The 67,226-nt window shown below is 35.7% G+C and overlaps 4 protein-coding genes and 1 pseudogene across 7 annotated transcripts in view; 2 read left to right on the forward strand and 3 right to left on the reverse strand.

The window, feature by feature from the left end:
- otud7b (OTU deubiquitinase 7B) overlaps positions 1–7,951 on the reverse strand; it is a 60,200-nt gene extending 52,249 nt beyond the window's left edge. For 2 of the 4 annotated variants that reach the window (XM_056474948.1, XM_056474947.1), the window contains exon 1: positions 7,734–7,951. The gene's annotated coding sequence lies outside the window, so the exon portion shown is untranslated. The remainder of the gene's footprint in view (positions 1–7,733) is intronic. The other 2 variants (XM_056474946.1, XM_056474945.1) reach the window with 1 other exon arrangement.
- An 849-nt stretch (positions 7,952–8,800) lies between these two features.
- On the reverse strand, positions 8,801–15,314 carry rbm8a (RNA binding motif protein 8A). Its single transcript, XM_056476256.1, has 6 exons — positions 15,213–15,314; positions 14,724–14,783; positions 14,530–14,607; positions 12,644–12,780; positions 9,353–9,489; positions 8,801–9,197 (listed from the first exon to the last, which is right to left on the reverse strand). The coding sequence occupies exons 1-6, from the start codon at positions 15,277–15,279 to the stop codon at positions 9,152–9,154; spliced, it is 525 nt and encodes a 174-aa protein (XP_056332231.1). The 5' UTR covers positions 15,280–15,314; the 3' UTR covers positions 8,801–9,151.
- Positions 15,315–21,877: 6,563 nt separating this feature from the next.
- Positions 21,878–23,604, forward strand: afp4 (antifreeze protein type IV). The gene is made up of 4 exons (XM_056475752.1): positions 21,878–21,956; positions 22,087–22,156; positions 23,047–23,173; positions 23,284–23,604. The coding sequence occupies exons 2-4, from the start codon at positions 22,111–22,113 to the stop codon at positions 23,501–23,503; spliced, it is 393 nt and encodes a 130-aa protein (XP_056331727.1). The 5' UTR covers positions 21,878–21,956; positions 22,087–22,110; the 3' UTR covers positions 23,504–23,604.
- A 6,446-nt stretch (positions 23,605–30,050) lies between these two features.
- Positions 30,051–36,363, forward strand: LOC130243544 (type-4 ice-structuring protein LS-12). The gene is made up of 4 exons (XM_056475754.1): positions 30,051–30,145; positions 32,045–32,114; positions 32,336–32,462; positions 36,056–36,363. The coding sequence occupies exons 2-4, from the start codon at positions 32,069–32,071 to the stop codon at positions 36,270–36,272; spliced, it is 390 nt and encodes a 129-aa protein (XP_056331729.1). The 5' UTR covers positions 30,051–30,145; positions 32,045–32,068; the 3' UTR covers positions 36,273–36,363.
- A 20,053-nt stretch (positions 36,364–56,416) lies between these two features.
- On the reverse strand, positions 56,417–56,535 carry LOC130244007 (5S ribosomal RNA; annotated as a pseudogene).
- Between the last annotated feature and the right edge of the window lie 10,691 nt (positions 56,536–67,226).

The raw sequence follows: 67,226 nt of genomic DNA on the forward strand, positions 1-67,226 counted from the left end.
GCCAGGTTCAACAAGTAATGGAGCACAGTCCACCTCTGTTCTTCAGTTTCAGGTGTGCTGTAAATAGAGTATGACTCAGAGGAAAAAGCACTAAGATCGTGTAACTTTCAACCGGTTTACTGCAAATCATACATAAAACAACACACTATTCTAGGTATTCCACGTGGCCTTTGGTTTCCGAGTAAAACGTACAACATAGTGAAAGACAGTTTACATGCCGCTGTTTTCAACTGAAAACAGAAAGCTTTTGCATAAGTATCAGGCTTTTTATTTACACAATAGCAGCGTTGTGGTGGTTTGAAAATGTTAACTTTCTATAATGAGTCCAAATTATTTTCTCAAAGTAAATGACATACTTTTGTAAATATTTGTGTTTCTTGCGAATAATCATTTGTGTTTGGTTTAAAGACACAAACAAGCATTTAACAACCAAAGTAACAATTCTAGATTACACAACTGTATATTTGCAGATACGCAGTGTTTCTTTACAAAGTGACAATTACTGACCTGGATTGCATAACTGCATTTTCAGCTCTCTTTCTTTTAGATCCATGTAACCAGGAATAGTTTTGAAAACATTCAAATCTATATACGAATTTTTTTTTCAAAAATGCAAGAAAAAAAAAATATGTGTGTGTGTGTGTGTGTGTGTGTGTGTGTGTGTATGAGTTAGGGCGGCACAATATATTGTTTTGGCATCGATACTGCATTGTGCAAATCTGCAAGAGTCACATCGCAGAATATGTAATGTCAAATTGGGATTATAATTAACCATAAAACACAGTTCATAACACACAAGTTGTGGAGTCACGTTTAACTACACTGAAAAAAGTGTTGCATGCAAAACCGTTGCAAACAATTTATTTATGTTGAATTTAAACAAACAAATTAAATTGAGCAATGTTCAACTTAATTTGTTTGTTTAAATTCAGCCCAAATAAATTGTTTACAACCACTTAACGTAAAAAAATTTAGTCAATCCAAGGAATCATCTTTGAATAATTTTTTTCAGTGTTTAACTAATAGTGTGTTCTGTATGATTTCAAGCAAATTTAAACCATTTGGACTAGGGCTGTACGATTAATCGAAATTGAATCGCAATCGCCATTTGAAACGTTGCGATTAGTTAAATCGCAAGAGGCTGCAATATAAAATATATATATGTAAACAAAAATAAACAATAATATCTTCAAAATCAGTTTGCTATGCTTCAAATATCTGCGATGGTGTCGTGGGGCACGCAGACATGGTATCGGTTGTCATGAACTATGCCACATTATATGAGAAGAAACGATTGAATCTTGTGTCACGACGTCCATTTGTTGTTTATGACTACCCAAGACACCCTATGTCAAGGTAATCGCGTTGAAATCGTGTGATCTGTCGCAGAATTGTTGACAAGGCTTACAGATTATTGAGCTGAAGCTTGAATTAAATTAAAATCAGCGTGAAGCTTGAATTAAATCGTAGATCAAAATCGCAATATCGGTCAAAAATAAAAAAATTAATTAATTAAAAACATTTGCAATTAGATATTTTCCACAAATCGCACAGCCCTAATTTGGACGCAAGAAATTAACAATTTTGCAGCTTTAACAAACATTAATTGTGCTTATTTGTACAGTGAAGACTTTCCAGTGCTGTTTTGCATTTGATTATTGAATTTCTGTATCTCAATACTGCTAGCCTCCAGCGAAAACCATTTATTTCATTATTATATTTATTCTACTGATTTCCTCTGTGCTTTAATTCAGATTGTTTCGTCTATTTTTGTGGTTTTGTATATTTTATGCACCTACAAAATGATCGAATCAATGTTAAATCATGAAATAATAGTCATCTTGTGAAGTTATGCTCGTATTGCAGAAAAAACAAATAATGCAATGTCACTTTTTTTTCCAATATCGTGCAGCCCTGGTGCGAGTCTGTTTAGTACATTTAGTACATATTCACGCATAGTTGTTCGCATACGTGACCAACCCCCCGCCACATCCACAAACATGCAATAATTAGTCTAAGAATCACTATGAATTAAAATAAAAGCCTATTAAATGGATTACTTCACAATGACTAACAAACGATTTCAAGGTTAGCAGGACTATGTGACAATTAAAGCATTAGAAGATCTTGCTTTAAACATAAACCAAGAAGTTCGGGACAATGAAAAGCAGCTATAGAAATGCAGTTTAAACTGTTATGGGGTGTGACAGGTTTAACTCCAACTACACTGCATTTTTCTAATCGTATGATAATTGTTCATGCCGCTTTTAAGACTTTATACTAATCTAGAAAGTGCATGGTATATCTTTTTTTGAACTTCCAAGATGTGAAAAGAAAGTCAAGTAGAAAAGTACAACATATTACACCTCGACAAATGCTTAATTAACGCTAAAGAGAAAAGGAACGTGAATCTAGACAAATGCAATTATCAAACATGATGCTGATGTGTGGGTCTGTGTTTAAACTATGATGACTTATTGCTCCTATTATTCTCAAGGTCCACACAGGAGAAAAAAAACAAGCCTAAATCCCCAAGACTTTGTTTGCATGTCCTACTTTCATGTTTAGGGGTGGCTGCCTTCACTAAACAACAAGCTGACAAAAGAGCTTGTAAATACAGAGCTGAATAATTCAGGGCTGAGTGTAACCGTACCCACACATTGTAAGGATTCAAACCATGGCAGCAAGTGCCCACAGCTTTCATTTTAAGCGGGGTTTGGTAATGAGCACCCCACACTCTGATATCTGTCAAATTCCAACAGAAAAAGTGAAGAAGAAGAAAAAAGTAGGACAGTTAAATTCCTTACAATTTCATGTTCATGTTAGAAAAACTCTGCAGTTGAGCTGGGGCGGGTGCAGTCCCGCTGCAGAACATTTCAGCTGTCACTGAGTGGTTGCAGCAATATACACTATACAATATAAACACGGTATACTTTTCTTAGTATGTACTGGCCTGTATGTTCCCAGAGTAGTAGTTTTATACTTTACATTGACACAAGGGGTGTAATGGAACAACAAAATTATTTAGTACTAATCTAAAACATATACAGTTCTGTTTTAAACTCTGAATGTGTACACCTTATTTAGAAACGTCAAGTTTTGTATATATCAAAAAAAAATTCAAATCAATAATAATATTTATTGTCCACAGAATCTTGCTTAACTAGTTTGCATCCTATCGGACGAAAAACCTACAACTAGTTTGCAAAAGCAGGTTTCGAATAAAACTCGATGTAGTGCAAAAACGGTGCGTAATTCTTTTATTTTTTGGGTTAACTTACTTTGAGCCAAGGATTCCAAATATGTAATTTGTTTGAGTCTATGGCTAGCGCTTTAAGGCTGGTTTATACTTCTGCATCGAGAGATCGCCGTCACCTAGTTAGGGTTGGGTATCATTTGGGGTTATTTCGATATCGGTGCAAAATCGATACTTTTAAAACGGTACCAAAGCGGTGCCTGAACCGATACTTTTTAGCTACAAAATTATCTGACAAAATATATATATATATAAAATCATTATAATTGAACAATTTAAATGTATATTTAAAATAAGTTTAAAGTAAACATCAATTCATATTTTATATTTTTGAAAAGCTTTAATACATTCCTTTTGATCATTTGTTTGTTAGCATGAATTTAAGATTTGCATTATGCTATTACCATTACATTAGCTTACTACTAACCTGTGGAAAAGCTGTCACCAAAATCAGGGAACACCTTTTTCTGGGTTTGGGGCTTGTGACTACTTTTACATGGACATCAATGATCTAATGATTTACCTTAATCTGAATAAGACAATATTATGATTCAGGTGTTTACATGAGTTGCTTTTTGAATGTTACATTCATGATTCCAAGTTACATGTTATAGCACGTAGATCCAACAATGTCATTGCGTCACCAGTCTATAAACGTTTCCTCCTCAGTTTGTGTCTGTGGTCCTTTAAAATAATCAAAAATCACTGTTTACGTGGTCAACTCTTGATCAGAGTATTGTCTTAATAATATTAAAAGAGTATTGGTGTCCATGTAAACACTCACTGAAAGTGCCAGATGATGTCACAAGCTGTAGACAGTCCATTCCTCACCTTTAAGTTGATTGCATGACCCCTCACAGTTCATAATTTTGACATGTTTCCCCCCTACACGCAACTTTTTTAAAGCATCTGCTGCATGTTGGTGTTAGAATCCGTGCTTGTAAAATATAGCCATACTTTAGAATGCGTAGTTTAAGCAAATTAGATGAATGTGATCATGCCTGTTGATGGAGTCTCTCACCGCATGCGCCGTACTACGCACTTTGCCTTTTATAAGCAACAAAAACAAACGCCTGACATCCATATCCCTCAAAGCTGTTTAGAAATAAATATTTAGAGATGGTGTGACACAACGCGTACTTGTGTGCTTCCCCTTTGATGCACCCCTTGATGCTTCTTAAAGGCGTCACACACCGGATGCGCCGCTTAGAGCCGCGGCATGATGCACACTAGACAGTTGATAGTATAACACACCATATGCACACATTTGCATGTTATTGAAAATGAAACTATTCAGATGGCGCTCTGTGGCGTGGCAGAAATATGAACAGTGTCCTGACTCCTGAGTCATGGCTGGGCCCCACAGACAGCTGCCAACTTGTGAATTCTAAAATGCTTAGCGCGACCTGCTTTACGTTCTTGTCGCAGCACCAGTGGCACCGGAATCAGGCACCGAAATTCATATGCTGATTTGGTCCGGTGCATACCGGTTCCAAAGGTACCGGTGCCACAATGGCACTGGGTTTCTGTACCCAACCCTACCCATGGTGCCTGCCTTGCGTGTAGTCGTGCAACTATACTTCTGTGTGCTGTTTGTGTTGCTCTGCGATAAAACTTCCGAAACGCTTCTGAGTTTCTTTGTGAGTTTTTTGTTTTTTCTGAATGCTACCTTAATGTCCAAGTAGCTAAAACTTGCTTATTCAGAGGTGGGAACCAGCGGACGTGCAACAACTTTAATCATAAGCTAAACACAAAACAAAAGTTTCCATCTGGAGCTCCTTCATTGGACTCGACACTTGTAAACAATTGCTCTAACGGGTTCGCGGCTTTCAGCACTGCCCACAGTCATCACAGCTACCAATCACAAAGCTTGCGCTATGCGTCGGTGCGACATGCACTTACATTTTTTGAGAGGTGCTCATTAGCGTCGGCGACAGCCACGGTGAGGGCTATGCAACCACGTGAAGCCTGCGGCCATACGCATGTGCTTGATGCACCACCTATAGGCAGATTTGGCTGATTTGTGGTCGAGGATGTAGTGTACCAGAGTACTACCATCTGACCAAGTTTCAGCTCTCTAAGCCTCACGATTTGGTCTGACCAACACAAACTATGGCAGAATAATAACAAAAAATTTATCTTAACAATCTTCAGCTCTTCACCCCTAATAATTCTTAAATCACATGGCCAATCTTTTTGTCTGATTTATGAGTTGATGTGTGACTACTAAGCATAGTACTGTGCCCCTCCTATCCAATAACTTCAAGAAAATGTGTTTTGTTACTTTTGGATAATAAACAAAAGTCTCATCCGTCACATTCTGTGCTTTAAATAAAAGATAGGTTCATAATTTAAGCAATAAATACTGATATTTTCATGCTATAGGATGAGAGACTGCTATATATTTCTTATTTCATAAAACAGTGGAGATTGAGTGAACGCTTTATTTGGTGAATAATACCACTAAATAAACAAACATCCCACACCTCACGTAATCGCTATATCTGTTCCAAACGTTACTTCAAAACACGCACTAAGATGCATTTTTATGAACTACACTCAAAACAAATCAATTTTACTGCTTGGTCAAACTACTTGTTCCACAATTGTCAATTTTTTTGGGGGGACAACTGAATTTATGTTTGATCAACTTAAATTAGTAAAAAAACAAAAAACATCAAGTTAATCAATTTCTGTTGGACGACATGAAAGACTTGTGTGGAACCCAGCATTTGTCTTACAATGTATTACATCCCTAAACTGACCCCATCAATGTTATATAATTGTGACTATAAAAGTGTTTTTTCTGTACTCTCATTTGATGTCCAGGTCCTGTGGTTTATCAACTGTTGGTTTAAACGCTCTAACAAAGAAAGGCCTGCTTATTTGAATATTTTATCAGTCAACTGCACGACATGTGATGTCAAAACACAACCACTTCATGTCAATTAAAACTAAAGTTGCAGGCTTATGATGCAAATTTCTTAACAGCGCTGTTCCTTTATATTTATGTCTACAAATAATCTATCTTAATACACTAACATAGATCATTTCACTGTGGTGATGTCACTGGCCCATGAACATTTCCTCCTTGTTGTCAAAGTATTTCGTAACTATAACAAGAGGTAATTTAATCTTATTTTAATATTAAAAGAGCTACCATAACATTATTTATATATATGTGGACATTTTGGGATTTTTGGAAGCTTTGGAAGTTACAACTGTAATACAGGAAATATGTTAGGACAATTGTTATTGTTTACATCGCTCAAAATTGTCTATATCTTCAAATAATAGTAATATCATAAAGCAGATATGTTAATTAGTAAATATTACTGTGTATGTACACCTTCGACACAATATACATTCATTCATCTAGCTAAAACTGCACAAAAAATCTAATTACAGTAGAGAGAGATAGATTCTTCTTCTGAATAAATATATTTGTAATATATTTTGGAAGTGTATGATATTTAGCTCAACAATAACAGACAGATAAATAACACACTTACACATAGAGGTAAAGTTAGATTTATATTAGGATATTCAGACATTCTCCTTAATAATATCATTTCAGAGAAGTATTCTTCGCAAATTCTACATACTGAAATCATATTAGCAGCCAATGACTATCAAATTAGACAGTGATCATATTGATTTGAGGTCATACTTGCATGCTAATTCTGCCCGAATATTCAAATTAGCGTTGTAAACAATCCAGACAATAAATGAACTAATGAGCGAATATAAAACCAACTTTACCTCAATCTCTTGCACACACTGTATTCAATATTAGGTTACAACCTATAAAACAGATGCTAATTAAATATGATGCACTGGTCCGCACATACAATACATAACACACAGGCATGACAACGAAATACCAGTTAGGCATGAAGGGTCACAGGCATGAAAGAAGTGACATGCTAGCAGTTGATAGCCATTTAAACGCATTTAAGTTCTTATTCTCTCACCATTTAAGACTGCACACTTAGTCCTTCTCGAGAACTGTCATTGCTTGACCAGTTAGTTAGCAGCTCGGCTAGCGGACAGTGCGAGTGTCTCCCAAAGTTGCTGAGGTACAAATGTTGCGTTAGCTCAATTACTGATGACCAACTGTTCTCGTGCACAATTTAGAGCGATTGAGGAGACTTGTAATAAACTTTTATGGCTTGTAGACTGCTAGTTTATCTAGTTTCATCAGTTAAAGAAACGTCAGCCGTGGTCCCCTCGGAGTGTCCAGCCTAAAACATGACCTAACGGCCAACTTTCCTTTATTAACGCTCTACTTTCACACAGTTTTTCAACACAAAACGTATAAACTCGAACAAAACTCTTGATGTAGATGAAATAACAGACACTTTGTTTTCATCACAGACACTCAGCGGCTGGGGAAAATCGACCCGGTTCCGTTACAAAACGCTCGTGAGGGGTTTTCAGGCTCGCGGAGCTAAAGCTAATGCAGTTGCGCGCTTACCTCGAGCGGCCTCGCTGAATTTCTCTCTCATTTCCTCCCACTCTTGGCTTTTCGTTCGCAGAAAATACTTCCTCTGGGGTTGTGTGCTATTGTTGTGTTATGTAAATATCAAAGAAACGTCTTGCTTTTAGTCTTTTAAAGACTTGACGACTAAGTACATTCTTACTCCCACAACAACAACGTCAAGGCGATACAAATCCGCCCATCTAAGGAAACTCAACCAGCCGTGTCAGCCAATCATCGAGCGAGTTGAGTTCGACAGACATAGACGTGAGCCAATGACAGTAGGAGTTTCCTTATTAGCTCCGCCTTTGGGCTGTAAATGGCAAATGTGAGGAGAGAGTGGGATCTCAGCATTCCACGCTGGTTGGTTAGCCACATTGTACTGGTTGGGCATCGGTTAGAAGAGCCTATGAAAGAAATACGGACCTGAGTGACAGTGACAAAGCAATAAGCACCAATTTTATTTAAGAGGACCGGCTTAGTCACGATGTAATTTGCTGATACTGAAAAAACGTCATCAGCATCTTGTCTGGTTAATTCCACATGCTCCCCCAGCATGATCTCATAGGTTATTTTTGCTATGAGATAAGCAAGCATTTCTGTGCAAATCAAGCGGTCTAAAAACATTTAACAGAGATATGGCATTATTCATGAATAAAAGCTCTATCAATAACTCATTTAATCACTTTTTAATCAATACACCAAATTTTATGTAATGAACATTATCAGCTACTGATAATAATACCTTATATTTTTAACCAAAATCCTAATCAATTAATTCGTATTTTTTTCAATTAGAAGATCATTTAATATTTGTTCAGAAAAAGCAAAGAGCATATTTGGTGATAGACAACATTTTGAACTTAAATTAGACAAAAATATTTACATCTACTGCTAAAATTTGCACCAAAGTTGAAAACACCTCAGAAGAAACATCATTTCACGCAGTTTGAAAATACGAGCTATACATTCATATACTTTATCACTGCATATATTTAAGTAAATTATAAGTAAAACCTATTGAGAAAAAAAGTGCTTAAATGAAAAAGCAAGACACCAACATATTAACCCAAATTAATTTATTGGAAATATACAGATCACTACTCACAACAATGAGTTTCAATGAGTGAATAAAATGTCAATCCACACACATTTTAACGTGAACTTCCACTTTGTACAAAAAAAAGTAAATAAAATGGTGTTGAAAATACCAACAGGTTCAACATGTTTCAGCATCATCTCTGCTTTTTTAACAAAATGACGCCAGACAGCTGCTGAATAACTAACAATTACAAGGAAAAACACCACTAAAACCATTTAAAGAGATACACACACTTCAATCTGACTCCAAACTGTGTTGAAAAATCATCCCACAGTGGCTGGGAAACAGACACTGGAGGCAAACAGGGGTAAAATCAGCGTCGCCGTCTGTCAGGACTCCTGCTGCGCCTCCTTCCACCCCTAGAGAAAAACACAGCAGTCCATCAGTCATGTTGTATTACGGCCTGTATCATTACCAAATCCAATAGAAGACAAATCTCCAGTACAAATGAAGTTTGCGAGTGAAAAGGCCTGAGTATATAAATCCAGTTTAACAAGATAAGAAACGGACTCACCTCCTCTTGCTCTTCGGGGGTCCCCTTACAAAGCACCAGTCAACACTGATTGGTTGTCCCATAAGTTCTTGGCCATTCAGACCCTCCATTGCAGCCTGGGCTTCTTTGTAGGTCTCGTACTCCACCAGTGCATAGCCCTGTTGGGGAAAAAAATAAAGTTTTATTAAGTTAAATTTATTCACAATATACATTCACAGCTTCAAATAAAATACCACAACCTAGATAGATAGATAGATAGATAGATAGATAGATAGATAGATAGATAGATAGATAGATAGATAATACAAAGAACCTGGAAATAAAGTGAATGTTTTAAACAACGCAAGAAATGGGGTAACTGGTTTTAGAATGGTCTCATGTCTTAAAACAGCCAAACTAAACATTTTATGCTTGCTAAAATTATAGCAAAACAACATCAACAGATATGAGTGACAGCACATGAGAAAATCATTAGGAAAAAATTAAAAGTAGTTCTTTTGCAGTGACCTACTCTACAATATTAGCTTGTACATTATTAAAACAAAAAGATATTATAAACAAAACATACTTCTAATGTACAATCAAACTAGGGTTGGGCGATGTCAGCCAATTTGGCATTGTATGATGTCTAAAGTAAAACGTCGCGATGGACGATGGCATCGTCGTAGTAGACAGCGGTGAATTAATAATTTATAAATAATTCATAATGAATTAATTATTTGTAGCCCACCGTTTTAACTACCTGACCCGCATGGTCCTTGTTTTACCCATAACCAAATCATAAATAAAGTGGCACACAAATTACCACCAGTCAATCACTTTTTCCGCAGGACTCATGAATAGGCAGAGTGATCTGTGTTGTTATAATGGCATCGACAAACTTGGTTGTTAAAAAGGTGCACAACCAACAGGAACCAACCAACAGTCTCTGAGGTTTTCACTAAAATTACTAAGTACACGCGTGAAAGTGAAAGATTGTGTACTGTCCCACTGTGACACGTTATCTGATAGATTTAAAAGACCGAAGAGTCGTTAAATAGAGACAAGATTAATTAAATATCACATTTAACAACTACAGTGAGACGCGATGCAGCAGTACATCCTTGATAACCTGCCCGACGTGCTCTGCCCTCTGGAGTTTTGTGCTCAAAGCACCAGCTGACTGCGGAGCTCAGATGTGCGCAAATGCTGCAGCATGACTGTGTGTGTTTGGTCACATGATGTGCGTTTTCACAAACTAAGATGTATTAGTGTAAACAGGGCCTAAGTGTGTATTTTTCGTGAGTGGGTTGCTGCTGTGACAGGGCAGGGCGGAGAATCACAATGAGCCGGCACCGTGATGTCTACAGGCCCATGCCTATTCAAGAGTATATCTATTTTTAATGCAACATGATTAGATTTCTTTGATACAAGTTTTGAATAATCAATACCTAATCTGACATGTAAGCAATGCAGACAGAATTAGCTTTCTCTAGTTTATATGAAGATTTTAAAGCAAAAACCTAAGATGGACATCTCTGGACAAACAAAGCTGAACTAATGTTCTAATGAGAAATATCAGTAGGCTTCAGTATAAGAAACAGCAAGATAATCATTTGAAACAACATCAAAACACAGTCAAGTCAAACTCTGTTCCGTATAACACCACCATCTGCTGGACAAAATTGAGAACATGCACAATTATCTGTCTCATCAATTCCTCTACATAAGAAAAAAAAGATTTTCCAGCAAGGGAAAATCTACAACCACTCAAAAGAGAGTTACTGCAAAAGTTTCCACTTGTCATATGTAAGAACTTTTGTCCCCTCCTAAAGCAAAATATATATTTTTATATCCACAAACACACATAGTACACAAGTCTTTTTTTACTCAAACTATCCGTACATTCACTGACTTTATTAGGTACACCCGTCCAACTGCTCATTAACGCATATTTTAATCAGCCAATCACAGCAACTTAATGCATTTAGACATGTGCTGGCTCCTAATTCGCATACTTATACTAGGCCCTAAAAGTATGTACTTTTTTGTGAAGGAAAAGTGTATACTTTTGAGCATGCAACAGAAGAGTATGCACGTTTTGGGACATACTACTTCCTCTTTAACAGATTGTCGTGTTGCTTAGTTATGAGCCCTGTCAATCATCCACATTTCTGCCGTATTTAATTTCCTACCTTATTGGAGAAGCAGCAGCAAGTTAATCTGCCATTCATGAGTCTTTCATGCTTTGGATAATTCTGCATTCAGACGTTCAGAAGTCCAAACGAAGTCTTTATATAAGGTCAGTATTGTTGTTGCAGATGAAATATTACACAGATAATGCGATTTAAATATTTTCCAGTTGGCTCAATATTGACTAACAGTCATTCAAACATCTTTACCGAAGCCTCTCTACTTGACGTTTGGTCTCGCGCTTCAGTCATGTTTGTAGTTTTACATTTTTCACAGACGTTTGTAGTTTGTGTCCAATGCACAATGTATTGTGGACAATATCAGCAGTTAGAGTATGGACGCTTCTACACTTAAATTTTTTACCGGAAACAGCAAACCATTCGTAAACTTCTGGCATACTCTTTTCAACATACTATGGTTTGGGACATACTAATTCTATTTTCAAATATTATTTAGGACAGATGGCATGCGGATTTGGACGCAGCAATGGTCAAGACCAGGGGTGGGCAAACTCGGTCCTGGAGGGCCGGTGTCCTGCACAGTTTAGCTCCAACTCTAATCAAACACACCTGCTTATGGATTTCTAGTGATCTTAAAGACACTGATTAGCTTGTTCAGGTGTGTTTGATTAGTGTTGGAGCTAAACTGTGCAGGACACCGGCCCTCCAGGACTGAGTTTGCCCACCCCTGGTCAAGACGATCTGCTGCAGTTCAAACAGAGGGGGAAGAAAGGTGGGGAAGAAAGGTGATTTAAGTGGGGAAGAAAGGTGATTTAAGTGACTTTGAACGTGGCATGATTGGTGGTGTCAGATGGGCTGGTCTGAGTATTTCAGAAACTGCTGATCTACCGGGATTCACGCACAACAGTCACCAGATCTTATTTCAATAGAGCACCTTTGGGATGTGGTGGAACAGGAGATTAACATCATGGATGTGCAGCCAACAAATCTGCAGCAACTGTGTGATGCTGTCATGTCAATATGGACCAAAATCTCTGAGGAATATTTCAAGTACCTTGTTGAATCTATACCACGAAGGATTAAGGCAGTTCTGAAGGCAAAAAGAGGTCCAACCCGGTACTAGTAAAGTGGCTAATGAGTGTATATTCTACTGCACTAAAAAAGTAAAAAGGAATCTAACCTTAAGGTAACCGGTTCTTCTGTCCAAATTTAAATGCAAGTTCTTGATTTCTCCAAACTCAGCAAACTTGTCATGGACATCCTCTTCTGTTGCCTCCTCGTGAACACCGGTCACAAACAGAATCCATCCTTCAACAGCTGAAATCACATCAAAACAAGTTAAAATTGTTCAAATGCAACAATATCTATCTTCCAGAAAACTATCCATTTATCCCCATCACTAAGGCCAGAATCTGACAATTTCTTTTAAAGCCAAGAGCAGAAAACATAAAATTTTAACTTGTTTTGGTACGCAAGCGCAACACTGCAGATCAAATCCACAGTGGGTCTCTCTAACAGAACATCAACTAAAAGTTATTAAAACCTTATCTTAAAATGTGCATGGATGGAAACATTACTAATGTTTTGGCAGTCTATAGTAAACTACTAATTAATGTTATTTTTTCCCCATGCACAACTAATTACAGTACGCAAAATATGCAGGTGTCATCTGGTTCTGTGACATTGTTTACATTCTGCTCTTCAACATGGCCAACTAATGACATGTTGCATGTATGCTCATATATGAGCATGTGCTACACTAGATCCTTCTTGTTTGAGTCATGTCATGACATTTCTAATCAATGGCAATCATACCAAATAAAAATGCCAACACAGGGTTTAGAAAACTACAGCGTGAAAATGTAAAGCAGGGCATATGAGAACCCAGGATTATTTGTAAACCCCAAATATATTTAAAGTAACGCACCGGGATTCCATTCTTTCATAAACAGTAGATTCAAGGACTTTTTAAAGCACCATTATTATCAAATCAAGCACCTTTGAAATTCACACCGCCAGCATATGTAGCACCATAAAAGTCCTTGCACTTAATATTTACATTAAAATGTTGAGAGTGATGACAATGTTTTGAATGTATCATTTAAAAAAAAATAAAAATTCTAATACTTTATTATAATAGGTTGAATTCAATATTGCCGGTGATATTCAAATGCAGTTTCTGAAATATTTATAAAATTTGCATCATTTGTCAGTTCTTGTACAAGATTTAAATTGAAGATTTTAAAAGAAGAATTTCTCATTGTTTTTTCATTGTTTGTTTTTTTTAGTTGTTGAATACCACCGTGAACTAGTTTTATTTAAAAATTTAATTCAAACACCTTCAAAGACCCCTGTCCTGAAATTCATATGTCTGAAATTGAAGTACTTTCAAGAAGCGCGAGTACTCTGAATGTGAAACACGATACAAGACAAGCTAGTGTTTTTAAGAGGGCTGATTGATTAATCGAATATCGACATTCAGAACTTATAATCGGTCAAATTTTTCCAGGTCAATTTTTCAATTATTTTCCCAACCATTTGACGAGTCAAGTGACCCCGCTTTGTCATGGCTAATTTATACTTATTATATTATGCTTTATACGTACTATATTATTCTTATATTATAATTCTGCCAAGCATACGCTTATGGTCTGGCGCAGCCTTCACATACCTGCACACCTCTCAAAAAAAATTTCATTACACTTTACAATGACACATAGCGGAGAGCAGCGTTTTAGACAATGTGTGTTTTAATTTCAGTTGTTCAGCTTTGGTGTTTAGTAAATAATAGTATAGTGTGTGTTTACTTTTATTTTCTAATCAAGTAATGCAGCCTTCATTGAAAGATCTCTCGCTTGAAGTATGTGAGAATATTTACTGTACAAAACTTGTGGGTGAACTATGAGGGCAAAAACATACACAAAATAACCATTCATTAATCATAATCGAGTTAAAAATGTTCAATTAACCGAGATTTTGATTTTAGGCCTAAATCGCCCAGTCCTAGTTTAAAAATATCTCATAGGTTTTTCCAAGTCTAATAACAAAGTACATTATAAATCTTACATCTCTGTGGTCCAGGCTCATCTCCATCCTGTTCTACTGTGTCATAATCCTCTCGGACTCTAGATCTGGCTCCTTCCTCTGTGAAATAAAGCAGCAAACATTATAAGCACATGATGCACGAAGATGATAATTTACAAACACACACACACACACACACACACACACACACACACACACACACACACGCAACTTACCAGACCCAAAACCACGACCTTTCCTCTTCTTGGCTTTCTCTTTTAACTTGTGAATGCTCTCTGAAAGAAAAAGAAAAACAAACATTGTTAAAGTTCATGCTAACCTGTTACCAAACACAGTGATGGTACATTTTACAGACATGATAAATTATTGATTAGAAACTAAGAGAACATTCTTTAAACACGACTCCAACATAGTATTAATTTCCCCCAAAGTTTTGTATCTAAATCTCTATTGTTTGTGGTCTTAAAACGATCATTGGCTGTCAATTACACTATACTGTAGCCAGAAAACAAAAACAAAGCTGAATCACTACAACGCGCGACTGGTTTGAATCAGCTAACTGTTAGCATGCGCGCTAAGAGGACTAGGCCCGCCAGAAGAAAACAAGAGTATTGCACACATTCACCACTAGCATTCTTCTGATATCAAATATAATCACATAAATAAACATCTGTGCAACAAGTAAGTGTATATAAACATTGTACCATCGCCATCCTCGTCCATAGGAAAGTCTTCGCCTCCCGCTTCATGAAGATCTAGTACGTCCGCCATGATGCTGCCTGTGAGTGAGAAGTGAGTGAGCGGCTGTGAGCATGCGCAGAACTGAACACTCAATGCGACACTGCGTCACATTCAAATGCTGGTCAAAAACTTCGCCGTCTGCTGTTGTGGAGGTGTAAAAGGAGGATACTCCGTTTTTCATTTATTTACTTTTATTAATTTATTTATTAACGACCAGTGTTGGCGAAAGTTACTTTAGAAAGTAATGCATTGTAATATTGAGTTACTCAAGTTGCGTTACTTAGTTACTTTTTATGGTAAGTAATGCATTACGTTACTTTTGAGTTACCTTTGTGTTACTTTTTATGACTTGGCTGGGGCTTGATCTCTTTCAGAACTTTTTCTTCCGGTTCTTTTTTCATAAAAAAAAAACAGAGCAATTAACAGCTTACTGTATAACCTTCATAAACCTTTAAAAAACACATTAAAATTAATGATAATGTTATCTTTGGAGAACTTCCTGACCTCAGAGCTATACATGCCGCATATACAGATTAATGAAAGTTGTTACTTTTGCACTTTTCGTCTTATTAAAACATAAAATCACTGTCCATTCAGATAATCCTCTTTTCTTTTTCTTCCATGTGTTTTAAAAGAATGAGAATATTTCTATTGCAGAAATGTACGGCTCTGCCATCTTCCCTTTCGGCTGTTTCTGCATTCTCTCATTGCGTGTGAGACTTCACGCGACTACAATCATTTTAATTCAGCAATTTATTTTTTAAAAGCCAATTAACTAAGCTAAAAGTGACTCACATTACATTATTTTAATAGCAACTCAGATATTATTACTTAATTTTTAAAAGCAATGCAATGCTAAGCAATGCTTTAAAAATTTTACTTTAAAAGTTACTTTACTTGTTACTAAGAAATGTAATATTATTACGTTACTTACGTACTTGTAATGCGTTACCCCCAACACTGTTAACGACGTACAGAACAATGCTAGGGGTGTACATAAACAAGATGTGCAAAGCATAACAGAGTTATGTATAAGTACATAGACTTAATAGGTAAAACAAAGTGAAAAATCAAATAATAAAAAACAAAATACAAATTTTACAGATAATGCTAGCTAGGCCTTGCTAACTCACAATAACTTAAATGTGTCAAGCAAATACACAGTTTTTACAGCTTTGTTTTGATTGTACTTTCCTTAATGGAATTTTTATAAATATCTAGTTCTGAATCTACAAAGATGATATGAAACTTAGTAAGTATAATCAAAAGATTGACAACATAAGCTTCATTCTCAACTTTTTTCATTCATTCATTGTCTTTTCGGCTTATTCCCTTCATTATTCAGGGGTCGTAACAGCGGAATGAACCGCCAACTTATCCAGCTTATCCATATGTTTTAAGCAGCGGATGCCCTTTCAGCCACAACCCAACACAGGGATACACTACGGCCTATTTAGTTGATATAATTCACCTGTACTGCATGTCTTTGGACTGTAGGGGAAACCAGAGCACACAGAGGAAACCCACGCCAACATGGGGAGAACATGCAAACTCCATACATGGAACACCAACTGACCAAGCTGGGACTCGAACCAGCGACCTCCTTGCTGTGAGGCGATCATGCTACCCACTGCGCCACCCATTTTCAACAACTTATCATAGTTAAAAAGCAAACAACAAAAATGACACATTCATACAGTAAAATATTGACTGCACTTTATCATTTATGAATTTAGATATCTTCCACCATAAACCTTTTGTATAGTGAGAGTGCCAGAAAATACGAGGTTCTGTTTTTGAGTATAATGATAATTTTTTTGCAACTCGATGTCATTGAGGTAAAGCTGGTTTTATATTCGTACTTTTAGGCATTCTCCTTGTTCATAGTTTAGTCACATCCCATTTAGACCACTGTAATTCTCTTCTGTTTGGCCTCCCTAATAAAACTCTTCATAAATTACAACTGGTACAAAATGCTGCAGGCCGTAATATCACAAAACCCCCTCTATCTGTCACATCACACCCATTCTACAACAGCTCCACTGGCTTCCATCTCTTTCAGAATTAATTATAAAACACTTCTCCTCACTTTTAAAGCCATCTTGCTCCTCCATACCTTACTAATCTTGTTCATATCGCCACACCTTCTCGAACACTCAGGTCTTCTTCTTCCATTCACCTCACTGTTCCCTCTGTCCGCCTTGTCACCATGGGGAGCTGATCCTTCAGCTACTCTGCTCCTCAGCTTTGGAATTCACTTCCTCCTAATCTCTGTAATTTAGACTCTCTTTCACAATTTAAATCCAAACTCAAAACACATCTGTTTAGAACAGCTTATTCTCTTTAACCTGACTGCATTTTTTAAAATTTGTATTGTATTCTATTGTCTTTTATTGTGTTTTTATTTGAGCTGATTCTAGCTGTCTAGTACGGTGACCTTGAGTGTCAAGAAAGGCATCTTAAAATGCATTATTATTATTTTTATTATTAATATTATTAATGATATCTTTTTAGAAAAGTATTTTTGCAAATTCTAAATAGGGAATCATATTATCAGCCAATGACTATCAAAGTACAAAATTGTTCATTCATTCATTCATTTTCCTTCGGCTTAGTCCTTTTTTGTCAGGGGTCACCACAACGGAATGAACCGCCAACTAATTCAGCATATATTTTACGCAGTGGATGCCCTTCCAGCCACAACCCAGTACTGGGAAACATACATACACTATCACATTCACACACACACACACTCACACTCATACACTACGGCCTATTTAGTTTATATAATTCACCTGTACTGCATGTCTTTGGAATGTAGGGGAAACTGAAGCATACGGAGGAAACCAACGCCAACACGGGGAGAACATTCAAACTCCACACAGAAACGCCAACTGATGCAGCTGGGGCTCGAACCAGCGACCTTCTTGCTGTGAGGTGACAGTGCTAACCACTGAGCCACTGTGCCACCCCAACATCGTTCATAATCAATTAAATAATGCTAATGTTGTTTTGAAGTCATACTTGCATGCGATTTCAGACAGAATATTCAAGCAACATAGCGTGGTAAACAATTTAGGGAGCATGTCACAAGTTGTCACGTTCAAAAATGAACGAATGTGTGAATATAAAACTAACTTTACCTCAATCTTGATGTACATAAAAAAATCTAGAATCTAGAGGAGCTATGTTTATAGAGCAAGATTTCACTCTTCAGCTGTATCAGTATAGAAAATGTATATTTACCTATATAGGTTTTCACCAAATAATAATATTCATTAATTTTCCTTTGGCTTAGTCCCCTTTGTTCATCAGGGGTCGCCACAGTGCATATGTTTTACACAGCGGATGCCCTTCCAGCTGCAACCCAGTACTGGGAAACACCCATACACTCTCACATGCACACACATACACTACAGCCAATTTAGTTTATCCAATTCACCTATAGCGCATGTGTTTGGACTGTGGGGGAAACCAGGGCACCCAGAGGAAACCCACGCCAACACGGGGAGAACATGCAAACTTCACACAGAAATGACAACTGGCACAGCGACCTTATTGCTGTGAGGCGACAGTGCTAACCACTGAGCCACTGTGTCGCCTGATGATAATAATAATAATAATAATAATAATAATAATAATAATAATAATAATAATAATAATAATAATAATAATAATAATTATGTGATATAATTCAACTACTTGTAAATGAATGAACTGCTTAAAGGGATAGTTCACCCAAAACTAAAATATTTTTTCACTTGTCACAAACCTGTTTGACTTTCTTCTATTAAACAAAAAGAAGATATTTTGAAGAATGTTGGAAAGCAGCAATAACTGACTATTCCAATGATGTCAGTTTCTAACATTCTTCAAAATATCTTATTTTATGATTAAAAAAGCCCTCATGAAAGTTTGGAATCACTTGAGGGTCAGTAAACAGTGAGTAAATGTAAATGCTGGATGAACTGTCCATCAAAGTGTAAAGTTCAGTACTTGTTTTAAGCGTTGAACTCTAATAATCCCTTAATTAGTCAAACTGGTACAAGATAACCAAGAATCCCTGACTGTAGATGTTCCTCGATCCACAGATAAAGCCAATCAGTTTGTGATTGAAAAGCTGAGCTGGTCGAGCTGACGTGCAAACCAAACATATGAGAGAAAAGGACTAGTTCAGCAGGTAAAAAAACAACATGGGTTTGGGTTAAAGAATAAAAGAAAGAAAGTTGTGCTGATTGCTTGTCATTAGCCTATATTTCTTCATACATAAGCCTAAATTGTTAAACAAATGGGCTACAGATTTCTTTATTTTTATTTATTTAGTCTGGCCAGACTCCATTTAAATGCCATACACCCTAAATATGAATATAAGTACTTCTCAGTTATAAAATTTAAATGATTATATATACATATACACACACACACCGGCCACTTTATTAGGTACACTTTACTAGTATAGGGTTGGACCCACTTTTGCCTTCAGAACTGTCTTAATCCTTCGTGGTATAGATTCAACAAGGTGCTGGAAATATTCCTCGGAGATTTTGGTCCATATTGACATGATAGCATCACGCAGTTGCTGCAGATTTGTCGACTGCACATCCATGATGTTAATCTCCCGTTCCACCACATCCCAAAGGTGCTCTATTGGATTGAGCTCTGGTGACTGTGGAGGTCATTTCAGTACAGTGAACTCATTGTCATGTTCAAGAAACCAGTCTGAGATGATTCACACTTTATGACATGAAGCATTATCCTGCTGAAAGTAACCATCAGAAGATATGTTCACTGTGGTCATAAAGGGATGGACATGGTCACAACAATACTCAGGTAGGCTAAGGCATTGACACGATGCTCAGTTGGTACAAATGGGCCCAAAGTGTGCCAAGAAAATATTCCACCACATCAATACACCACCACCACCAGCCTGATGCCAAATTCTGACCCAACCATCCGAATGTTGCAGCAGAAATCGAGATTCATCAGACATGGCAACGTTTTTCCAATCTTCTATTGCCCAATTTTGGTGAGCCTGTGTGAATTGTAGCCTCAGTTTCCTGTTCTTAGCTGACATATATATAAAATATCCCTTTAAGCACTATTTTTTCGATAGTCTATGAATATATATATATATATATATATATATATATATATATATATATATATATATATATATACAGTATATACAGTTGAAGTCAGAATTATTAGTCAGAATTAAAAAAAAAATTCTTTTTAAAATATACAACAAATGATGTTTAACAGAGCAAGGAAATTTTCACAGTATGTCTGATAAATAAAGTTTTCAATTTTTTACAAACCATTTTAAGGTCAAAATTATTAGCCCCCTTAAGCTATATATTTTTTCAATAGTCTTTAGAACAAACCATTGTTATACAATAACAAGTCACTTTAAGCTGTATAGAAGTGTCTTGAAAAATATCTAGTCAAATATTATTTACTGTCATCATGGCAAAGATAAAATAAATCAGTTATAAGAAATTAGTTATTAAAACTATTATGTTTAGAAATGTGTTGAAAAAATCTGCTCTCCGTTAAACAGAAATGGGGGGGGGGAACTAATAATTCAGGGGGGTTATTTATGTATATGTATAAATATACATTCTTGCACAAAGATCCCACTAATTGAGTGACAAACTAAATTACAAACGTGTAAAACATATATCAGAAAAATTTCTTTTTTACATTACAGTATTATATTTTATATAAGTTTGTCCTTTTGTATATTCACTTATTTCTGCTTAATTCAGTACTGTATTGTTAGATGTATAATTTATTTAATAAATACATTTAGCTTAATCAAATATATTTATAACTTCATATAATTTCATGTCTTTTTCATTTAATTAATTACATATTTTAGTTAGTTTTAGTTCTCAAACCAACTCCTAACCCAAAAAGCCCTGATAAATCAAACAGATGTTATAATAAATATGATATAAATTATTTTTATTTATATTTATTATAATAAAAAATAGTAATTATTTATGTTCAACTCTCATTGTATTAATACATCAAATTCTCCTTTGTTACTAGATGCTGCAGCACAGTATAAAAATAGATTAATCATATACTCCACAGTAAATCTTAATACATGCTGAAACTGTCAAGATTAGATAAGTATGCACTGTACACATGCATACTTACTAAATTTACAGTATGAAATAAATGATTCCTCATGAAAACAATAGGTTGTATTATTGTTATTTTATTTATTTGACCTCATTGTTTAAATACACCAAATTCACCTTCATTATTAGATGCTTAAGCCCAGTAAATAAGTATAAAATAAATAAATTATACCAATACTTAGCAGTAAATCCTAATACATGCTGAAACCATCAAGATTACATGAGTGCACACCCTATTTACAGTATGAAACAAATGATTCCCTAAAAACAATTGGCTGGATTGATATTATTTTATTTATTTGATGCTGAATATGTAACCTTATATAAAACTGATGTAACATACTATATTGTAACAGCCCAATGTGGCGTTTGAGCTCAAAGACTAAAAGAGATTACTGCTGAACTTTGATTGAATCACTTCAGCGTCAGCCTATAGAGGTTCAGTGTGTGTAGATGATTTCATCAGGACAGATCACCCTTTGAACTGCTGCTGAGACTATAAAAACCCAGGCCTCTTTGGAGAAAGCACCATCAGGTCTAACAATCTCTGGACGCAAGGTAAGATTACAGCTACATTATACCTCTATGGCCATGTTGAGCTCTGCTATTGATTCTAATTAGAAATAGAGGCTTATAAGGGGACATTTAGACCAGGGACAGATTTTAATGAATGTCTTTGTGTTTTCAGGCAACTCTTGCTCAACCTGCAGCCATGAAATTCTCCCTCATCGCCGTCATTGTTGTTGCTCTGGCCATCAGTGAGTCTTTAAACCACGTTTTGTCTCTCTAGATGATGTGTATTGCGGGTTAAAGAGATATAAACCAGAGGGAAGCACAGTGGGTATTTTATTTTTATGGTTTTGTCTGTCTAGATAAGTGTTTCTCAACCACGTTCCTTGTGGACCACCAAAACTGCATTTTTTAGATGTCGTCTTTGTCTGTCACACTCATTACAGGTCTTTCAGGCTCTGCTAATGAGCTGATGACCTGAATTAGGTGTGTTTGGTTAAGGAGACATGGATATGTGCTGTGCTGGTGGTCCTCCAGGAACGTGGTTGAGAAACACTTATCTAGATGATGCATTTTGTGGGTTAAAGAGAACTTCTAAGTGAAGTTTTCTTCTAATATGAGCCTTTTCTCAGGCTCTTGCATGTAGGTTTAGCAATTTCACCAATATAGCTAAGAATAGGTTCTTTTCACTGAGTTTAAAGTAAAATAACTAAATATAAACTGATAATAAACATAAAAACTAATAAGTTAACTTAATTCCTTCATGATGTTTTACAAATCGATTGTGAGGAACCCAACATTTTCAGTGTACATTGTAAAAATTGCAGGACCCACACAATTCATGCATGTTGTCCCAACACAAATTGATTAAGTTAACTTAACAAATTTAAGTTGATTGAACATAAAACAATTATTTTGTCCCAAATAAATATCAAGAATTGTGTTTTTAGTTCATAAGTAGTTTGAACAAGCAGCAAAACAATTATTTACACTGTAGTGGGTATTTTATCTTTACTCTGTAAAGTACTTAACATAACAAAGTGCCCTGTGGAAAAGTGCAGTAAAAGCCAGAGAGTCTCTCACCTGATTTAACTTGATGTAATACTGTATTGATCAAGCATTTTCTGTTCATGTTCAGGCTCTGAGTCAGCATCTCTGGTCAAGAGAGACGCTCCTGCTGAGCTGGACAAGATCGCCAAGTACTTCCAGGATTTTGTGGACAATCTGAAGAACGTTGAGGGTGCTGAGCTGGCCAACAAAGCCAAGTAAGTCCATCATCTCAACTGTGAAACTAAATTATCCACATAGTTATTATTACTTTCAATTGATTTGATTCATTAATTCTTTCGTCTTTGTTTGTTTGTTTATGGCACAGTGCTTACCTGGAGCAGAGCAAAGCCCAGTTTCAGCCTATGGTTGAGAAGCTCCAGGAGCAGCTGAATCCCTTCTCCGGCAACATTGAAGAGCAGATCAAGCCTCTGGCCGCCTCCGTCCAGGCTCAGGTAGCCCCACTGGCCGGCATGGTCCAGACCCACGTTGAGGACATGATCAAATTCGTTGCTGACCAGGCCAAAGCCATGCTCCCACCTCAGTAAACCCACAGGACTCTCCAATACACAGTTCTCTTGCATTTTGTCACAATATTTTATTCGTATGCTGATGGTTTTGTTTGAAATAAAAAAATATTAAAAAGTGACAACTTTGCAATGCTTTTTAAAAATGTATTACACTCTGTTAGAGAAAAAGATATACTATATATATATATATATATATATATATATATATATATATATATATATATATATATATATATATATATATATATATATTATTATTATTTTTTTTTTTTGGCAACTACCCCATTTCTACCATTCTCTTTGTAAATATATATTTACATAAACATACACTAACTGACAAAAGCCTTGTCACCTATCCAAGTTTTAGGAACAACAAATAATAACTTGACTTCTAGTTGATCATTTGGTATCAGAAGTGGCTATGTGAAAGGCAAAGGCCTCTAGATTACACTTATTTTACATAAAATATGATCATGCCTTGATTTTTAATTATTCAATTAGGACAGTAAGGTCTGACTTTACATAGACAGAAGTCTTGTCACTTAACAGAAATAATGTCCAGTATAGAATATAAAGTCATGGTGCAGTGGAAAAAGAATTAATATAGTGTATGACTCCCATGAGCTTGGAGGACTGCATCCATACATCTCTGCAATGACTCAAATAACTTGATAAAGTCATCTGGAATGGCAAAGAAAGCGTTCTTGCAGGACTCCCAGAGTTCATCAAGATTCTTTGGATTCATATTCAATGCCTCCTCCTTCATCTTACCCCAGACATGCTCAATAATGTTCATCCCTGGTGACTGGGCTGGCCAATCCTGGAGCACCTTGACCTTCTTTGCTCTCAGGAACTTTGATGTGGAGGCTAAAGTATAAGGAGCGCTATCCTGCTGAAGAATTTGCCCTCTCCTGTGGTTTGTAATGTAATGGGCAGCACAAATGTCTTGTGACCTCAGGCTGTTGTTGTTGCCATCCACTCTGCAGATCTCTCGCACGCCCCAATACTTAATGTAACCACAAACCATGATTTTTCCTTCACCAAACTTGACTGATTTCTGTGAGAATCTTGGGTCCATGTGGTTTCCAGTAGGTCTTCTGCAGTATTTGTGATGATTGGGATGCAGTTCAACAGATAACTCATCAGAAAAATCTACCTTCTGCCACGTTTCCAAATGATCAAGAAGTCAAGTTATTATTTGTTGTTCTTACAACTGGGATCGACGACAAGACTTCTGTCAGGTAGTGTATACAATCCAGGCTTATGAATGAAGAAATGTAGGCTAATGACAAAGAGTTTTAGAAATGCTAAATACTTAATATTGTACTTCAGTTCCAGTATATGATAATCAATACTAAAAGTACAATGTGTTTTTTTTCAGTAGCTTATAGTGTTCACATGCTAAGCTCCTTTCTGCAAATGTTTTATAGGATTTACTATACATTTGTTTTTGGGGAAATGACTAATAGTAGCAAACAGCAGTAAATAGTCAAACAACTTGCTCTAAATACAATCAAGTTTATACATAAAAATAAAAATAATAGGTTAAACTTAAGTAACAATTCACACTGTTTACTAGTAGTTTGTTACCTAACTTTTATTACAATATAAACTGTTTATTAGCACTTATAAAGTCTGATCTTATTTCAGACCCATATACTACTGTAATATCTATTAATAAGCAGCTAATTAGTAGTTTATTGAGCTAAAAGTACTAGTTAATGGTTTGTTAGTTGCATGAATTATACATTACCATAAAGTGTGACCAAATAATTAATTCATTCATTCATTTTCTTTTCGGCTTAGTCCCTTGAATAATCTGGGGTTGCCACAGCAGAATGAACCACCAACTCATCCAGCATATGTTTTACGCAACGGATGCCCTTCCAGCTGCAACCCATCTCTGGGAAACATTCATACACTCTCATTCACAGACATACACTACGGACAATTTAGCTTACCCAATTCACCTATTGCGCATGTCTTTAGACTTGTGGGGGAAACCAGAGCACCTGGAGGAAACCCACGCCAACATGGGGAGAACATGCAAACTCCACACAGAAACACCTTATTACTGTGAGACGAATGTGCTACCCACTGCGCAGCCCGTGACCAAATAATATAATAAAAAAACAGCACAAAAAGCAAAGAATGCAAAGAAAATGAATGAGACTGGCTGTAGCACTTTTCGTTTATAAATGAAAGATTTAGGGTCAATAGAATTTACTGTCAATGTGTGTTTTCGTGGCATAAATGTGCAAATTATTACACTGTAAAACCCAAAAAGTTAAGGTAACTCAAACCATTTGAGGAAACTGATTGCAACAAACCATTTAAGTTCAAAAGCTAATCCTAATGAGTACTGGGAACTTAATCCATTTGAGTAAACAAGCAATTTGAGCACAGTTAAACCCAATAAATGAAGAGAACTCAAACCAACTGAGTACTGTAAAACTCAATAAGTAATGGCAACTCATTTGAGGAAACTGATTGCTACAAACCATTTGCGTTAAAAAACTAATCTTTATGAGTACTGTGAACTTAATCCATTTAAGTTAAAGTAATGGGGTATTTAATTAACTCATTACCTTCAACACTGAGTTCAAAACTCTTTTTAAATGAGTAGAATTAACTTTTAGCAAATTTTGAGTTAACTACACTCATTTCATTTGATAAAGTTGAATGTTGGGTTTTACAGTGTAGGGTTAGGTAAATAACTAACTTGTAAACAGTAAAACTATTTACAGTAAAGCCAGTGTGTTTATGATGTAGTGCAATGATTTGATATAAAAAAATTCCCATTTATCAAGCAGCATGTACGCTAGTCTGAGATCTGCCAATAAGCTCTTGTTTAAAAAAAACATGGACTTTAGTCAGAAGGTCATATTTACATTTTGACAGGAATGGAAATGAATAAGGGATAAAAGTACAGGGTGTTCAGTGGATTTAGACTTTAGATTAACAACCTTCAGGAGATAAATCTCCATAACCAATTGATAATTGTTTGAGAATGACAAAAAGTTGTTGAAACTCAAAGCTGAATCCATTATGGCAAACCCAACCACTGGGTTAAAAAGCGGAATTCAAATTTAATTGAAAAAAATTAAAATTAATAAAGAAATAACTCAACATTGGATTCGTCCATATTTGATGCAACATTGGGTTACAAGAAGCCAGCATTTGTAAACATGTAAAGACCCACCCACATAAAGTGCAATATTTTATGGGTAATTTTATGACCACAAAACATTCTGAAAAGGAGCTGCTCTTCTCTGAAGTGCTTATGAATCATTCATTCATTACATCAAACAATTTCATCCAATACAAAAATCATTCCAGCACCGATTGTGCTACAGACACATAAAATGGTTAAAGAGAGAGAGAGAGAGAGAGAGAGAGAGAGAGAGAGAGAAAATTTAATAGCTCTTTATTCAACCCTTGTTCAGTCTGAAAACGTACCCCTATATACATTTCTGGAGAGCGCCAAATATGTCCCAGGAGCTACGTTTTTTTGGCAGTTTTTACTTTCACGAACCCACCAGAGGTCGCTGTCTATGCATTTCTGTACTCAAATCTCTCTCGCGAGTGCCATTCGGGCCTGCTGTTTTCACGTAAATGCACCAGATGCCACTGATGACTGACTGACCAATCGACTGACCCACCCCCTTCTTACAAAAACCCAAACGATAGTATAACCGATAAATACTGTGAAATCTCTGTAGACTGATGGCACTTCATGCCGGTCAGCTTTATAGACATTACGCTAGAGAATCATTCAGACACTAGCTCTAAAGTGACATTTGTAAATTAGCAACGGTTTCTGCTGTTCTGATGTCAGCTGTAGATGTAAATGAATGGCGGAAGTTGCTCATACAAAAAGGTTTTTAGACTCTCTGTGTTTGATTTTCTTTTTTAAATAAACGATTGTGCCGTTGAACTGTTGTATTCAAGAATAAGAATTGTAGCAGTGCGATATGGCTGTATATCATCACTGGTGGAGCACTAAGGCACTCAGCCTGTATTCTCAAGCCAACACACGCCTCCCATCAGTGCCGATATACAGCCATATCGCACTCGTGTGAACTGCTACAATTCTTCTGTTTATAAACTCAAAAACTTATGTTTGCTGTTTCTTCAAACTACTTATTTAAAATGAGCTGAACATCCAAAATTCTTGTTTTTATTTGGGACAACTTAACTGTTTTATTTTCAATCCACTTAATTTTGGAAAAACTAAAAAACTAAAAGCTAACTTAAAGAGCACCTATGGTGAAAAATCTACTTTTCAAGCTGTTTGGACAGACATATGTGTAGATATAGTGTATAGACCGTCATATTGGTGTGATATAAACACACCTAGTCCTTTTTTTTCAATTTAACAACATAAAAACGGTGGACCAATTGGAGGGTTTTCAGAGCGACCGCAACTTGACGTAAGAGTGCAGTTCCCCCGCCCACCAATATTGATTGACAGGTGCGCATCACCATATCCTCAGTTTGTTGTTTCACGTCCGCCATTTTCAGCGTGTGAGTCAAAAGCGATGTCACCAAAGAAACACCCTTGCTCTATTTTTAGATGTAAGACTCATTGGGCTCAACACAAGATCAACATTCCCCACATGATCGCTCTTATCAGAATTATTGTTTGTAATTTAGGTGAGTTTCCATTTAGGTAGTTTTCATTGCATCTACCTTAAACTTCAACCGTTTGCATTTCACGAGGTCACAGAAGCTCCCTGCGAGTGTAATCTTAACTAGGTGCAGCTGGAAAGTGCGAGCGCGTTGCCTCACGTGGAAATAAATGAGGCAAAGCCTCATTATTTCCCCCTTCCATATTTCCATTGGAAATAAATAACGAACGAACTAATTCGTTAGTTCGAATTATTTATTAATCGTTAATTAATAAATAAATAACGAACTTGCCTGCAGGTCGCACACCTGAAGCGCCGCTCAGCGATGCGCAGCGCCATGCATTTTAGAATTCTAAACATAGGTTTCTATATGGGTACACACAATGGCGCTTCAAGTCGGCGGCGCCCAGCCACTACTCAGGACACTGTTCATATTTCTGCTGCGCCACAGAGCGCCATCTGAATAGTTTCATTTTTAATAACATCCAAATGTGCGTGTCTGAGTGTGCCGTGTCGCAGCTCTGAGCGACGCATCCGGTGCCTCAGTCAAAGTTAATTCAGTGTGCATGGTTATTAGTCTTGGTGTACAAGCTCAGAACTTGAAACTAGCACACAGTTGGCTGTAAAACTATACAAAGACACAAATGATTTTGTACTCTCTGTTTGGTCTGTGTCCGACTCGTACATGTACAGCTGAATGCTGGTCCTCTCCCTCATGTTGCCTCTCTCTGTCTGTCTGTCTGTCTGTTGCCAAACACAAAGCGGAGGTGGCTCTTGGCTCCGCCCCCTTGTTATGTTGGGCGGGAAGTCAAAACTAATTTTCATGTTTAGCAACGCACTCCTAAAGCATCGAACTGTGTACAGATGTGCCCCCCAAATGACACTTATAACACATTATAATCAAACAATCTGAATTGTGTTTTGAACTGAACCTAAACTGGCACACTTAGAAGAACCATAATATTAATATTAAATCATAAAAAAGAGGTAAACTATGTACCCTTTAATAATCCTTCATGTTGTCCCAACACAAATCGATTGTGTGGATTCCAGCTTTTTTTACAGCGCTGGCCTGAATTCAAAATAATTGTTGTAATTGCGATATACTAAATGAAACCAAATGCACAGTAAACTAATGCATCTAATCAGCATCTAATCTTTCTTATTCTAATGAAAAATAGTAAAAAACCAAGGATTGCCAGAATCACTCCTCCTGCAATTACTGGATTAAACTATTGTGTACAAGATCAGTTTAAAAAATCCCCAAGGAAAAGCTAAAATATTAGCTAAACTAAACTTGGAAACTAAACCCACCTAAAACCATCACTCAAGCAAGTTTAGGAAATTTGATTGATTTAAATCAATACAGAATTCAACAGACAAAGACTCATTGATTATTCATTCATTCATTTTACTTTAGCCTAGTCTCTATTTCAGAAGTTGCCACTGTGAATACCCAAACACACTCATTTACACTCACACTACAGCCAAATTATTTCATCCAGTTTACCTAGAGCACATGTCTTTGGGGGAAACCAGAGCACCCAGGGGAAACCCACGCCAAACACGGGGAGAACATGCAAACTCCACACAGCAGTGCCAACTGACCCAGCTGGGACTCAAACCAGTGACCTTCTTGCTGTGAGGTGACAGTGCTAACCACTGAGCCACCATGCCACCCTATACACTTTGATTAATTCCGTTCAATCCACTTATAAGCCCCGGTTTATTTCTTATTGCCAAGCGTATGCTATATTCAGCAGTGTAGTCATTCAAACTGATGACATCATCCGGTGACTGAAGCATCCCAAAAATGCACTCATTAAGCACAAAGATGTGATAACTCCTGACCTTTGATTCAATCGTTTCTGTGTCAGGTAAAGCCTAAAGGTTGAGCATGGATGATTTCATCAGCACGGTTCACCCTTTGAATGGGTGCAATCCCAGTGTCCCGGGATTATAAAAGCCCCAGGGACTTTAGAGGACAGATCATCACATCACACCAGGCCTAACGACACATTGACACAAGGTAAGATTACAGCTATGCTAATACCTATGATTGTATGCTTTTGTACCTACAAATGCCTAATATTATTATTGTTTTGCTTTTTTAGATTAGTTTTATTTTGATGCCATTTTTTTAAATAAACTGAACAAATTTTTACAGCTAAAAATAGTTTTATGGTTTTATTAAAGCTTTTGTTTTGTGAACAAATTTCTAGTTCATTTTTAGTTTCAGTTTCAGTAATTCTACACTGTAAACAATATGCATAAATTAGCATTTTTCCATATTTTGTGATTCATGTTTTTATTTTTTTCTCCATTTATTTGTGCTTTTGAATTGCATTATATGACCTTGACCATTCTTCTATACAACACCAACCCAGACAATATATCACTTTAAACTATTAAAAATGTTAATAAAAGTCACCTTTTCCATTTTTTAAGGGTAAAAGTTGTCAGAAAAAAAGATCAAAGTTTCATAAAGCGATTCAAAAGCATAAAATAATATTTAAAAAAATTAAAACATGAATCATAAAATATGGAAAAATTAAAGTTCAAATTAAGTTAATATATGTATATTTTTTTACAGCGTAATTACTTTTTTTGGCAAATTAAAAAAATGTGTTTGTCTGTAAAAAGCACATCTGCAGGAACTTCCCTAAGCAGTCGCAGGTAGTGATTTTTAACTCTGAACATGATAAACATAAGATTTTGCTAATTATTTTATTTTATTTATTTTTTCAGTGACTGTTGTTAGTTTAATTTCTTTTTAAAAGTATTTATGTAACGTGAAGCGGACGCTGACAAGGGAGGTGCAGATCCAAAAGCAGGTTTATTAAACAGAGATAGTCAGGCAAGCAATGGTCAACACAGGGGCAAACAGATGTATATGGGCAATCCAGAGGAGTCGTAGTCAAATACACAAACAAATGGTCAAAACAGGCAGGCAGCAGACAATGTAAAACAAACAAAACAAAGCAAGGTTCAAACCAACACAATCTCATAGCGATTTGTAACTTTTTGATTTAGTGGCTAATTTGTACTATTTAGTATGATTTGCTCATCACCCAATGACGGTTGGGTTTAGGGGTGGGGTTTGGTGCCACACCTCCTTTTTAAAAACGTACATTTTCGTACAACTGAATTAGCTACTAAACTGACAAAACGTAAAATACTTACGTTTTCTCGTGAGATCAGGCTGGTTCAAACACAAAAGGCAAGGAAACTGCACTGTAATGTTCACTAACAGTATAGCAAGACTCAGCAACTAGTGTGTGTGTGTGTTTGTGCTGCTTTTAAAGTCCATGCCATTAGTTCAGTTGTGTGTGCTAGTAATCAGCCAGGATTAGGAACCAGTGTGTGTGGGTGCAGTGCATGACTGGATCTTGTAGTGCATATAATGGCAGATTTGTAGTTCTATGCGATCTGTGTGTTTACCAGCATTCTGCCAGGATTAGATTGCTGGTGCTTGTGACAACTTAATAGTGGTTATTTTATTTTATTTCAGTGAATAAAAATGTTTGTTTTTTTAAATAACATTGGTTGTATACCGCTGAAGTCACAATTATTCGCCCTCCTGTAAATTTTGTTTTCTTTTTTAAATATTTCCTAAACTATGAGCAAGGAAATTTTCATAGTATGTCTGATAATATTTTTTCTTCTAGAGAAAGTCTTATTTGTTTTATTTTCAGCTAGAATAAAAGCAGTTTTTAATTGTTTAAAAAACATTTTAAAGTCAAAATTATTGTAACATTTCCGATTGTCTACAGAACAAACTATTATGTTTAGAAATGTGTTGTAAAAATCTTCTTTCCATTAAACAGAAATTGGGGAAATGTCAAACCCTGCTGTTGTTTGGTAATGGAAAACTATGTGTAAAATTCTGACCAGAGAGAGATATTAATGAATGTCTTTGTGTTGTCAGGCAACTCTTGCTCAACCTGCAGCCATGAAATTCTCCCTCATCGCCGTCATTGTTTTTGCTCTGGCCATCAGTAAGTCTTTAAACCCCGTTTTGTCTCTCTAGATGATGTGTATTGCGGGTTAAAGAGATATAAACTAGAGATTAGCACAGTGGGTATTTTATCTTTACTCTGTAAAGTACTTAACATAACAAAGTGCCCTGTGGAAAAGTGCAGTAAAAGCCAGAGAGTCTCTCACCTGATTTAACTTGATGTAATACTGTATTGATCAAGCATTTTCTGTTCATGTTCAGGCTCTGAGTCAGCATCTCTGGTCAAGAGAGACGCTTCTGCTGAGCTGGACAAGATCGCCAAGTACTTCCAGGATTTTGTGGACAATCTGAAGAACGTTGAGGGTCCAGAGCTGGCCAACAAAGCTAGGTAAGTCCATCATCATTCATCATAATCATCCTTGTGCAACTTAAACAGAAATGAAGAAGGCATTTATGCAATGCAAAAAAAAAAAAGTTTTCCAGTATGAATATCTAAACAATCATAAAGGGATAGTTCACACAAAAAGCACAGTTCTGTCAACATTCAAAGAAGTAGTTCCAAATCTTTGTGGATTTCTTTCTTCTGAATGCAAAAGAAATTTTGAAGAATGCTGGTGGCTAGACAGAATAATATGCTGGGTTATGCTAATATTGTAACCAGTGCCGTTGCTAGACATAAAGCTCTACTGGGCCACAGCTCCCCTTCAAAAAATAAAACTAAATAATTATATATATAAATATATAAATATATATATATATATATATATATATATATATATATATATATATATATATATATATATATATATATATATATATATATATATATAAACAATATTATAGTTATTATACAATTATTATCCTATCTGTTGCTAAGATAATTTAAGAAATCTTTTGCATGAATATTAATTTCGAGTTTGAATGAAATTCTATGAACAATTCTATTATCATACAAAAAAGATGTTTTATAGAATTATCTGTTGTGTTTTGTCTTAGACCCGACTCATGGCCGAGAATTAGGTTTATTAAGTCTTACCTTCCTGATCCATCATCCCTCCTTTTTGCTTCATACAAAAAATCTGCCAGGAGCCATGCTTAGTCTAATTAAGATCACCATTATGTTATTTGAACTTTGATTTGTCGACTTGCAAAACTCACTGCGCGGCTATTTTTTCGGCATGCATGTTCGCAACCGAGACTCACACCGAGAGTAGGAGCAGCGTGTCAGCGTCAAGCAGGAGCCTTGATCATAACCCAACGTTGGGTCAAGTATGCACAAAACCATTACTTTTTAGAGTGTAACTTCTAATGTGAAAAAAACACTATGAAATAAATGGATGCCATCAATTTGTTGAATACCAGCATATTCAGAAAAGTATACAGTTGACAGTATTACATGCTGGGTTGTCATAACCCAAGTTGAATAAAATATGGATAAACCCAACAATTGCTTTAAAAAGTGTCATTTAAATTTAACTGAGAAAAAAAAAACACCCCAACGTTGGGTCGGCAAGCCAACATTTTTAAAGTGTAACCGTTGATGTCTAAAGTAGGGAGAAAAAAATCCACTATGAACGTCAATGGATGCCATCAGCTCGCTGATTACCAGCAGACTTCAGAAAAGTATTGACGGTATAATATGCTGGGTTGTCATAACACAATGTTGAGTCAAATATGGACAAACCCAACAATTGCTTTAACAAGTGTAATTAAAAAAAACTAAAATGTTGGGTTTGTCCATATTTGACCCAATGTTGGGTTATGACAACCCAACCTTTTAAGAGTGTAATCTCTGATGTCTAAAGTAGGGGAAAAAACCAATGAACGTCAATGGACCCATCAACTCACTGATTACCAGCACACTTCAGAAAAGTATTGACACTATAAAATGCTGGGTTGTCATAACCCAACATTGAGTCAAATTTAGACAAACTCAACAATTGCTTGTCATAACTTAATGTTGGGTCAAATATGGACAAACCCAAAAATTGCTTTAAAAAGCGTGATTTAAATTTAGTAAAAAAACAACAACAACCCAACGTTGGGTTTGTCCATATTTGACCCAACATTGGGTTATCACAACCCAACATTCTTTAAGGCCCAATCCCAATTCTACCCCTTAGGCCTTCCCCTTACCCCAATTCTCTTTAGCTTGAAGGCGTAGGGCTAAAGGAAAGGGGTGAATATCCCTTCGACCTAAGATTTTTCAGGACCACACTTGAAACCAAGGGGTAAGAAAATTTCCCAGAATACACCAGCCACAGCAGCAGCATTGCTGAACCCGGAAGTAAAGTGATCCCCAAATTAGTAATTTTTTGTCATTAATATGAATTTTTATAGCAAACAATCACGTTTTAATACATTCATAATGGCGTTCATGTTTTACCGTCATGCTTTTTAAAAAACCCCCCCCCCCCACCCCCCCCCCCCCCCCCAAAAAAATGCTATAATCCATAATAATAACTCCTGTACAGCAGTCCCACAACATTCTACAGCAAGTCTAGTGGCTGGAAATGGGCCTTTTACAGTGTCTGCTATAATATTAATCTTGTTTTGTGTGTTTACATCGATAAATATGGCCACTGTGTAAATACACAGTATAGTTACGATCTTATTGTCACATTAGATCATTATGATAACATGATATATGCCTTCAGTGATCTCCTGAAGATAAATACCAAAGAAATAACAACTAGAATAACTACTACACACATGAAGCATGAGATCGCGATGACATATGATGACGTGTACAGGTGCTGTAGTGCTGTCCCAATTCTTAGGGGTACATTTTGAAGCCCTTCCCCTTAACCATTGGTTGTAAGGGTCAAGGGGAAGGGGTACGGAAATAGAATTAGGAATGGGCCTAAGTGTAACCTCTGAAGTCTAAAGCAGGACAAAAACCCCACAATGACATCAATGGATGCCATGAAATCGCTGATTACCAGCAAACTTCAGAAAAACATCCAGTTGACGGTATAATATGCTGGATTGTCATAACCCAACAGTGGGTCAAATATGGACAAACCCACCAATTGCTTTAAAAGTGTCATTTAAATTTAATAAAAAATTACCCCAATGCTGAGTTTGTCTTATTTGACCCAACATTGGGTTATCACAATCCAACATTTTAGGAGTGTAACCTCAATGGATGCCATCAACTCGCTGATTACCAGCGGTCCAATGTTGGGCTAAATTTGGACAAACCCAGCAACTGCTCTAAAAAAAGTGTAATTTAAATTTAACTGAAAAAATAAAAATTAAAAATACCCCAATGTTGGGTTTGTCCATATTTGACCCCACTATGAACGTCAATGAATCAACTCAACTGACCACCAGCATACTTCAGAACAACAACAACAACAACAAAAAACACAGGTTTGAAATGAACGGAGGGCATGAGTACAGTAGTTTTCCATTTTGGGTGAACTATCTCTTTAAATGAACATACATTAATTTGAGATGTCTTCTTTTCTGCCTGTTTAGTTGAAATGATCAAATTCTTTAAGTTTATTATATTATTATATTATATCTTATTTATATAAGAGTGCATTCAAACAAGTTATTAAAAGAAGGAAACAATATATTGATTTTATTGAACAAAATAAAATGTTATTTAGTGTATCAAGTAAATGTATCTTGATTTAAAATGGCCTTATTAGGCTTTTTGAGAAATGGTCCTTCATGCAATTTCTGTAAGCAGTCAACCAATCCCAAGAAACTAACTCATCTGACCAATCAGAGCAGAGCAGGCTCTAAGGAAGGCGGGGTTTAGAGAGAGCAGATCCTTGAACCAACTATTTCAGACAGTGAAAGAGAAGATCTGAAGCTTCAGTGGATATTATTAAAATAAAACACGTTTATTTGACCTTGAATGAATTAAGGGGGGGGGGGGGGGGATGGGGGGGGGGGTGTACTTACTTTAAACAGGTACTCAATAAATATTACATTTTCTTTATCTTTGTCTTTGTCTTTGTGATGCAGTGCTTACCTGGAGCAGAGCAGAGCCCAGTTTCAGCCCATGGTTGAGAAGCTCCAGGAGCAGCTGAAGCCCTTCTCCAACATTGAGGACCAGATCAAGCCTCTGGCCGCCTCCGTTCAGGCTCAGGTTGCCCCACTGGCTGACATGGTCCAGACCCACGTTGAGGACGTCCTCAAATTTGTGGCTGATAAAACTAAAACCATGCTGCCTCCCCAGTAAACCCAAAGCAATCACCATTCCTTAGTTCACATGCATTGCTTTTGTGTGTCTTTATGTATATTTAAGAGAAATAAATATAATTTAAAGGTCACGGCACAATCTTTTTTTTTACAAAATGTAATTGTTTTTGGACATCTCAATAGTACTAAACAAAGAAGCCATTTTGTTTTTCTTATGCTACTGCTAAGGGAACCATCTAAGGAAAAAAAAAAATCACTATTTTCCTGATATTTTGGAAATAATATAATAAATAATATAAATTCAAACATTTAAAATTATTAAATAACCTTAAACACGACATAACAGATCAAATATGAATATTGTTTTTAATTTTCTAGATATGAGTATTCAAAAAATGTTATTACAGAAATATTGACGTAAATATTTATTTTAATCTACATTTAAAATATATTGTACTGTAAGAAATGCTGGGTTCCACGCAACTCCATCAGGTTGTCCCAACACAAATCTATTAAGTTAGCTTAATTGTTTTTTTCAAGTGGATTGAACATGTCCCCCTTAAAAATGAAAGAAACCACATTAAATCAAATGTACATTTGTGTTAAAAATAATTCTAAAGATAAAATATGATCATTTTAAAAGTATAAATGTTGCAGTTTTAACCTTATAGCATGTAAAAGTGGGACACATTTAAGTTTTGGGCCATATTTAAAAAACCTGACATTAAAAAGAACATTTTTATACATAAAACAACAACAACAGATATTTAAACACACAACAGTTATTAACAGAAGTATTAATAAACACAATTTAACAGATCAGTATTTATACAGAAAAAGATATTTAAACATATTTAGTGATTTTTATCAGAACTAGTGCAAAACACATTATAATTGAACAGTTTTTATACAGAAAAAGTTATTCAAACACACACATTTAGTGATTATTTAAATAGAAAAACACATTATAAATATTTTTTATAGTTAAAAAGCTATTTAAATACACAAAATTGACTATTTTAAATAGAAATATTAAAAAACACATTATAAAAGAGCAGTTTTTAGTTAAAAAGATATTTTAACACACACACATGATGATTTTAATAGAACTATTGAAAAACATATTATAAATGAACAGTTTTTATACAAAGAAAACTATTTAAACAAAGATTTAATGATTATTAACAGAACTATTGATAAACACATTATAAAAGAGCAGTTTTTATACACAAAAAGCTATTTAAACACACAAATTTGATTATTTTAAATAGAAATATTGAAAAACGCATTATAAAATATCAGCTTTTATACAGAAAAAGCTATTTAAACACACATATTAAATTTTTTTAACAGAACTATTGAAAAACACATTATAAAAGATCCTTTTTATACAAAACAGCTATTTAAACACACACATTTGATTATTTTAAATAGAAATAATGAAAAACACATTATAAAAGATCAGCTTTTATACAGAAAAAGCTATTTAAAGACACAAATTATTTTTTTAACAGAACTATTAAAAGAAAACATAATAAAAGATCAGTTTTTATACAAAAAAAGCTATTTAAATACACAAATTTGATTATTTTAAATAGAAATATTGAAAAACACATTATAAAAGATCATTTTTTATACAATAAAATATATTTAAACACACAAATGTGATGATTATTAATAGATCTGGTGAAAAACACATTATAAAAGATCCTTTTTATACAAAAAAGCTATTTAAACACACACATTTGATTATTTTAAATAGAAATTTTGAAAAACCCATTATGAAAAATCAGTTTTTATACAGAAAAATATATTTAAACACACACATGTGATGATTATTAATAGATCTATTGAAAAACACATTATAAAAGAACCCTTCAATACAAAAAAGGTATTTAAACACACACATTTGATTATTTTAAATATAAATATTGAAAAACACATTATAAAAGATCAGTTTTTAGTTAAAAAGCTATTTAAACACACAGATCTAATGATTTGTAATAGAACTACTGAAAATCACATTATAAAAGATCAGTTTTTAGTTAAAAAGCTATTTAAACACACAGATCTAATGATTTGTAATAGAACTACTGAAAAACACATTATAAAAGAACAGTTTTTATACACAAAAGGCTATTTAAACACAATTTTAATGATTTTTCAAAATAAAACTATTAAAAAAGCACAGACTATCATTGTTAGGGATTTATTGTCATTTTAATCCTCTGTCTGAATCTCACGTTCACATTTAAAGCCAAGATGACAAATGCTGAACACACAAATGACATTTTTAAACACATTTCACAGAATTAGCCAGTTTCTATCATTTAACTGTTCAAACCGAGTCAGCTGCTTTACAAGAAAATCAACAAAAAGTGTTCATTCAGCAACCCTCAGTACAACCCACACACGCACCTGAAGGACCACGCCAGTGCGTTTCCTCCCAAATGAAGCTCCTCAGCTCATGTCAGTCATTTAGTTTGGCAGCAGAGGGCAGTGCAAATAAATAAACTCTGCTTTATTTTCTGCCTGCGCTGAAGACGTTCATCTCAGAGCAATGAGGCAGACTATGACTTGTTGTCTCCTTCCATCATGAAAACAACAAAATCACTAGTCTTCCACACCGCAGTGGACTACACCAGAAAAACCTCCAAAAAGCTGATATAATCACTGAACATAAAAACAAAATATTAAATATTCATTAAACAAAGCATTAACGAGCTTATTAAATAAATAGATATTATAAAATGTATTAACAAACATAATTTAGAGTGCATCAATGCAGGTCTTGGCCTGCAGATTGCAGTCAGTGTCCCATCTCACCACAAATCAGTGTTTTATATGCATCTCTCCAGAGTTATAACTCATTATAGAGCAATGATTTGCTCGCTGTCAGCTGGGATCAGTGTAATATCTGGTCTGAAGGTCACACAAGCGTGAGGGACACGCTGTTAGTCCGCAATGACCTTCTCCTTGTACATTGAGATAAATAAACTACAGGCGGCTTTTCATGCGCATTTCAGCCTTCGCAAATACACATTGTGATGAGCTCTTTTTAAACTCAATGCCATTTCCAGAAGGATATATCTAAAATATTGTCGCATTTTAAAAGGAAAATGGTCAATGTTGACTATAATAATATATTAGACAATAATAAATAGAGTTTTTCCAAAGAAAATGTGATCTTCATCAATATTTCATACTTAAAAATTGATGAAAAACTCACCTGCCTGATTTATTCACTTCAATTCCTGATGCGTTGGATTAATAGCAGGACATCAGGGTTGATTTTTAAAACAAGTGAACGATTCTGTCCTCTTTTTTCCAGTGAAAATGTTCAGAAACACACAATTTAACAGCCGGTGACCTGTGAAAACAGACGAATTAAAGCGAAGTAACACAAAGCAGGTATGTTCTTCAACATAATGTGAAGAAATCAAAATAAAACATATGGTACTCACCAAAAACAGCTATTGTGCGTCAAGATTTTAGTCGAAAGGCTTTCTTTTAGATGGAAAAAAGAAGAAAAGGAGGACAAAATCAGTCTCCCGCTGATAATTGGAGTCTCGGCTGCACTTGAGAAATAAAACAGAGGCCAGATGAATGGAGTATTGATACCAACTCCAAGGTGAAAATGAGCAAAACTACAGGTCTGTTTAGTGGAGAGCTTCTTGAAAGAAAAGAAGAACGCTGATCCCGAAGGGCCCCGGACGCAAAGGAAAGATCTGCGTCTCTCTGGTCAGTGGTGGAGATACTAATGGGTAGGTTTTGCAGACATGGGTTATGTTTTTTACTCAAAGCTGACAGACAGACAACCCCCCCCACACTTGCACACAGGTGCTATTCAAGGATATTGTGTAAAAATGACGTCAACGAAATTTTACTTCAGCGTAAAAGTCCCGCCCTCTGCTTCCAGTATATATACACAAGTTCATCTATCGCCTATAGCCGAACATTGAGCATTTGGGAACAATTGTTCATAGTCTGAACATGCCTGACGATCAAATGATGAGAAATGAGAGAGTTTTGTGCGGATGAATGTGAAGACAGACGCTGCAGAGAACGCGCCGCTTAGCCTCAGCAACAATAAAGCGCTGGCCTTGGTGATAGTTGCTAGGCGATGGAGGAAATACAATGGCCTCCTTAGAAACCAAAGGCCATTTTTTGGGGGGGCTAAAAGGAGCAGCGTGGAGCAAATTCAACTTGATGTACTGAACTAAACAGTGATCGTCGTTTTAGTAATGGCGTGTTGAAAGGTCGAACAATGAAGCTGTAATCGCTGTTTACTTCATGACAGAATATTTCTTTTCTATCTACCTACACACACACACATATATATATAGAATACAGAATATATATATATATACAGAATTATTAACCCCCTGAATTATTAGCCCCCCTGTTTTTCCCCTATTTCTGTTTAACGGAGAGAAAATTTCTTCAGCAATTTTCTAAACATAATAATTTTAATAACTCATCTCTAATGACTGATTTATTGTATCTTTGCCATGATGACAGTAAATAATATTTCACTAGATATTTTTAAGACACTTCTATACAGCTTAAAGTGAAATTTAAAGGCTTAACTAGGTTAATTAGGTTAACTAGGCAGGTTACGGTAATTAGGCAAGTTATTGTATAACGATGGTTTGTTCTGTAGACTGTCGAAAATAAATATAGCCTAAAGGGGCTAATAATATTGACCTTAAAATGGGTTTTAAAAAATTAAAAACTGTTTTTTTTCTAGTCGAAATAAAACAAATAAGACTTTCTCCAATAGAAAAAACATTATCAGACATACTGTGAACATTTCCTTGCTCTGTTAAACATCATTTGGGAAATATTTAAAAAAGAAAAAAATAAATAAAAATGAAAGGGGTTGAATAATTCTGACTGCAACTGTATAATAGGAACGGCATGTTACACTGAATAAGTGATTTTTTTTAATATAATAAATTAATTGCTGTTTTTTCCTCTCTAAAAACACTTTAAAGAACACTTATATATGTATGTATAATATGTGAATAACTGATAACCATCATAATAATACAGATGATTAAAGTAGAACGTCCTGGTTACGTCCATAACCCATGTTCCCTGAATAGGGAACGGAGACATGCGTGTGGAAACCAGACTATGGGAGTGCGTCAGATGACTAATCAACCTGATGATGAGAAAAAAAGGGCCAATGAAATGCCAACTGAATTGGCAGAGCTTGGCAACACAGCTGATTCTGATGAGCTAATCAATGCTATATCAGTCGGCTGCTGAAGTCAGCTTACTAGAATTTAGCCTGCTGAAGAGCCGATCACTCAGCTTCCACAGCTGGAGACTCAGGTGCTGTGGCAGTGGAGACACATGTCTCCGTAACCCTATTCGGAGAACGTGGGTTACGGACGTAACCAGGACGTTCCCCTTCATAAGGAACTTCGATATGCGTCAGGAAACCAGACTATGGGAGATTGTATGGAAAACTCAATCATGAAGCCAACACTGAAGTGGTCTCATATGAAGCAAACCGAGCAGTGTGTCTGCGGCTGCGGATGCTATATGCCCCTGGAGCCTCTAAAAAATTTTCAGTAGGACCCATATTTTCTTGTCGAGGTTGCGCAGACAAGAAAGCATTAGCCTGGTGCACTCCTCTGAGAGGCGCGCAACCATGGTGATCGAATCCAGCTCTAGCCCGAGATAAGAGATCCTTTGCACTGCTCTTCTCTCGGTTGACCCGAAAACCCAACTGGCCGAGATGCTGAGGCACCCTGTCTTTGTGCATAATCAACTGATCGCGAGAAAAGGCTAAAATCAGCCAGTCGTCGAGATAATTGAGTATGCAAATGCCCACTAGCCGAAGTAGTGCCAGGGCACCCTCTGCGAGCTTGGTGAAAACCCAAGACAGAGAGAGCCCGTAGGGGAGGTCTTTTGTTAAAAATTTGGTTGCCGCCAGCCCTCAGGCCAGCAGCGATGTTTTTAAAGTCATTGTTGTAGACTGAGATGATCCTCGGACACCCACCGAGGAAAGAGCAGGTCCCCTCTTCTCCGGATGGCCCATCTCAGGGACGCTTCGCGGTCTGTTTGCCGGAATTAACGCTTAACACTAGGGCGGAGGCATCACAGTCCCGCGAGATGGTCGGTGTTGCCGCTTGGCCGGTGGAGCAGGCAGCGGAAGCGGAGCAGATGTTGAAGCCGCGGGTCGACACCCTCGGCGAGGAGCAGCCATGGCGGATGGGGCAGCGGAAGGAGCAGTTTTCCAAGCCTGCTGGTAGATGACTTCTCCCATCGCTTTGGACTGTTCTTTCACCGCGGAGAATTCCTAGATGAACTCCCCAACGGTGTCGCTGAGCAGGCCAGCCTGGGATACGGGAGCGTTAAGAAAGCAAGCTTTGTCAACGTCTCTCATTTCAGCCAGGTTCAGCCAGAAGTGGTGCTCCTGGACCACTAATGTGGCCATCGTCTTTCCCAGGGCACGAGCAGCCAATTTGGTGGTCATGAGAGCGTAATTGGTTGCTGTGCGGAGCTCATGCATCAAGCCTAAGGAAGAACCGCCCTCCTGTATCTCGGCCAGCTTCTCGGCCTGGTAGCATTGATAGGTGGCCATAGCATGCAGAGTGGATGCGGCCTATCCAGCAGCAGTGTAGGCTCTGGCCGTGAGAGACTCAGATAACCTGCATGCTTTGGAAGGGAGTTTGGGTGGACCTCTCCAAGTAGAGTGGCTCTGGGGAACGCTCCAACTGGGGAATCGCCTCATATCCCCTGACCGCTCCGTCATCGAGGGTGGTGAGAGCGGGAGTGCACTAGGACCGGGGAGAAAAAGGTGCCCTCCGTGCCTTCGTGAGCTCTCTGTGTACTTCCGGGAAGAAGGGGACGGGGGGTCTGGAGGGTTTTGCCTTCTTCTTCACCCCTACGTAACATCCATCTAATCGGTCCGGCCGCGGTTCTGGGGGACAAGCCATCTCCAGTCCCACGGCCGAAGCAGCCCGGAATAACTAATATGTCCGATTCCAGATCCGAAACCTCGGTGACAACCCCAGAGGGTGGCAGGGGTCTGGATCTTCATCAGAGCATGTCAACCTGCCCTCCGATGCAGCGATGGACATCACGTCCCTGGTGTCAACTAATGAGAGCACGACCAACCCGGAGGATTGGACAAAATAACAATTTAAATGCCACCTCAGTGAAAATTTTGATCAAATGTAAGCGGTCATGCAGGGACTTTCTCTGAAAAATTATACAGTTTATACCTACTCAAATACACCTTTTCCATATAATTATGAAGTCATTTAGCCTTGAGAAGAAAATAATATGGTAGTTTAACGTCAGTTTATCAAATTAAAAACAATACAGACGATTAAAGTAGAACATGGTATGATTAATGTAGGTAACAAAATGTATGTACACTGTAAAACCCAACAGTCAACTTTATCAAATGAAATGAAACTCAAAATTGACTGAATGTTAATTCTACTCATTTGAAAAGAGTTTTGAAATCATTATTGAAGGTTATGAGTTAATTAATTACCTCATTACTTCAACTTCAAAGTTCACAGTACTCGTATAGATTAGTTTTTTAACTCAAATGTTTTGTAGCAATTGGTTTCCTCAAACAGTTTGAGTTGCCTTATTGGGTTTTACAGTACTCAGTTGGTTTGAGTTCTCTTCATGTAACGGGTTTAACTGTGCTCAAATTGCTTCATTTACTCAAATGGATTAGGTTCACAGTTCTCATTATTAGAATTAGTTTTTGATCAAATGGTTTGTTGCAATCGGTTTGCTCGAATGGTTTGAGTTACCCTAAATGTTTAGGTTTTATACATATATACATACATATATATATATATATATATATATATATATATATATATATATATATATATATATATATATATATATATATATATTAATGACATGTACAATTAATGTAATAAACACAAAACAGCTCATAAAAATTTAACAAACATAATTATAAAAATAAGATATGTATTTTTAAAGGTAATTTGTCATTTTAGTGTATGGGTTAAATGACAATTTGATACATATTTATATTCAAATGACTTTATTATAAAGTAAGTAATACCTTATATATGGACAAAAATAATATATATGCCATTTTCAGATGTAGCAAAAAAAGTGCAAATTTTGATCAAATGTAAGCGGTCATGCAGGGACTTTCTCTCAAAGATTATACAGTTTATAGCTACTTAAATATAACTTTTCCATATAATTATGAAGTGATTTAGCCTTGAGAAGAAAATGATATAGTGGTTTAACTTCAGTTTATCAAATTAGCGAGATGTATGGACTTTTATAGGCCGCAGTGCAGATGCATGAAGCAAAATTAGACACATTTCTTAATCAGAAAATGTGTATTCAAGTCTGCAGTTCACTGTCCCTGCATCATGACAGGATTGTTTATTATTATTATTACAGTCTACGGAGCTTTTGGATGAAAGTAGAGAAAAACTTGTTTTTAAATGAGCTGCCAAATTACAGTCTGACGCTACAAATGTACTAATACAAATACTTTACTCTATAATTATAAAGCAAATGGATTTGTTTTTACATTGAACAACATTCTAAAATATTTAATTCATTGTAATTAATTAACATAAATAGCGTATGAGTTTACAGTACATATGGGTCAATAAAATATTAAATCTAAATAAAATTCTCAGGGCTTTTCTACATAAATTATAGGACAACTAATACATGTAAACACGAATTTTCCTAAAGCAATTAAATCTTTCACACTGACAAACTAATAATAAAGTATAGCATAACTCATTGTTTATCAGTTAAGACAGTTTTGTGCTTTCAGATGCATGTAGCAAACGACATACGGGTTACAATCTGATCACCGAGACCTGCTTTTTAAAAATAATTAGCCAAATTACAGTCTGACTCTACAAATGTGCAATTACAAATACTTCACACTAAAATTATAAAGCAAATGGATTTGTTTTTACATTGAACAACATTATAAGGTATTAAATTTAATTAATCAACATAAATAGCGTATAAGTTTACAGTACATATAGGTCCAAATAATATTAAATCTAAATAAAATCCACAGGGTCTTTCTACATAAATTACAGGACAACTAATACAGTAATACAACTAATAACCATGAAGCAATTCATTCTTCGACACTGACAACCTAATAATACAGTATAGCATAACTCATCGTTTATCAGTTAAGACACAGTTTTGTGCTTTCAGATGCATGCAGCAAACAAGATACGGGTTAGAATCTGATCACAGAGATCTGCTTTTTTAAAATAAGTTAAATAAGTACAGCCAAATTACAGTCTGACTCAACAAATGTGCAATTACAAATACTTCACACTATAATTATAAAGCAAATGGATTTGTTTTTACATTGAACAACATTCTAAGATATTTAATTCATTGTAATTAATTAACATAAATAGCGTTAATTTAATGTTAATTTAATTCAACTAATTAACATAAATATCTTATAAGTTTACAGTACATATAGGTCAAAATAATATTAAATCTAAACAAAAATCTGCAGGGCTTTTTTACTTAAATTACAGGACAACTAATACACTTAAACACACATTTTCCTCATAACCATGAAGCAATTCATTCTTCGACACTGACAAATTAATAATACAGTATAGCGTAACTCATCGTTTATCAGTTAAGACACAGATTTGTGCTTTCAGATGCATGTAGTAACCAAGAACCGAGGTTAGAATCTAACCATTTCCTCTCGATGCTTTTTTTTCCTTCTCATTTTTAGACCCAAAGTTATTCAACTTAACTTACGAGCTAGAGACGTGCAATTTTCCGAGGCAAACGCGTGGCAATTAGACGGCCATTCTTTCATTAAGTTGAGGTCAGCCCATTAACGGCGGCAGAAAAAAGAAACGTATAAGGCAAGTTTGACGCACCCCAGTGAGTTTTAGACAGGTCTTCACAATGGGACCTGCAGCAAAATGTAAATTGCACTAAATTGCTCTAATACACATCCAGTGGTCTAGAGAGGCGCAGTGGGTCTTTTATGGTCGTGACTGATGGGTTCAGCTACAAAGTGGAGGTGAATTAGAGAACAGGGGCGAGTCAGCGGTGGAGCGCCACTGAAGGATTGTTCTTTTGTACTGACAGAGGAGGCAGGTGCACTTCTCCAGACGCTGGGAAAGACAACGGCTGCCTCGCCACGACGCATGCTTTCCCAGATTAAAAAGCACAATTCAATTAATTGTATTTTTCTGGAAGGCCTCTCTCTCCCCCCCACCACCCGCCACTACATTTCCTTCTTAATTAGGAAATTAAAATTAGACCGTAGGCCACACCTCGTTTCATTACAATGTTTCTTTCCCATACAGCTTTCTAAAATTACACATCGATCATAAAGCAGCATTGTGGGGTTTTTTGTGCATATGGAAGCGTGCCGTGTGCCTTTATTTCACGATATCATAAGAGTTATGCAAAATTCTGAACTGAATAACATGAAGTGCATTGAAAAGCTACAAATGGCATGATGGAAAGAGACATTTTAATCCATATTAAAGTCATTCTGGGAAATACGATGTTCATCTGAAAGAAGAAAAGAAAATCAAGCGGGCTCAACTGCACTCTTCAAACTTATGTAAAATGAGTTGAAACAAAACAATTCTTAAGTTTTTAGGGGGACAACTTAATTGTTTATGTTTAGTCAACTTAAATTTGTAAAAGAAATTAAGCTAACTTAATCTATTTGTGTTGGGACAACATGAAGGAATTATGTGGAACTCTGCATTTTTTACAGTGTAATTACTATTTAATACACTGATAAAATTATTCATTGGATTCACTAAAAAATATTTAAGGTAAGTGGTTGCAAACTACTTTTATGGGTTGAATTTAAACAAACAAATTAAGTTGAACATTATTTAATTTAATTTATTGATTATATTTAGCCCATATAAATTGTTTGCAACCTCTCACTCCCCAAAAAAGTTCTTCCAAGGGTTAAATTTTTATGGTTACTCAGTTTCTGTCTTCAAAGCATTGTCCAACATAGGCTCATTCTGAAAATGTAGGCCTTTATACATTTCTGAAGATTGAAAATTATGTAGCCAGAAGTATATATGGCTGCATTTCGTCTTTAAAGCGAATGCTACCGGGTGGTATGACGCCGTTCCTTTTCGTGCTTACCAGCTGACCCCTTACCTCCATATGGACAGCTTTTCCGCTATTACCAGTTTGTCCAGTTAGCTCGCAATGTACGTTGGCGAACTTGAGACGCAGAGAGGAGTTGACCACGATGAGGGGGTTAGATTCCGGTGAAGAACGGTTCCAGAATGCTGGTAAGACACAAACAGAAGCCATAAAATAAACAAGTAAATAATAGGGTGAGAATGTGGTAAAACGTGGTAAAACTCAGACGAGCGCTTTTTTTTCTGAATTGCTTTTTTAATTTGTCGGTTGAGTTTAGGGAGGTGGGTGGGCGGGTCAATCTGTGCTTTTTGAAATACTATTAGTTAGGTTTAGGGAAGGGGGAGGCTGGGTCAGTTGATCAGTCAGTCAGTCGACAGCAGCCTCTGGTGGATTTATGAGAGGCACAATGGCACTCCCGAGAAAAATTTGAGATCTCACAGCAGCCTCTTGTGGATTCGCAAAAACAAAAACTGCAAAAAAACATAGCTCCTGGGACACATGTGATAATCTACAGAAATGTATCTAGAGGTACGTTTTCAGATTGAGCCTGGGGTGGATAAAATGATCCATCGGATTTATAAAATTCTTATATAGACTGAATTTAAACAAACTAAGTTGAACATTACTAAATTGAATTTGTGTGATTAAATTCAGCCCATATAATCATTGTTTGCAACCAGTTAGCTTAAAAAAATCTGTAAATCCAATAAATAATTTTTTTCAACATAGTTCCAAGGGTTCTGGTTTCTTTATGGTCACTCACAAAACATTGTCCAGCATAGGCTCGTTCTGAAAACGCAGCCCAATATATAAATTTCTGGAGATCGCGAATTATGTGGCCAGAAGTACGCATGGCTGCATTTCATCTTTAAACTGAACTTTTTTTTATGATGCCATTCCTTTTCTCTGCTTAGCAGCTGACTGCTTACCTCCATATAGACGGCTTTCTCGCTGTTACCAGTTTGTATAGTAGCTCGCCATGTACGTCGGTGGACTTGAAACGCAATAGAGTTGATCTTGACGAAGGGTTTCGAGTCTGGTGAAGAATTATTCCAGAATGCAGGTGAGACAAAAACAGAAGTCAAAAAATAAAATAAATAAGTAAATAACAGGTTGAGAATGTGGTAAAATCTGAAAACATGGTAAAACTCAGCCGGGGGCCTTTTTGTTTTTGGACTGATTTTTGGTTTTAGAGAAGTGGGTGATCGGGTCAATTTGTGCTTTTGAAAACACTTTTGGCTGGGTTTAGAGAAGGAGGAGGGTTGGTCAGTCGATCGGTCATTCAGTCAGTCAAACAGTCAGTCGACAGCGGCGTCTGGTGGATCCAAGAGAACGAAAACTGAAAAAAAAAAAAAAAAAAACGTAGCTGTTGGAACATATTTGACGGTCTCCAGAAATGTATATAGATGTACATTTTCAGAATGAGCTTGGGCTGCCCAAAAGGGAACTGACAAGACTTTTGTAGGTAGTGTAATCTTCTACCCCACATGCACAAATGAATGAATCACTTCCTAAGAGGACTTGTCATTCTTGACTCACGAAATGAACAAATTGTTTAAGAATGACCCATTACTACTGGAAACTCAAGCCTGATCAAGGATGGCCAGTCCTGAACTCTGCTGTACTTAAAGGAAAAAAACAACCAAGGCTCATTCTGAAAAAGTACCTCCACGGACGTTTCTGCAATCCGCGAAATACGTCCCGGCGGCACAATTTTCTGCAGTTTTTGTTTTCGCGAATCCGCCAGAGGTCGCCGTGTACGTTTTTCGAGACCTCAAACTTCCTTTGCGAGTGCCATTTGCGCTTGCTATTCTCGCGTAAACCCACCAGAGGCCGCTGTCTGACTTTTGGACAGACTTTCTGACTGACTGAGCGAACGATCAGCTGACCCACCCTCCCCCTTCCCTAAACCCAACCAATTTTATCGATTGAAACTGGTTGCAGCCGGAATGCCGTCCATACGAAGGTAAGCGGTCAGCTGGTAAGCGAGAAAAGGAACGGCGTCACACCGCCCCGTAGCGTTCGTTTAAAGAAAAGAAATGCAGCTATACGTACATTCCGCCTACGTAATTTGCTGTCTCCAGAAACGTCCGCAGGGCTACGTTTTCACAATGAGCCTGTGTTGGAAAAAATATATCTGGATATCCTGAGGGTCTGCACAAATCTGGCAACATGATTTTGCTATATATTTTTGCATTAGGCATGTTTCAGTCCAGGAAAAACACTTTAGGGCCTAATATGCAACGATAGTTATATTACATGAATAATTCAATAAGAGACTTGAAAGCATGTGGAGATTGTGCGTGAAGCTACACAAACCAGAACCAACAAAGCCAATGTTTCATCAAATACCATCTCTCTGATTAGGAAATATGTTCTATTAATAAATGCGGCCGCACAAATGGAAAAAAGCCAGATGCTTGTTTGGAAAAGACATCTTACGGCTTGTCCATTAATGTACCTGCTGTTCCAATGCTGCAATTTCATTTTGATTTTGCCAAGCAGCGGCAGCTTGAGGAAATGGTGAAGCTCTCTGCATCCCGCCAGAGCCAAACCTGAAGTGTTCCACTCCGTTAGGGCTCTTAATGTAAATTCCATTTCAGCAGCTATTATCCTTGCTTATTTTCCAGAGCTTTCTGCCATAGCCCTACATGCATCTGGCACCCATGGCCCTCACAGAAAGCGGCCCCTCGTTCCATCCCCGGGGGACCCCAGCAAACTGCTTATTCAACAACTGCTTGCCATAAACATGCGTAATGACATTTTAGAGGCAAAAAGGCCTGTGTGGTTTTTAATTCATATTTAATGACCGTCAGGCTAAATAGGTCCAGTGCTCTAAATGAGGAGGACTGAGCCACTTAGGGATGATGCTGACAAAACGGGAAAACTTTTTGTAGATTTTAATACTATTGCTCTGGGGTTTTATAAAATATTGGAGTATGTTTTATAATAAAATAGTTTGGTCTATCTATTTAATTAAATGTCATGTTTAATGAATGATGGTATTTGCTGTTTCTTGTAATTAGGTCTTAAGTTCATGAATAACTGTTAGTCCTAGAGCATTTTTGTAATAAACGGCTGTTGTTTTAAATTTCCTGTTCATCTAAATCTCCTGAAGACAAAAAAAGCAACAGTTATAAAAAAGTAACAGGACATTATTAATAATAACAGGATATTTGTAAGCATGATATTATTTGAAGTAACAATGGTGAAATTCAGCTTTAGCTCAAGGGAACAAGTTAGATTTTATAATATATTACATTAAAAACATATAAACTAAATTATAACAGTTTAAAAATACTACTACTACTACTAATAATAACAATAACAATTGCACTGCTACTACTACTACTACTAAAAATCATAAATATTGTACTACTAATAATATCAATTATAGTACTAATATTACTACTACTAATATAAATAATAGTAATAACAATTGTACTAATATTACTATTAATAATAATAATAACAACAACAACAAAAAAAAATGTACTCTTACTACTATTTTTTAATAATAATTATAAGTATTGTACTAATATTACTACTAATACTACTACCTATAATAATAATAATAATAATAATAATAAACAGAGTACTCCAATTGGGCCTACGCACTCGGTCCCTAATAATAATAATAATAATAATAATAATAATAATAATAATCATAATAATAGTAATAATAATAATGACAATTGTATTATTACTACTACTTTTAATAATAATAATAATAATAATTATTATTATTATTATATTAATAATAAATATCATCATAAAATTGTTCTAGTACTACTACTTATAATAATACTTTTAATAATAATAATAATAATAATAATAATAATAATTGTATTATTACTACTACTTTTAATTATAATAATAATAATAAAAAAACAATAATGATGATAATAATAATAAAATAAATATCATCATAAAAATTGTTTTAGTACTACTACTTATAATAATTAAATAATAATAATTGTATTAATACTAGTACTAATACTTTTAAAAATAATAATAATAATAATAATAATAATAATAATAACAATAATATTAAAATATTGTACTACTACTACTACTACTAATAATATTAATATTATATTAACAACAATTGTACTAATATTACTATTACTAATAATAATATAAACAATAATAGCAACAACAACAAATGTGCTACTACATTTAATAATAATTATAAGTATTGTTGTACTAATATTACTAATAATACTACTGCTACTAGTTATAATAATAATAATAATAATAATAATAATAGTATTATTACTAATAATACTATTTTAATAATAATAATCATCTTCATCATAAATATTGTACTATTACTACCACTGCTACTACTAATAATTAATAATTTCAACTATACTAATATTACTACTATAATAATTATAATTATTATTAATGATAATAACAACAACAATAATAATCATAAATATTGTACAACTGATAATAATATAAATTGTACTAATATTACTACTACTACTACTACTACTACCATACTACTACTACTAATAATAATATTACTATTACTAAAAATAATAATGTCAATTGTACTAACATTACTACTACTACTACCATACTACTACTACTACTACTAATAAAAATAATAGTAATAACAATTGTATACTACTACTACTTTTAATAATAATTGTAAGTATTGTACTAATATTACTCCTAATACGACTAATAAAAATATCAATTGTACTAATATTACTACTACTGTTACAACTACTATTACCACCACCACCACTACTGCTACTACTACTACTAATAATAGTAATAACAATTGTATTAATATTAATAATAATAATAATAATAATAATAATAATAATAAAACACCAAAATAAACACAACAAATATGGCCATAAATATGCAGGTTACATAATGAATAAGAAGGCATATCAAATAAAAATAAAAACAATTAAAAATGTTAAGTTAACTATAATTACTCAAATATGACAACAATAGTTTTGTTTACATCTATGTTTACATAAATAAAAAAAGGTTAAAAAAAAACAAAGTAAAAAAAATTACAAAAAGCTCAAATACATTTAAATAAATAAAATCTAAATACAAACTTTGAACTTTGCATGTGAACAATACAGAATCAGACCAAATCTACAAATAATTAGTGCAAGAAACAAAGAGATTCAATCAAAACATGATCCTCTCTCTCCCTCTCTCTCTCTCTCTCTCTCTCTCACTCCCTCCAGACAGGCCTGAGGCTCTGAATGTAAATAAATCTATCAGGGCAAGGAGCTTGAATATCAAGTTACCACTTCTTACAATCAAGAGCCTTTTCATGCCACCCATGAGGGCCATTCTTGTAATGCTAGCACACAAGAGAGGCTCACAAATCATCTCTCTCTCTCTCTCACACACACAACACACACCTTATCATTTTTCCTCATAATCTCCCTCTTAAAATCTCCTGGTTGTATCTAATGGTCAGTATGTGTTTGTTTGGCGGTGAATCTGTGGACTGTGATTGATATCTGTCTATCGGTCTGCTTCGGGCTCATGTAGCCACGACACAAACATGTTGCGAGTACATCTGAACGATGAGACGCTCTCTAGCCGTGATCAATGTCAGGCTCGGCCACCATCGATCTGTCCCTGTTGGCAGAGCTGAGTTCGGGCCGGCAGCGGGAGAAAAAAAAAACTGCGCTCAAGGGTCAGCGGTGTGTTTGGACAGACGATTGAAGAGGTCAGGAGATACTGGTAAACAATGTCTAACCAATGAGCTGGAAGTGTGCGGTGTCAAAGAGAACAATAGCTGGTAAATGTGATGAACTAATAACAATTTCTAAATTAATAATATATAATTATTCATTCATTCATTCATTTTCTTTTCGGCTTAGTGCCTTTATTAATCAGGGATCGCCACAGCGGAATGAACCGCTAACTTTTCCAGCATATGTTTTACGCAGTAGATACCCTTCCAGCTGCAACCCATCACTGGAAAACACCCTACCTCTATATACAATTACTCCTATAATATTTTTTCTTCTGGGGAAAGTCTTATTTGTTTAATTTCGGCTAGAATAAAAGCAGTTGTTAATTTTTTAAAACCATTTTAAAATCAATATTATTATTAGAAATATAATATATAGTGTACAGAACAAACCACTGTTATACAATGATTTGCCTAATTAACCTTACTTGCCTAATTCATCTAGTTAAACCTTTAAATTACACCTAATTGCTCAATACTACTATCTTGAAAAATATACTATAGAAATGTAAAAAATCTTCTTTCCCTTTAAACAGAAATTAGGGGAAAATATATACAGGGGGCTAATAATTCTGACTTTAACTGTATATATTTTTACAGTATTTCTTATTATATTTATTTTATATATTACAATATATATTAATTCAGATTATTTTCTTTTCGTTTGGCTGGACTTATATATAATTAATATTTTTTCAATTATTAATCTTTTTTGATTGGCTACAGAAAAAACCACTGACTTGCCTTGTTAACCTGATTAACCAAATTAAGCCTCTAATAGTTAAAGCCTCTTTAAGCTCAATACTAGTATCTTGCATAATAACTAGTAAAATATTATGCAAAACATGGCAAAGAAAAATTTAATTAGTTATAAAAATTGTTATGTTATAACAAATATAAATAAATCTGGAAATAAATCTTTTTTTCCTCGTTAAACAAATATTTGAAATATAACTCTTCAACTATATACATAGTATATAAAGGAATTATATAAAGAAATATGGCTGTATTAATAATAATAACAATTGTAACAATATATATACACACACACACAGTTGAAGTCAGAATTATTAGCCCCCCTTTTAATTTTATTTTCTTTTAAAATATTTTCCAAATGATGTTTAACAGAGCAAGCAAATTTTCACAGTATGTCTGATAATATTTTTTCTTCTAGAGAAAGTCTTATTTGTTTTATTTCGGCTAGAATAAAAGCAGTTTTTAATTCTTTAAACACCATTTTAAGGTCAAAATTATTAGCCCCTTTAAGCTAAATTATTTTTCAATAGTCTACAGAACAAACCATCGTTATACAATAACTTGCCTAATTACCCTAACCTGCCTAGTTAACCTAATTAACCTAGTTAAGCCTTTAAATGTCACTTTAAGCTGTATAGAAGTGTCTTGAAAAATATCTAGTCAAATAATATTTACTGTCATCATGACAAAGATAAAATAAATCAGTTATTAGAAATGAGTTATTAAAACTATTAAGTTTAGAAATGTGTTGAAAACATATTCTCTCTGTTAAACAAAAATTGGGGAAAAAAATAAACAGTGGGCCAATAATTCAGGGAGGCTAATAAATCTGACCTACAACTGATATACAACTGTATGTATATATATATATATATATATATATATATATATATATATATATATATATATATATATATATATATATATATATATCTCCTGGTCTTCAGGGTCACATGAATATAATTAATTCCTGCTCAAGACACATTTATTATCCAATATTTATTATATACAGCTAATAAAAAGGGAATAAGCCAAAAGGAAAGATACAAAATAAAATCCCTGCAGAGTAAAACTAAACTATTACTGCTGAGACGATTAAAAACAAAGGTTAAATAAATATGAATGAAACGTCAATGAGTGTGAAAGAGTTCCTTTTTAAATGTATAATTTAAATACCATTTAAAACAGTCGATATTGATGTTTCCAATAGTCTGACTGACTGTAGGAATTGAATGAATTGAAGCATTTGACACAAAATAATAATTTTATTATAAAAGAATTCCTTATATCAAAATAAAAATGCCCATGAATGTTTTTTTTATGTTTATAGACAATTTAATAATATTATTGTGATAAAAATAGTATTACTTACATACTTAATCTGCCATTTTTGCCCAATATTTTGTCCCCAGTGGGGAAGTCAAAATAAGATATTATGAAGTCAAACATTTAATCAGTGATGTTATTTTTTAGATAATTCAGAATAATAATGTTGTTTAACAGAACTCGTCTTTTGAAAAACACATTTATAGATTTGTTACTCTTTTGAAATTTGTGAACTCTTTTGCCGCTTTTAAGGATGAAGAAGAGTAGCATGACACTCTCCATCTGTGTTATAATCCCAGAGGACACCACATGCGGCGTCAGTTTACACTTCACAAACTTACACACAAACTAGGTGGAGACTTCTATAGTGCATCTCAAGTAAAGCATGAAGAAACATAAAAACATACCGTAAGAATCTCCTGAAAAAAAATGCTTGAATAATAACGAATAGCTAAACTTAGCACACAATTTTAGCAACAAGTTAATATCAACAAATAAAAGGATACATTAACAAATAACTATAAAGAATTTTGATGTGGTGCAGTTCACTACATCAAAGCTACTACAATGACAATTGGTAAAAAAAAACCTAATTAAAATTCCAAGGTGAGGAATAAATACTGTTGACAGCCAATCAGAATGCAGAATAAAAAAAAAAGCCCACAAATTTAAAGCAGCTGATGCACTTATATTAGGCTTAATGTTTTAGTGAGTTATTGTATATCTATTAACATAATATTTAATTGTATTTTGATGTTTATAAGATTTTCATATTTTGTTATGTGCTTTTATAATTGTAAAAAAAAAAAAAAAAAAAAAAAATCATATTGTATCATTTTACAATTTCATTTACTTTTCGGCTTAGTCCCTTTATTAATCAGGGAATGAACCACAGCTGAATGAACTGCTACCTTCTCCAGCATTTGTTTTACACAGCAGATGCCCTTCCAGCTGCAACACATCACTGGGAAACACCCATACACACACTCATTCACACTAAGGACAACTTAGTTCATTCAATTCAGCTATACCACATGTCTTTGGACTGTGAGGGAAATCGGAGCACCCAGAGGAAACCCATGCCAACATGAGGAGAACATGCAAACTCCACACAGAAGTGCCAACTGACCCAGCCGTGGCTCGAACCAGCAACCTTCTTGCTGTGAGGCGATCGCGCTACCCACTGACCCATCCCAAGCTTACAGCACCTGGTATTCCCAGGCAGTCTCCCATTCCAGTACTAACCAGGCTCAACCCCGCTTAGCTTCTGAGATCAGACGAGATCAGGCACAGTAAACATGGTACAACCATAAACGTGCTCTATTATTTACATATTTATTTTTTAATAGTTTTAATATTTCTTATTTATATGTATAATCTATTATTGATATTTATTATTTAATATTTATAATGCTAACATTTATTCTATTATTCTACTAATATGAAAATATCATTTTAAATTATTGTATTGTACATAAATGAAATGATATTTATTCCTAATATTTGATTGAGTTTTTTAGAAATACTAATATATTGTATTATATATTATAAAAAATACTAATATGACACCAACAAACCATCGTTATACAATAACTTGCTTAATTACCCTAACCTAGTTAACCTAAATAACCTATTTAAGCCTTTAAATGTCACTTTAAGCTGTATAGAAATGTCTTGAAAATATCTAGTCAAATATTATTTACTGTCATCATGGCAAAGAGAAAATAAATCAGTTATTAGAAATTATTTTAAACTATTATGTTTAGAAATGTGTTGAACAAATCTTCTCTCTGTTAAACAGAAATTGGGGAAAAAAAAACAGGGGAGCTAATAATTGTGACTTCAACTGTATGTGAATCCAGCAATCGCAAAACAATTTGCGAGCAAAACAATTGGTCCGAGATCACCTGAATGGGGTGTTGCAGCCTGATCTCAAGAAAACGTAAGTATTTTACGTTTTGTCAGTTTAGTGGCTAATTCGTACGAATTCGTACGAGTTCAGTCGTACGAAATTGTACAATTTTAAAAAGGAGGCGTGGCACCCAACCCTATCCCTAAACCCAACCGTCAAAGGGGGATGAGCAAATCGTACGAAAATTTACAAATTAGATTGTACGAATTCATACAAATTAGCCACTAAATCAAAAAGTTACGAATTGCTGTGAGATTGTGTTGCGTGGTCTCGGCGTGGTCAGTGTATTATGGATGTGTAATAGGCATATATATGGCTATATGAAGAGAGAATGATGAGTAGGGCAGGATGTCATTCCTACCGGTAAATGTGTGTTTCATGTCAAATACGGAAGTGAAAGCATGCTGACCATTAACGAGAGCTGTTTATCAGTTAAGAAAACTGATCGAACTGCAGTCTTGGTTTATTGGTTATTTCTCTCTATAATGTAAAGCCTATAATGCAAAATTCTAGCCAAGGGTTATGTAAGAGAGTCTTACCTCTGATTTATACTTGGTGACGATGTCTGTGGGTGTCACAATTCAAAATTAAAGCGCAGCTTTTCCCCTTATAATGTCTTATTGCTCATCGTCATAAATTAAAATAAGGACGCATGACAGCTGAGCAGGACTCTGCAAAATAAACTCGCACGTGACTTAGCTCTTTTGGTCCGTTAGAAACTTTGCTGTGTGAAAGAGAACCGCACCAAGTACATAGAGCAACAATGTAAATATTTTAATCCCTGTTTTAGAACAAAACAGGTGTGAAAGCACCCTTAAGCAGGTTGCACACCAGAAGCGCCACGCAGCGTCATACATTTCAGAATTCTAAACATAGGTTTCTATCAGGGTACACACACTGGCGCCGCAAGTCGGCGGCTGTCAGCAGCTGTCCGTGGCGCCTAGCTACAACTCAGGACACTGTTCATTTATCTGCCGCGCAACAGAGCGGCATCTGATTAGTTTCATGTTAAATATCATGCGAATGTCTGTGTCTGGTGTGTGATACTTTTAACTGTCGTGTGCGCACCGTGTCGCGGCACTTCCGGTGTGCGACCTGCTTTACACACACCACTGTAAAAAATGTGACAAAAAGTCATAAAAACAAATGTTTTCATGTTAATAAACTTATTTGAAATCAGTTAAGGAACAAATTTATTTTAGTTATTCACGTTTAACTAAATGTGAGGTTTCAGCTGAAAATACCCCACAAATAATGTTTTAAAACTCTTTGAAACTACCCCTTTTAGGGTAAAGTCTAGATAGTATACAGCTGCGGACATGCACATCAATATAGCAGCATTTTGTATGACATTGTATAACAATAATTTATATTTTTACAGTACTGCGACGGCTGGGTTTAGGGTTGGGGTTGGGGTTGACGTTAATAAAATACAATTAATGGGAAATTTAATAAATAATATAAATAATTTTTGTTAATTTCCGGTCGCAACCGTATCTGATCTAGCAACAACCCCCATTTAGGGTTTGATCAAAATTGTCATATTGGTGACTGTCACTTTAAATTCAAATGAGATTGTGCTCCCAGTCCTATTTTGAAAAAAAAGTGGAGCTACAAATGCCAACACGTTAGTTTAGAAGCAGATTCAAAATGGTTGCTTCTCACTCTTCTCAGAGCTGTCTATGCTAACGAGGGAGTGATAGTCACTAATGGGCAGGGTTTTCCCCCTCAGATGACACGTATAAAAGAGAGAATATCAATCAAAGTGTTTCTAGAGACTGCTTTCATCAAGTGTGATTATAAAGAATAGAGTTGATTAATATCTACCATTACATGCTGGCTATTTTCACACACTGTAGACACAAAACTGTGCTTAAACACCTTATAAAAGTGATTTTGCATATCAGGTCCCCTTTAGTACGTGAAGTCAGTTTGATTGATGTAAAAAAGGTTACGTTGATTCAACAAAGATTTTAAGTAGCAAGAAGTTTTTTTTCAGTGTGTCTTCTATAGGCTAAAGGAAGTCTGCAGTGTCATCTGCAGCCAACAGCATTAGTTTAAAGATCAATTTAATGCATCAGTCAGTTTTCTTTTACTCCGCATCGGATCAAACATCCCCAGTAAGCTTCCAATAATATCAGAAAAGGCAATGTTCCACTGTTGTGTTTAGGAATAGCTCTCATTTACTGCTAAATCATTGTGGACTTATGAATAAATCATTATGCATAAGATAATATAATGCATCAAGCCATATTGCCTATAGACCTTTAACCCGTGCTAGGTTATGAGCTTAATCAAAGAAAATGCACTCACCCAGATATCTGGTTAATGTTCGGCTTTGAATGCCAAACCACCACAGCCACTGATCTCCATCAAACCCTCTGAAAGATAAAAATGGCTTGATTTTAATCTCATTAGCCCTTTAACAAAATAGTGTCTAATGCTGTCTATGGATATGAATTATAATAACTGTAGCAGGGTATATGCAGGAATCCTAAAGTAAATTTCAATACCTTTTTAAAACTTTTTCAAGACCTTCTCAGAATATTTTAATACCTCATCGCCACTTCAAGTTCTAATCAGTATCAAACCTTTAACTTAATAAACAGTGGTTAATCAACAGTTGAGGTTAAATAATTCAATAAAGCACAACTGTGCAACAAAACTCAGATAAGCTCAGAAGAAACAAAGCTTGAAAGAATAAATAATGCGGTTGTTTTAAGCGACAGGCTTCAGCCTCTGTTTAAACTTGTCTTTCTCCAACCAGGAGTACGCAAACTTACATTTTCCCATTTTGCCATCATTGCTGTTTCTAAATCATGTTGCGCTGTGTCTGTGAGATCAGCAGATCGCATTCGCAACACTGGAGTAGAGAGGGTTATTACCTGCTCTTCACACACAAAGTAGGCCTACCTGAAACTTTCAATGAGAAAAGGCTCAATATTACATTAGACAGATCCTCAACGCACTGATTTCTCCCCACTGATTTCAGTAAAATCAAATTGTATATTACCAAATTTTAACTGTAACTCTAAAAACTGTTGAGTTTGCAGGACTTTATCAAAATCTTTAATGGGAAGACTAAATTCCTGAAATTATTTTGTTTGGCCATCATCGAATAAGGGACCCAATTCCAAGACTCCTCTTGACCTCCAAGTCAAAAGGCCAATATTCTGTAATGTAGTGGGAAAATCAGGATGCCAAATGATTTACTATATTATAAAAAACTATATTAGTTTGCTTACTAATTTTAAATATTCGTATTTGGCTACTAGCTTTTCCCAGTTTGTCAGCAAGAAATTTTTGTTTAAATAAAATACAATTTAGAGGTCTGAATAGAGGTGTTTAGAGGCGTTTCATTTTCATTACGGGGCGACACCGTGGCTCAGTGGTTAGCACTGTCGCCTCACATCAAGAAGGTCGCTGTTGGCATTTGGGATTTCTGTGCGGCATTTGCATGTTCTCCCCGTGTTAATGTGGGTTTCCTCCAGGTGCTCCGGTTTCCCCCACAGTCCAAAGACATGCGGTATAGGTGAATTAAATACTAAATTAAAACTAAATTGGCTGCAGCGTATGAGTGTGAATAAGTGTGTATGGGTGTAATGGGTTGCGGTTGCAAGGGCATCCGCTGTGTAAAATATACGCTAGATAAGTTGGTGGGTTATTCCGTGGTGGCAACCCCTGATGAATAAAGGGACTAAGCCGAAGGAAATTTTTACTACATAAATAAATGTCTTATGCTAAATGACAATGGAATTTCACCCATATTTTGTACATGTAAATTGATGTGGAAACCAAAATGGGACATCTCGTATTAACACACAAAAAATCCCCATTTCAGTCCCTAAAACTGCATAACAGCATGGAATGAATTTTCAAAGTTGAAAAACTTTCTGAAAAAAAAAAAAATGGTACGAGTAAAAGAAAATGCTTCTCAAACCAACAGAAATGAACAAATGAAAAGACCTGTTTGTTATTTGCAGTTCCTTCAAGGATCAGAGATGCTGGACATTGTCTTCGCATGAATGGCAATCGACCCTGAAGCTGCGTTCAGATCCACGAAACAGCCTTGGGCTTTTTGGGACCTTTCATTTAAAGAAATTAAATACTATTTTTGCATTGAGGTCAGTCATGTAATTGGGCTATTTCATAATGATGCATTATAATAATTGAATGGACACAGACCGAGACCAAACCTAGGATCTGTCGATACAGAGCGAACCATTCCTCTCTCGGCTCTGCACTTTTTTTTTTTGCTACCACTTCTATTACAATATTTACAAGGAAGCTGCTGATGACAGTGCCTTCTTGAAAATAAAAAGGCCCATAATGAAATCATTATGCTTTAATTTCAGTTAAGAGGGGCAGTGGAAATTAGATGGTGAGAGTGAGCTAATACTTACCAAAGAGGTAGAAATGGAGACAACAACTGTAAGAGAGAGCCAGAATGGAGGAAGGAGTGCATGAGAGAAGATGCTGCATGTTCATTAGTCTTTGGCGAATTGCTCCTCGAGTTTCGGCTCATCTGCATGAAGACGGGCTTCTTGTGTCCCTAATGAGAGAACCTAGATACAGTTACATTACCAAAACCCCCAGCAGCACGAGCCAATCGATCACAGGTTTACCCCAGCGAGTCTCACTAACACTGCTGCTCTGAACACTAGGATTTGGCTGTTGATGGGTTTTGGTTCCTGGTAGAGGGGTGATGAGGCACAGGCTGCTGGAGATGAGTGACCACACCCTGCACTGCTGCTCAGAAAAAACATAGCAGAGCATCTGTTGTTTTACTCACATTTAAACAAAACTGTGTGTCATGTTAACTAAAAACACACTAGTAGATGTTAGATTGGATTTATCTTCCAGAAACAAAGACAAATACTTCAGAAGCCATCCAGAACACCCTAGAAATCTTAGAAATATCAAGACCATGAACAACCACAGTAAAAGGATCACCTAAAAACACGTACAACACAACAGAGCACGGCAGAACTTAGCAATGGCACATGAACACCTGAGAACCTGCTACAATCTGCTCAGATCATAAAGGAATGATTAGAAACACATCGCAACACCTTACAAAATACATCAGTGCCTTCTAAAAACTTCTAAGGTCACCATACCAATAACTTAGCAAGCCCACAGCAAGACTCTAGTAAACCCTTAAAACACAAAAGAGCGCCGGCCAGCTCTAGAAAGAGTCCTGGTGGTTCCAAACATTTTCCACTTACAGATGATGGAGGCCACTGTGCTCATTGGAAATATCTATGATAGGGGGTTTTCCCGGTGGTCAGTATGCAAATATATATTTTTTAAATTACAGAAATTATAATTTTGTGTATACCATCACTTTTCTACCATCGATGGATAGGTGACTGCACAGATATTGCCGACAAGAAGTATGTGTTTGTGTGCATGGAAATCTATTATCCTCCCTACCTGTTCAATTTGATCTTATCTGTGACCTGAAACACAGCCACTCTCCTGCTTTCACTTCTAATTCTAACGGAGGGAGCAATTCGTTTGTGAATGAATCCTCGTTATGAACGACTCCTTCACTTAGCCGACAATAATACAAGTTTCTAGCACCGCAGCGTCTTGTTGTCATATTTCATTTACACTGTTTGCTGATTTTATTCAGTAAAATAAAAACCCGAAATCTTATCTATGAAATGTTCTGCCTCTGTGCTTTGTTTTCTTTGTTTGCTCGTTACTACACCCGTATGCAGCGCTAAAGACCAGCATCTTCAGACTGGCTTTGTTCTTGACTATAATGCAGTTGAATGACTTTTGTCCTGGGAGCACTGTACAAATGTGGCACCGCTATTGACGTATGCTCAGGATCAGAGATATGGATAAAGGGAAGTTAAGTGGGATGGTTTCGTTAGACCTGCAAAAAGCTTTCGATACAGTTGACCACAGGATATTGCTTTTAAAAGTAAAAGCAATGGGTTTTGGTAATATGGCCTGTAAATGGATAAAATCTTACCTCGAAAACAGATGTCAAATAGTAGATTCAAATGGAGTGTTTTCAGATTATTCGCCCGTCGCTTATGGGGTTCCACAAGGCAGTGTTTTAAGTCCGTTGCTTTTTTTTTTTTAAGTATACATCAATGATTTGAAAATGGCTTGTTCAAAAAAAGCTTTTGTTATATGAAGATGATGCAGCAATAATTGTGTCTCATGAGATGAAGGAATTTATTGAAAATGAAATATGTAAACAAATTGAGGAAGTCTCTAAATGGTTTTGCTTTAATAAATTGTCCTTACATTTGGGTAAAACTGAATAAGAAAATGTGTCAGGTAAAAGTAGGGCATCAAATTATTACACCAAAACATGGTAAATATTTAGGTTGCATTTTAGATAGTAATTTGACAGGCGAGAAGATGGTTCAAAAATTTGTTCTAAAATTAAGTTTTTAGCAAGACAGGTAGAGCTCCTGGATACCCAACCTTTAAAAATATCAGCTAGTGCATTAGTGCAGCCTTACTTTGGCTATGCTGGATCTTTTTGGTACAGCAGTAATTCTTAACAAATGAAAGTGCAGATGGCCCAAAATAAGTTGTGTAAAAGTTGTGTAAAAGTACCTCCACTGACACATTTAAATAATGAACATTATAGTCAAAGTAATTTTTTAAAAAATTGATAAAGGAGTCAAATTTCTGAAATTAGTGATGGTGTTTAAGATAAAAAAAAAAGGTCCCAAAATATTTTCTTAATTATTATGTTTTAGTTAGTGAGGTCATTCTACAAGAGCGCGTAGCAGGGATATTTATCCTCATAGATTCAACAGTGAATCAGGTAGAAATTCATCTTTGTGTACTGGCTCTGTTGCTTGGAATGTTTTGCCTATGATTTTTAAAGAGATTCAATTTGAGAGTGTTTTTGGAAGGGAAATTAGAAAGCAGTTGATTTACAGTTGAAGTTGAGGATTTTGTTGAGCAGAGCTGCTGATGTTTGCACTCCATTTATGATTTGCTCGTTTATTTTTTAAAAATATCGAGGACCACAATCGAAATAAGCCTGTGGCTTTTATTTTATCCTCGACAGTTTTTAAAATATGTATGAATTAGTCTAACTGGACTTGTTTGTATATCTTTGTTAAAATTGTCAAATAAAATCAATTAATCAATCAATCAATCAATATTCCTTTTTATTTTAACTATCCATTCAGAACGAACCTTCGGGTCACTCAGAAGGGGGTAAAATTATACATTCTCTTCGCTTTCTCTTTGCTCATAAGATATATAGCCAGGTACACAACATTTCTGTGTGACTCAGGCGATACTTCCGGGTTTCTTTCCACCACAGCCTCGATTTTGCTTTTCAAATGGTGGCTGAGAGAAATCATTCCATAGAGACATCCCTAAAGCACACATAAAACTCAACACAACCAGCTAAAAAACTTTTCAGATCACCATAATAAATGATTATCAACCACTCAGCGTCACGCAACCAAGATACAGCGTCACGCAAAACATGTACAGATAAAAATAGCTTTCGACTGGAAGGCTATACTGTTGCCGAGTCACAGAACAATCCTTTTAACGCAGAAGCGCTGCATTTTAGCCCTCCAAATAAATCCACAAGGTTTTGCAGTGTAATTTTCATTTGACATTACTCATAAGCAAATATGCAAATGCAGGGAACACTGGTCGATGCTTTGCTTTATTGTGTGGCGGCGGACAGCAGCAGTGTGGAGATCCATATATTAACCACTGCAGGAGTAAAAGCCTTTCCTTGTACCTGTTCCAGGAGTGCTTTTACTCGGGTCTGTCTCTGTGGCAGGACATTAGTTTGATGTGGAGTGTGTAACCTGCAGACAGGTCACTACACTCCCCTTCTGTCACAACAGCTCTTTATATCCATCCACCTTCACATATCACAACTGTCTGGAAGAAAAGAAAATAATAAAATATAGCTGCAAGCAGCAATTATCGGGTCCAAGCAGCCCAGCGGCCACATCATAAACAAGCACAGCAACAAGCTACAGAGCAACTGGAAAATTCTATAACTTTTTGGCAGCATGGTCTGAGCCAAATCTGGTGGAAATTGGGCTAACGATCTATGGAGAGTTCAAAACAACAGATTATCAAACAGGAAATTAGGGAATAAATTAAATCAATGTTCTCTGTATGATACAAGGAATCTGCAAGACCAGTCTCATGGCAATCGACAAAACTAATCATAAGTCATTTGATAAAATTTGTATGTTTTCTATTGATAGAATTTAATTGTTTGTCAATTTTACCCAGAAGGTGGCTCAAATCGACGTAGTTTGGTCAATGTTAGGTCTAGATCACACACATAAGGTTTGGTTTCAATACTTCAAACCATTGCAGTGATTCAGCCTGTAATATCATCTGGCAGCATTACATCAAGTTTGCGCATATGCTTAATGACAACAGTTTTGTCTATCGACATGAATTCCATAAGTTTTGGTCTACATGGTCTGAAGATGATCCAAGTGAAATTTGGTGAAGATTGGACCAACGGTCTAGGAGGAGTTAAAAAAGAGTGGTTTGAACAAAATCAAAATGGCGGACAGGAAGTTTGGCAGATTAAGGCATAATTGGTATCTGTGTTGTCAGCACAGACCCATAGGTGGCACTGTCACCAACTTTATATGGTGTGGTCAGTGTAAACAAATAAACAAATACCATTACACCGATCGACACAAATTCAATAACTTTTTGTCAACATAGTCTAAAGATGATCTGAGTAAAATCTGGTGCAAATCAGCCAAATGATGTAGGAGCAGTTCGAAAAAATAGGTTTTTGACTTGAGGTTATATGGCGGACAGGAAGTTCATTTAATTAAGCCATAATTGGTATCGATATTTTCAGGACAACCCAAGGAATATATCAAGACAAGTTTCATAACAACAGGCAAAATTAGTCACAGGTTATTAGAAATATCTTTAGAACGTTTGACCAAAAGGTGGCGCTGTGATGACACTTTGAGCACATTCAGGGCACAGTCCCTTTCATAACAATTCGTCAATGCGTCTGTAAAATATAGCAATTTTTTACATAATTCAAAATAGAAGACGGCCAAAATAGCTGACCTGGGAAAATCAGACATCATTCAACTCGGCATGCTCTGCGGGATATAAGGAGATCAATCTTATGAATTTTGGACCAAGGGTTGATAAGTTATAGGGAGAAAATAAGGGAGAAAAAAAATCCTGTCAGAAAATTAATAGTGATTTACATATCTTAAAATAACATATCAAATGCAGAATTTATTAAAAAAAAAATATTTTTGGCATATTTTATCAACATATGCTCATTCTGAAAACATACCCCTATATACATTTCTGGAGATTGCGAATTATGAAGCCAGAGCTACGTTTAGTCTTTAAAACGAACGCTACAGGGAAGTATGACAGCATTCTTTTTTACGCTTACCAGCTAACCGATTACCTCCGTGTGGACAGCTTTCTTGCTGTTACCAGGTTGACCAGTGGCTTGAATGTACGTTGGCGGACTTGTGATGTGGAGCAGAGTTGACCATTGACGTCAATCGGTGCTTTTGAAAACACTATCAGTTGGGTTTAGGGAAGGAGGAAGGTGGGTCAGTCGATCGTCAGTCAGTCAGTCAGTCTACAATGGCCTCTGGTGGATTTACACGAGAACAGAAGGCACAAATGGCACTCACTAAAAGAAATTTGAGATCTCAAAAAGAGTACACAGTTGCCTCTGGTATATTCGCAAAAACAAACTGCAAAAAACATAGCTCCTGGGATGTATTTGGCGCTCTCCCGAAAAGTATATAGGGGTACATTTTCAGAATGAACAAGGGTTGTATTTTATAGTCTTGGAGTCTTCTCCATTTTTTTGTCCAGTACATGAGCTCCCTTGTTCTGTTTTGACTTCTATGCCATCACAATTTGTAGAGAGAAAAAAAACAACAACAAAAAAAAAAAACAGTTCAAAGACTTTAGGACCAAGTGGAATCATTTGTTTTCCTTCAAATTTGTACTGTAGTACTGTAGTACTGAGCACACTGACAATTATTCATTCATTCATTTTCCTTCAGCTTAGTCCCTTATTTATCTGGGGTCGCCACAGCTGAATGAACCGCTAACTATTC

This window comes from Danio aesculapii, chromosome 16 (genome assembly GCF_903798145.1).
Source record: "Danio aesculapii chromosome 16, fDanAes4.1, whole genome shotgun sequence".
Classification (NCBI taxonomy): domain Eukaryota; kingdom Metazoa; phylum Chordata; class Actinopteri; order Cypriniformes; family Danionidae; genus Danio; species Danio aesculapii.

What these genes read in the sequence shown, in the direction of transcription:
- rbm8a (XM_056476256.1), bottom strand. Translation starts at nt 15,279, where the DNA reads ATGGCGGACGTACTAGATCTTCATGAAGCGGGAGGCGAAGACTTTCCT. An exon ending in TATGGACGAGGATGGCGATG is followed by an intron (nt 14,784 to 15,212) that starts GTACAATGTTTA and finishes TTTTTCTTTCAG; the next exon opens with AGAGCATTCACAAGTTAAAA. An exon ending in TGAGCCTGGACCACAGAGAT is followed by an intron (nt 12,781 to 14,529) that starts GTAAGATTTATA and finishes ATGTGATTTCAG; the next exon opens with CTGTTGAAGGATGGATTCTG.
- afp4 (XM_056475752.1), top strand. Translation starts at nt 22,111, where the DNA reads ATGAAATTCTCCCTCATCGCCGTCATTGTTGTTGCTCTGGCCATCA. An exon ending in TGTTGTTGCTCTGGCCATCA is followed by an intron (nt 22,157 to 23,046) that starts GTGAGTCTTTAA and finishes GTTCATGTTCAG; the next exon opens with GCTCTGAGTCAGCATCTCTG. An exon ending in GAGCTGGCCAACAAAGCCAA is followed by an intron (nt 23,174 to 23,283) that starts GTAAGTCCATCA and finishes TTTATGGCACAG; the next exon opens with TGCTTACCTGGAGCAGAGCA.
- LOC130243544 (XM_056475754.1), top strand. Translation starts at nt 32,069, where the DNA reads ATGAAATTCTCCCTCATCGCCGTCATTGTTTTTGCTCTGGCCATCA. An exon ending in TGTTTTTGCTCTGGCCATCA is followed by an intron (nt 32,115 to 32,335) that starts GTAAGTCTTTAA and finishes GTTCATGTTCAG; the next exon opens with GCTCTGAGTCAGCATCTCTG. An exon ending in GAGCTGGCCAACAAAGCTAG is followed by an intron (nt 32,463 to 36,055) that starts GTAAGTCCATCA and finishes TTTGTGATGCAG; the next exon opens with TGCTTACCTGGAGCAGAGCA.